This window comes from Cajanus cajan, chromosome 1 (assembly GCF_000230855.2).
Source record: "Cajanus cajan strain Asha chromosome 1, NIPB_CcT2T_4, whole genome shotgun sequence".
NCBI lineage: Eukaryota > Viridiplantae > Streptophyta > Magnoliopsida > Fabales > Fabaceae > Cajanus > Cajanus cajan.
The window spans coordinates 78735660-78807748 of NC_138517.1; the positions used below are offsets into that span (position 1 = coordinate 78735660).

Sequence of the window (72089 nt, forward strand, 5' to 3'; positions counted from 1 at the left end):
ATAAAATGCATTGAAAACGATAGAATAGAAATGAGATCAGACTCACCCAACGAATGTGGCGATAAGCTTTAGCAGATTTCTCAACATAGATTGGACGAAATTTGCAACGTTTAAATCTCCCCCTAGCATGCTAGGCACCGAAAGGCGAGAAGCAAAAAAGGTTACAATATCCTATGGCAGACTTAGAACTCAACAAAATCAAACACCGCTCAAAAGACCAACGATGTAACAAAACCTTGTATAGCAAAACATCATTTGCAAATGAACTAGAAAATGCAAAGAGCAATAAAAAAAAGATCGAAAAGAAACTCAACTTCCCAACTGTATGATACAATTGGGCAGCTATTAATCCATCTCTAGACAAAAAACCAGATGTTGCCTCAGATGCAAAGAAAAATTTAACGTTGTGATTCATTTTTAACAGCGGCATCTCCTTTTCCCGGATGTAATGCTCTGGCATCGAGTGGGATACTGCCGACCTTCAAACCAGAAGGCGTAGCAAATCCATTGACTTTGACCTGCATCGAGCCTACTGTAACTACATCAATTGGTTCTTTACCACCAAAGCCGACAGATTGTTTAGCCTCAACCTGTTTTGGGGCAATGGTAACTGAACCAATCTTTAAGATAGAAGAAATATCTTCTTTATCAGCAGCAATTTTCTCAGCTTTCTCATCCACAGACTTGATGCTAGTATCTTCTTTATCAACAAAAATATGCTCAGGACTTGAAACTGAAATCTGCTTTAAGCCATCAGAATCATCCTTCAGCTTTGACTTCTCATAATTGACTGTTGGAACGTCAACAACAAAATTCAACTTTTGAGGAGCTTCCAATACTGGTACAAATAATGGATTCAACTTTCGGGGAGCTTCCAATGCTGATACAAACAAAGGACCATCCAAACTCTTGACTAGCAACTTGGCTTTCTCATCCATCATGATCTTTTGACGGTCTTCATAGTATATAAAGTCATCCAGCAAAGAAGTCTTCAAAGTATGATTTTTGAATATTTTTAGCATTTCCAAACCTTTCCAATACATTAACTGCAAATATGCAAGGGACATTAAATAATCAATGTTACAACTTCATGAAGATAAAAATAGACATAAATGGTAATAAGCTAAATTTATCAATGTCAACCACTATGGTAAAATAATAGACAATAGCTTAAACCAATATCAAAACAATGATATAAAATGTGATGAACATCAATACGCTTGGTCTAATGCGATAAATTCAAGCATGGAATCATGTATACATCACTGCTTGACCCATTTAAACAGTATACACATCCAAATTGCCAATACCATTTAAAAAATATTATTTTCTTTAGCAAATAGTTAACTCAAATTCTACAAATCAAAAAAAATATGCAACTTTTAATTTTTTTTACCTGTGCTTTCAAGACACCACTTATATCTTAAATCCATCACCAACATTACAGTTTATATAAGTGTACGTATGAGAGTGCAGACATCCAAATTGCACAGAACAGACTCAGTTCAACTAACTTACACCCACATTAATAAATGTTAACAAAAGAACCTCCCAGTTCTAACTTATTAAAGGAATTCTGACCAGAAACATTATATACCTCCTGCGTGTCTCTGCTATTAGTAACTGGCTTGTTTTCATTGTTCTCTAGTATAATGTGCCTAAAATTTGGATTTGGTACATCTTTTATGATGTGCCACTTTACAGGAAAGCTTCCACTCCATTTGTCTTGTTGCCAAAAGTCCATATTCTTATTAAAATCAACCGAACCAACCATCTCTGCAACCCCACAGAACTGCCCACTTGCATTAACCTGCATTAACAAAAGAAAAAGAGTATAAAAAAAATGTCAGTGTGATTAACAGAAGAGAACTAATTTGCATATAGATAATAGATATTAGAAAATACATACACAGATAATGAAGAACAAGAATCAACACTTGTTGTACACTTACCGAAAAAAATAGAAAGATAGGGCAGACTGCAGACTTTTCAGATGCTATTTTCTTTGCATCCTCATAAGCATTCTCCAGCTTCTTGTTTCCATGAGGTGTTGATGACCACACATTATATTTAATGCTCTTGTGAACATCATCCTCACTATAAGATTTTATAACAAAAAACTTTGCATTTTCATAGTCAAGAGAAAAATCCTCCTTGTTATATTGATCGGTATAAATGATGATGTTCCCCTGTTCATTACCATCTCCTGCCATGGTTGTATAGGCTTTCACAGATAGCTGATGTTTTGATCTACTAACTCTAGGGCCTCGATTTTGCTCACCCAATACCTCAGAGCTCCCATTACCACCACTTGGTACTTTGCCAATGTGAAGCTTTGGCCTAGGTTTACCAACTGCAGACTGTCCATTAGCATTGGATCCAAAATCAGAAAAATCATCATTAGAAGCTATTTTCAATTATGATGAGACACAAAAACATTCAAAATAGTATATACAGCTTGTAAGTAAACAGCAGGGTTCTATCCTACCAAAGCTGAATAGTATAACAATCCATTAATTTTCAAGAAATTGGCATTTTAAAAGAGGAAAAATCACATCAATTATCAAACCAACAAACATCAAGAAACAAAGCTTAACCAAAACTCATACTCATCAAGCCATGTCCTTCCCCGGGTGAACTAAAATAATAACACATTGATGGGAAAAACTTTAACCAACTATAGTAGTTCGTAGCAACTAATTTCACTCATTGAAATGATGATTTTCATTCAACCATATGCAGAAGGGTACAGGTCAACAATTCAAATGTAATCAAAAGAAAAATAAGGGCAAAATCCCTACCTGATTGACAGCTGGTGAGGCTAAATTGAGAAAACTACTCCCAGAAACACTTGCATGTGTTGAATCTTGCTTCCTCCCTTCATTAGCTCTCGGCCCTTCTGATACCCTGGCCAAGGAACTTGTCTGATTTGATAAAATTTTTGAAGAGTTTCTAGAAAAGTTACCAGAAGCTGAATTGAACTTATGTTTCAAACCTCTTCCATCAGGTTTCCTGACAGAAGCACCAGCCCCAAAAAAGGAGTCTGCAGAACTATCAGAAAAATTGTCAGCTTGAACAAGGGGAATATAACCAGGTGCAGAAACTGGGTTTTGATAATTGGGAAGAGTGTAATAAGGTTGTCCTCCTCCAAATGAACCATCAGCTCCTATCATAGCACCAGGAATGTAAGGATTATATGGATTGTATGGAGACTGTGCATATCCATAGCTATAATATACATATGGCAAACTTTCATTTTGTGCACCCTGGAAAAAATAGAAACATTAAAATCAGACACGAACCCAGCATAGAATAGAGAGAAAGAATGGTTAAACTTACCGTGTACTGAATATTAGGACCATCTACACCAAAAATTCTACGGTGGTCCTCCCATTCCCCGGGTGTTTCAAATCCTAAACACAATAATATCAAATTATCAATATGATGTATCATCCAAATAAAAGTAACATATAGTGCTTTAAAATTTACCTGTACAGTAATACCCATAATTGGTGGCAGCAGGGTAATACACGTTCTGATCAACAAAAAACTCGGGAGCTCCTTCATTAATCATGACTTCAGTTTGTTCAAGATTTGGGCTTGTGATGTGTGAATTTAAATCAGCACCTTCAATCTAAAGTCAAATACATGATTGACCCATTATTGACTATCATACCACATCAGTGATAATGATACATACAAGTGCTTAAAATCATTTAAGGAATCCTGAAACTTCAAGAAAGCTCAAAGTACAGAAGCTACAAAATTTTATAAAACTCACCATGCATGCATCATGGTTTCTAGTTTCAGAAACATGCACTTCCATACCAGAACTGCCACCACTGTACGCAGTCATGAAAATGAATTGTAACAATTCAAAAACTATAAGAAACACACACAAAAAAAGGCACAAACCAAGATTTCCATCAATTAACAACAGATAACCTAAACAATAGTATCTAGAAACACTCACAAACAGTTTCTCAAGTGAGTAACAATACTATGATACCCAACAAAACATTAAGCATGCTGCAAATGAGCTACAAAAATCCTCATGCCAAGAGAACCAAACCAAACCACAAATACTTTAGAAACAGTAAGAACATCAGCATGTTTAGCATATGAACGAGTTTTGCGACTGTTGCCAATAGACTAACACAACCCTCCCGTACCCAGACTCGATGTCAGCTATAAAGCATGCGGAGAAATACTGTAGAAACGAAACCAAAAAAAAAAAAAAAAAAACTACAACAACAACAGAAGAAAAATGATTTGATAAAAAGGAATTTCATCACTCCCTCTGATTTTCGTGTATTCAAACATCCATATATCAATCATATCAAGCAAATTCCATCCTTCGCTAGCACTGCCACACATCTGAAATAAGCCAGTTCGATTCTAAACACACCCTCAAATTTTTCCCAACCAGAGCTAAGTACCAATACAATAAGCCCGCTGAAGACCTCCAAAATCAAAACACAACTCAAAATCCCGCCAATTTCACAAAGAAAAAGAAAGGAACATCCACCGCCGTAAACCTAACAAAAAAAATTCAGCTCTCACAAGCGCAATCAAGCGCACCGCAACAAGACCGCATGATACAGCAAATGAACAAGCACTCTTGACTTGACAATTGACGAAGTAATCGATAAAAATAAAAAAATAAAATAAAAGTCAAAAACCTAAAACAAAGAAGCAACCGATACTAAGAGAGGGAGAGGGAGAGAAGTAAAATTACCCGAAGAGAAGAAGAAAGGGAGAAGAATCAATGCATGGTTGGCGAAGAGCGCAGAGGAGGATTGGAATCGAAGCGAGCGAAGAGCGAGAAAGCGGCTTGGTGCGACATTCCGCGTGGCGAACACGAAACCCTAACGACGAAGCGAAACGGTGAAGGCTTTGGCCCGCGAGAGAAGCGTTTTGGTGTGCGTAACAAAAAACACCAGAAACCAAGTGGAGTAGTGAAAACTAGAGAGAGTGATTCTCCATTATATAAGATACGAAGCGTTTCGCTATTTTCTTATTTCCGCATTTACCAAAATGCCCCTGCGCCGCTTCGGATACAACGGAAACGCCACTTCGTAAATGCCAACGCCGTCGTTTTGGCTCCAATGCTTGGGTTTCACTTGTTTTTATTTTCACTGTTATGCCCACCGACAATGGCTTTCGAGACAACCATTGGAGCAGTCATAGTGGTAACGTGAACGTGTGTGAGAATAGCATCGCCCCCCAATATATCCAAGAACGAGAGTGTGATTCTCTCGCTTTGTTTTTATGGGTTTAGTTAGGCTACTATTAGTATGTTCACTTGTTGGCATGTACATTTCTTTTAATAAATAATGGGATAGTTAATGGATGGATAAGTTGTTTAACATTCTCCCTCAAACAAAAGTCTAAATTCAACTCCCATCTTACGAATTCAAAGATATAAATAAAAAATTCTGGTAGAAAATTCTAGAAAGAGGAAATAATTTATGAGAAATGTTAATGAAAACTCTTTTTTGAATAAGATTTATTAGAAATATATTTTTTTTCAATTTCACTTCTTATTTAATAAGCTTTTTTTATTTTATAATTTTCAACAAATTTAAATCAATAATTAAATGCATGTGTTAAAAATATTGTGTTCTTAATACTTTCTCATAATTATTTTATTTTAAGAAAGTTTTGAAATTGTGAATCTTTATGTATAAAGTTAAATATATTTTTAGTTCTTTAAAAATTATTTTATTTAATTTTAATCTCTCAAAAAAATATTATTAATTTTGGTCTTTTAAATTTATATAATATTTATGTAAATCTCCTCTTAAACACATATAACTTTTACTATATTAAAATAGGTCACTTCAGCATTTAAATCATCATTAATTTTACTGATATAAAACTTTTTTTAATCATTTTAAGATTAAGTTAAATTTTAGGATAAAAATTAATATTACACAAATTTGTTACTATTCACAAACTCGAACATGAGGCTCTAGAAGTACTTTATTTTGTTTTTTATTTCTCTATTTTGCTTTTATCCTCGGTGAAGGAAGTTAAGAATCTCTCGATTCTGAAAGACAACACATTGAAACTTGAGATGAAAGAAGAATGAACATTATTTAGAATAACAAGTGCGTTGTAGACTTTGAGAGTTGTTAAAGGTGAATGGGTGGGCTTTGAGAATTGTTGAAGTTGAAAGGGTGTCACTAGAAATTGAAAATTTTGAGTTTAAAGAGTTGTCAATGATAACATAAAATTAAACATTTATGGACATGATAATGGAAGAAAAAAAAAAAAAAAAACTTCCTTTGAATATGTGAGAAGATTTTATTAGAGTTTGGTGGAAGCCTTTTAAGTAAAAAAAAAATTATGGAACCTTGATACTTATATGCGTCTAAGAGTGAATAATAAAAAATCTTAAGTATAAAGTTAGTTTATATCTTAAAACAACTTTTTTCTAAAATAATTAATATTTTTAAGATTAAAAAAAATTATGTCAATAAGACTAATGATAATTTAGATATTGAAGTGATCTATATATTTTAACGATAAAAGTTAACATTGTTTAAAAAAAAGATTAAAAAACAATATTATATAAATTTGAAAGACAAAAATCAAGAAAAAAAATTATAAGAAATTAAAATTAAATAAAGTTAATTTTTAGATGATAAAAACACTTATACGCGCGCGTGCATATATATATATATATAATTTGTTTCAGTTTTCTCCTATTGTCTTGTATTAATATTTCTTATGTTAAAGAAATTAAGCATATCTTTCTCTATACATTTATGAATTTTATGAAGTTTTTTTCCTCTACATTATATGCAATTTTCTTGTGTGTGATAAACAACAACAACAAAAAATCACGCTTTATTTTCAAACGTTATAAAACAATTATTTTCTTTCTTTCTTCTCTATATTTTCTATACTCCTTTTTATATTATTTTTGCAACGCTATTAAATAGTTATTGTGCTGCTTGCAACTAAGATTTCGTGTAATCCTAGGTAGGTCACTACGAAATTATAAAGTATAAAATTATAAAGTACTGTATAGAAACAAGACATGAATATCAAAACATAACTAAAATCTAAAATCTAAAACATCACGATACATCACACAAACATATACGGTGACTCTGATATATAAGTTTTATAATCTTTACATGATAATGGCCTATAAAAAATAAAATTAAAAAATTTAGTAATTCCAATGAATGAATCTCACGAAAGATTAAAAAAAATGTTATAAGACAACATTTATAAATAAGTTAATTTTTTAATTTTATATTTGAAGTGTTAAATTAGTGTTGGCTTCTTACTAAATTGCCTTGGAAAATTGTTTAAGTTGTGTTGAAAATGTGTTTGGAAAAAAAAAATTATAATACTATAGAAAAAAATCGGATTTGTGTCCAGATGTGTTTGGCAGTATATGTCCGAAACATATCAAATACATATAATCAGCTACACGGATATAAAGAAACATGTTTGCAAATTGTGTGTGCAAAAATAAAGAAGCATACTGAAGAAGTACTCTAATATGTGTATATTTTGATATGTGGGTTAGCAAGTGGTTTAATGTTGCTACGTTTCCTCTTTGCATCTGTAGCATGTGAGTGCATGCTTTCTTATGGTGCCGAGAGGCTACCACACTTTGAAAACACTATCAAAAGCTAAAGAGAAAGTGGATGCTTTTTTCCTCACCATTAAGGTGATTCTCGGAAGCACTTTGTGCAAAAAGGGAGTGTATGTGTATGTGCCTTGCTTTGCCCATAAATAACTTTCCCACCACTCCAATTATCTGTTTATAAACACGCTTCTAATATTTTTTTTTCCTAGATTGAATAGGATCTCATAAATCTAATCGTACTAATATTACATTATGCATATTACACTCTTCACCTACACAAAATTATCTGTGTTATCACTTATCAATACCATCGAACAGTTTTTTTTTTAAAGACAAGACCTACAAATAGAATAAATCCATTTTTTTTTATTTTCAAAAACTGAAAATAAAATGAGAAACTATTATGAAGCCGCTTAATTTTATTTTTAAAATGAAAGGGTTTGCTCTCCTCCCTCATTAATTTCTCCATTCAGACAGATCAGTACAAAACAGGGAAGAAAAACAGTTTCTGACAGTAATGTATTTTAGTAAAAAGGAAAGAAATGGAGAAAATATGACAAAAGTAGATAAGGAATGAAATGATGCTAGAAATACTCATAACTCTAAAAAAAAAACACATTTCAACACATTATATTTTTTAAATACTGTATTCAATTTTAAATATCATCCATTTATTTTTAATAGATTATTTCTCATTTTGATTCTTTGTAAAATTAAACAAAAGGGAATGGCAAAAATTGAACAATAGTACCCCAAAATGAACTCTAGCCTATTACAAAACAATAATTGATTCCATTACAATTGTTTATACCAATTCCACAACTAATACTACATTTAAAAATAAAATAATTCCCTCCAATTCAACTAAGCAGGCTTGCATGTTCTCTAAGCTGGATGAATCATCACAAATTGATCAGAATTAACAACCTTTGATGCCCATTAAACAACTCTCACTCAATAATGCTGCAGTATATCATATTAGACCGTTCACTCGTATTTCTTACACCACTAACCCGAGAATGAACCTCTTGGCATCAGGTCATCACCATGTAAAGCCAAAACAAAAGTGGAAGGTTAACATAGCCACCAGTCCACTCAGGAAACAAAAGTTAGAATGCCTTTTCAAAAATTGAGAATCGAATCATGGCTCTAAATATCAGAAGCTGGTTGATGGCTAAGGTCTGCTACAGCTTCTGGGTTACCAAGATCAGTGCTCCCAACTACAGGTTGGGGCTCCACTTCCTCAGCTCCAACAAAGGAATTCCCTGGTGTGCTGGCAGACATGGGAGGCATTTTTGGATCCGAAGTTCCTACATCCTGTGACCTAAGATCCTTTTGATCAGGATGTTGTTGATCTGACCTATCACGCCTATCATATCTGGGGCTGCTGCGGCTACGGCTACGACTACGACTGTAACTTCGACCACGGCTACGACTGCGACTACGTCGAGGACTAATACTACGGCTATAGCTGCGACTACGATCACGAGACCAGCTGCGGCTTCGACTACGGCCCCTGCTCCAACTCCTGCTCCTGCTTCTACTTCTGCTACGACTTCTGCTGCTACTTCTGCTATAATCCCATGTTCGGACTCTCTCAGGGCTACGACTTCTGCCTCTATTTTTGTAAGAAACATCTCTTCTATTGTCAAATCGCCCACGTCCTCGACCTTGTCCACGCCCATCCATGTTGTATCGATCATCCAGACCACGTTCACCCCTACCCCAACCAACATGACCCCCACGAGGGCCACCAGATCCCCTACCCCTGTTGCCCCTACCTGGAAAGAAATCACCTCTTCCACCTTGCCCACTAGCTCCATCCCTCATGCCCCCACGACCACCAAAGCCGCCGCCACGTCCACCAAAACCGCCATCCCTCATGCCACCACCACGTCCACCAAACCCACCACCACGCCCACCAAACCCACCATCCCTCATGCCACCCCCACGACCACCAAAGCCACTATCCCTCATGCCACCACGACCACCAGATTCCCAACGCCCACCACCACCACCAGAATCAAACCGACTCATCCCACCCCGTTCCTTTCCAAAGTTTGGTGGCCCACGCAAAGCCATCTGTCTTAACTCTGGAAGCACATGCTGATTAGCACCCTCCAATACTTTGATTAAATCACCTGCATGTTTCCAGTCCTGCTCACAAAAAAAGGTATATGATACTCCAGTAGCACCTGCTCTTCCAGTTCTTCCTATACGGTGCACATAGTCCTCTATTCCGGTGGGGAAATCATAATTGATCACCACCCTGTAACACGGAAATTTCACAAAGTTCAATTAAAATGCACCATCACATAATTCCTAAACAAGGATAAGGCCACAATTTACAAAATAAAAGGATCATCACGATCTAGCACAAGCAGAAATCATATAAAAGACTCCAGACAAAAAGAGGCTAACCTTATATCCTTAATATCTAGCCCACGAGCTGCAACATCAGTGGCAACCAGAATTGGTGACTTCCCACTCCGGAACTGACTTAAAACCCAGTCTCTTTCACCTTGAGACTTGTCCCCATGAATTGCAGCAGCCCCAAAAGTCCGACCAATACTACGAGCAAGCTGATCACATAACCTCTTTGTGGAACAAAATATTATGACCTTGGAACCTCGTTCCTGGGATCTGAGGATCTGCTCCAAACGCCTCTGTTTCTCCATTTGTGGGACAACCTCAACATACTGCAAAAAGAATATGTCATCAAGAAAATAAAACAAAAATGTTCTTCATTTAAAACATATTACAGTAAATCCATTCAAAGAGCAAAAAACAAATGGATGATTTAATTGACCGCAAATAAAAGTCAGGATACAATATACAACATAATGATTAATGATCATGAACACAACCAGACCCAAGCTCAATAGAAAATACCATATGCCACAACAAATATATCCTATAAAACAGCATTTAAGAGAAAAGTCTTTCACACAAAATTAACAGGCTGTATTTTAATTTTTGTTTTAATTTATGTATGCAATAATGTATTTTTCTGTAAGGAAAAATACATACTTGCAATGTAGTTTCTATAAGTGAACTGTTACCACATACTTGCAAAGTGCACTACATATGACAACATTTTCCCGTCCTCCAAAAACCAATAAAACACAGCTTTACTTAGGAGAAGCGTAATACACCCCCACCGCAAAACAAGATTAAATTTAGTTGATGCTGCATAATTGACTCAGTCTGTGACTTTCAAATATATTATTAGTAACTTGAAAACTAAAACAAGATTTTTGAAAATTACAAGAACTAAAAACAACAATTTTAAATTTAAGAGACCAAAAACAAATTTATCCTAAATTTGAGATACTAAAAACATATTTAAGTTTTAAAATAATAATAATAATAATAATAATAATAGATGGGGTTTGAAGAGTTGAAATGGTATTTCAATATTTGGACATAGAATATGTTATTTATTTTTGACAAGTATCCCCACACAATCGTAGCTGTGTGACTAACCCTCAAGCTAGGAATGGTGGTTAGGTAAACTTTTCTCAGGGTGACAACTCCAAGGTTCAAACCTTCGGTATTAAAAACAAAGTTTTCATGGAGTCACAGTTCCCTTCCACTATTGGATATTTGGATATAGAATATAATGCACAGAACAAATAAAAGGTAGAAGCTATTTTTCATACAGGGAAAATAAAATTTATTGAAATTTGGAGGTTTAACACATCATACACAAATCCCGAAATAAAAATTTGGATATAGAATATAATAATACATAAAAATAAATAAAAGGAAAAGGCTAATATTTGTAACAGTCACAAAAAGTGAACACAAATTGATCATATAATATATGTAACTCCAAGCTTGCAAAGTAATGACAAAACAAGATAAAACTAGAAGTACCATCAACTTTGTTTTTAAACAAACGGCCACTAGTTAAATACCTGTGTAATAGCTTTATTTGCAGCAAGCTCATCTACACTTCCAATGTTAACCTGGACAGGATTAACAAGAAGATCACCAGCAATTTTTCTTACTTCTTTTGGCCAAGTGGCTGTGTACATGAGAGTTTGTCTGCGTGGTGGAATCTCATTCACAATCTTTCGAATTTGAGGCTCAAAACCCATATCAAGCATCCGATCAGCCTCATCAAGCACAAGCAGTGATACTTGCCCAAAGTCAATTTTCTTCATTTCAAGTATATCATTGAGCCGACCAGGTGTGGCAACAACAATATCTGCTCCCCGATCTAACTCTTTTAGTTGAAGAGCTTTAGGTGCTCCACCATACAAGCACTGCAAAGGGAAAAGAAATCAACAGGTGCACCAAATGAATAAGGCAAACATTAATAGACTAAAACTCAACAAAAAGGAATACATAAAAACACTAGGGACAAACCGTGCAAGAGACTCGTGATGATCGACCAAATTTGATGACCTCATCTTGGATCTGTGTCGCAAGTTCGCGTGTTGGAGCCAAAACCAAGACAGTGGGGCCATTCAGAGAATTATTATGTCGCTGTCTAAGAAGAATAAAGGCAGGTAGTAAGTAGCCTAGTGTTTTCCCAGAGCCTGTCTTGGCAATTGCTACTATGTCTCTACCTTGTAGTGCAACAGGCCATGTTTGAGCCTGTATTGGTGTTGGACTTGAGAAGCCAGCAGAATATATCTGAAATGAGAATATATGGCGAGCAATCAGACCTATGAATGGTGCACAAATACAATGGCTTTTGACTTAGAAAACACAAAATTGCATTCAACTGTGCTATAATTTAGCAAACAAAAAAACAAAAGGACCCATAGGTTATGGTTGCTTACTGAAGCAACTTGAGGCAATTAAAAAAGGCAAAAAAGACATAAGAGGCGGAGCCAATAAGCAACAAATCCCAGGTCACATAGAAATTTGAAGAATGGGGGGTCATCCACCCTTATAGAAGATGCCCAAGAAAGGCTCCAACCATCCCTTTTGCAGGCTCCAAAAATCAGGATAGTAGTTGCACGTGTAATTGTGCCAATAGCAGATTAGCAGTGCAGCGTACGACATATGCTCCTGCTCTGGAGCAGATATCGCACCTGCGACAAGCGAAAAAGATAAGTTTAAAAGTAAATTTTAAGTTAAAACAATGGGGAAAAGGAGTAAAACCATTTCTTTCCTAGGAAGCACCAATGCATACAATACCATATAACAGTAGAACAGTAAACTTACCTCTCTCAATATCTCTGGAGGGAACCCAGTAGCATCAAATGTCATGAAAGGTGGAGGAATGTTGTCACCCTGTCCAGTGAGACATAAATATTGATGTAAAGAAAACGTAAAGATATAAAAGAAATATAAATTTGAAATAAACTCATCATTCTACAAGGAAATAAAAATAATAGAACCACAAACATGACATTTATCTGTCACAATCTTCCCTGGGAAGCTCATACCATTCCAAACAGAGCATATCGTATCATATTATATATACTACATATCTACAAGGACAGGCTTTGTATTCACTTATGATTTTGATGTATCCCAATTGTAACATACAAGTAAATCATAATATCAAATATGCCTAGGGCATTGTAAGAGCTTGGCCTGTACTCTGTATGCTATATGTACTAAGATTTTAAACTAAAGTTCATACACAACTGCCACGAGAAGTACTGACCGTTGCTGTAACTTCATGTTGCTGACAGTAAATTTCAGCTGGTGAGAGATCAGTAACATCAGAAGATCCTATATAAGGAGGCCTCATCAAAGAATTAGTAGAGAGAGATGAAGGTCCTCCAATCGGAGGAGCAAACATGCCATGCATAGCATTCCCAGCAACACCACTTCCATTTCCACTAGGCATTACATTTTGAAAAGGAGCATTTCCAATCCTCATATCCTGCAATGATGTTTTACAGAATCAATAAAATGAAAAAATATATATATACTTAATTAGGATAAACAAGCATTACAAAGGAGGGATGTGATGAAAATCAACTTAAAATTAAAGGATAAAAAAGTGAAAAAGACAAGTGAAGCTTTGACACGTGCATTATCACAGAGAGTAGTGTTGAAGTAGTCAAAGGTGAAAAGCACCTACAAAGCACTTGGAGGCTTAAAACCTTGAGAGATAAAAAATGAACCAACATTAAATAAAAGGGTAATGTATTTAACTATTTTGCATTAATATTGCATATTATTAAAACGTTCATCATACAGAACCATAAGTTCCTTGCTGCAAGTGTCTCAAGGACTGTAATAGGTTATTTCTAGACATGCTGATTATTTCATCGCTTTAGCATAGTTGGCTAGTTGGATGCTTCGGTTTTTAGTTTTTCAGCGGTATCAATTAATAAGGCCTGTCTTAATTGATCCAAAAAGATGCACCAACTTGGATTAATGCAAAATAGTTAAATATTATTTGAGAGATAAGATGGAAGGAGGATGTTCATTGAAGACAAAATGAGAATTTTACCTCTTTTTTTTGTTTGCTTGCAAAGAAAATAATGAGGGAAAAATGGAGGAAGTGGAACACATGTAAATTTTTTGTGGTCTCACGTGAGAAGAAAATGAAAATGGTTTTTGTCTGAAATGACAGATATACCCATCATTACATTAAAAGGATATAAAAGTCATCTAACATAAATAATTTTTTTTCTTTTCACTTCCTCAAGCTACTCTATTCTTGCTTGTTCTGAGGGGAAGATAAGAAATATTATTTGTAGAGGGTACCCATGATTCAACACAATTAACTTAATAATATAATTAGTTAAAGATTGAAAAGTGAACCAAACTTTTAAACTTTGTACTAGGAAAAAAGGTACCTGCTGATTTCTCGGAATGGATATTTGAGTCATATCTGGCTGCTGACGACCCATTGTTGATATTTCTTTGTTAGAATTATAGTAATATTCGCTCCCTGCTCTACCACGCATATTATCCTCATGACCCATATTTTGGCCAGCACCAGCAGGATGGACATTGGATGGATGACCATGCATCATTCTTGGGCTCATCTGGTTATGAAAGTTAGGACCATGTTGGTAATATAAATCAGATCCACCCTGCTGCAATGGCATTGCAGAGGGTGACTGTTGCATACTGCCTGATAAGGCCCTGAATTGCTGTGGTTGGCCAGCAGTGACACCTACATTAGGCACTTGACCAGAACCACCTTCAGCAGGAATGTTTTGGTTGTTTTGAACAGGCAAGGCACTCCTTTGTGAATACTGGGATGGGGAATGTCCAACCTGGCCTCCATTTTTAAAATCCACTTCCTCAACTTTTGGAAATGCTGTTTGATGATTTTCAAAGGGCTGACCATGCATGTTATGCTGAACCTGCTGGGAGTTAGGTTGCCCAGGAGAGACCATGTTTGGCTGAACATGCTGGGAGTTAGGTTGCCTGGATGCAATCACGTTTGGCTGATATGACATATAATGCATGTTTTGGGGAGTGAACTGATGCGCTTGTGGTTGTACAATGTGTGAACCATGGTCCTGAGGCGTTCCTTGCCCAAAATGTTGAGAATGGATAGCCTGAGGCGGCATCTGATGATGCATTTGCTGCCCTTGAGGCTGCATCATTTGCTGTCTGGCTTGATGTAACCCATGTTGCGGCACTGACTGTGCCATCTGTTGGTTCTGCTGCTGTCCAGACTGAGCACCCTGAGAGGGCTGCTGCTGAGCAACCTGCGCCAAATGCGGACTCTGCTGCTGCTGCTGCATTGCTGGCACAGATTGACCATGCTGTTGGGCAAGGTGACCAACCTGCTGCTGCGAGGGTTGCACTTGCCCATATTGCTGCGCCATCCCACCAGGCTGCATTGTGTGAGCCCCTGGTATAGCCGCCAAGCTTGGCGTTGAAGCCACTGGCGCAGGCACCGGGGTTATCGGAGCAGGTTTTTCATACTGCGTAACATTAGTTTCAGGATTCCAATAATATAACAGACCAGTGCTGCCATCAATCAAGCCCTTCCACGGTTGAGGAAGAGTGGGATCATCAGGAGCATATCTAGGACCAAGCCCTGCAGAAGCTGCCTCCGCTGTTGCCATAACGAATTCGTATATCTATCTCTACAGCCAAAAGTCATTGTTCAAACAACATCACACACAGACACACGCAACATTCAATCCCTATAGAGATAGAAGACCTAAGGATGTTGAATTTTAATTTTAAACAAACACAATCAGAATCTGAAGGTTCTATTCATAACGTTAAGAATCAACGATTATGTATTCCCTAAAAAGAAGAAATAAATGAAAATAAAAGCGCTGTATGAACCCTAGAAAAACGATAAGATTATATTATACTATGAAAAAGGTGTAGAGCGAAACTTACAAAGTTTATGTTGGTGAAATCTGTGAGGGCGAATTGCTAGTGATGAGAGAGCATGTTGATGAAGAAAAACTTGTGATAAAACGAAAAGGCAAGAACAGAGGCAGCTTTGTTTGGTGAATGCAATGAATGGGTTAGGGTTGAAGAGGATGTTGGAGATGGAAGTGTGCAACTTAAGCCGAACTACGGTGGACCATACGATTGGGAAACAACGGTTATTGGACGACTGCGATCTTTGCGTGTACCTGTGGGTCCACCGAGTATTATTTCGACGCTCGTGATCTTTCTCTCGGTCACTCCATTTTTCAGCTTTCAATCTTTACCGCATGATCTTGCATGAGCGTGAAAAAAATGAGTTCAAGCACAAGTACGATCCCCATGGAAATATGTAAGATATGATTTTAAAATATGATAAAATAACAATAAGATACAATAAGAAAATAGAAAGAGATAAATTTCAATTTTTTGATAATATTTATCTTTATATTTTTTAGGTTTGATATTAATTAATAAAATATAATACAGAGTACTATTTTGTTCTCCTAATAGTTTCAATATAAATTAAAAATTTGCACTAATTGTTTTCTTTATTTTAAATGTGTACTTTTGATATTAATATTTTTTATTTATTATTTGTGATATTTAATTATTTATTATAATTTATTCCTCTTTTGTGCAAAACGTAAATAACTGTATGTATTTTAGGAATTTTTTACTCAAATAATACTATTTTAAAATATTTTACCTAAATAATAACTGTGCAAATTTATTTTCCTAACTAACACTATTTTACTGTTCACGTTCAGAACAGGCCGTTCCAGATTAAAAAATAACACATGGCGAATGGATCAGAACGGGTCGTTCTAAATTCAAAATTAGCACACAAAAGGTGGAACTAGAACGGACCGTTCTGAATCCGGAACAGGCCGTTCTGGCCTATAAATAAAAAAAAAATTTGGTTCAATTTTCACTTATCAAATACCAAAATTCAGAAACTAACATCAAATAATTAAATTTATTGAATATTAACATTATAAATATAACTAAATAAATTTATTAAAATTCATTACAACAATAAAAATCAATGGTGACGAAAACTGAATTCATGACCAATATTTGGATAGGCCAGAACGGCTCGTTCTGGTTTCACTTTTTATGTGCTAATTTTGAATCTGGAATAGTCTGTTCTGATCCATTCTTCATGTGTTATTTTTTAATCTGGAATGACCCGTTTTGGTTTCAAAACAGTTCGTTCTAAACGTGAATGATAAATGGTGCTAGTTGGGAAAATAAATTTAGACAGTTGTTATTGGGTAAATTTTTTTTAAAATAATCTTATTTGAGTAAAAAAAGCTCATATTCTACTTACAGTTTTTTAAAAAAGAAAAATTATTTTAAAATATGCATTACATTCACTTCTTTATTCTTAAGTAACTTTTTCTCCAGCTTTTCAAATTCTATTGTTCAAGACTCGCATTTAGATGAAATTGACCTGCTAGTTGAAGGATTAGGATAATTTATATAAGATTTTTGGTTCAAATCTTGATGTTATTATAATTTTGATATTAAAAACTTATGAATGAAATGTAAGTGTATAATGTGTATTATAGTTTCTTTATTAATAATATGTTCCTTTTCTCTTTCGTATGTTATCTTATTGAATATTATCATGAATTAATATGATAAATCACATTTATTATATGATAACTCACATGAAAAATGATAGTTGATTTATTTATATTTATATAATGAGATCTTTTCATGAATATCAAAAATTTTAAAATCAGCAATTATTTATAAAATATAAAAACTTGCATAGAAAAATTATGATATATAATTTAACTTTTTAAAATTGTATATTAAATTTTTAGTACTATAAATTTTTATATAAATATTGTGCCCACAATTAAGCATGGAAATAAATGAGGCTTTAAACATAGATATATGACCTAATCTAACTTATTTAATATAAAAAATAGGTTTAAACTTTAAAAAAAAAAACATATTTATTTAAAAATGTTAAACTTATGCTTATAGAAAAGTTTGATAAACTTAATAGATCAATTTATTTATCTATATAATATAATAAAAAAATATATGCATATTTTTTTATTAATAATATAATTAAATAAATAAATTTATTATGCAAATAATCAAATTATTAATATTTTTACTTCACTTAAATGTTTTAAATTTCTTATTTATATGAAATTAAGAGATAAAAAATTGAAAATCTAGTCATCGCATCTTCTCTCTTTCTTTACTTTTGTGGTCAATTATTTCGAATATTTTAAATAGAATATAAAGAATGTTTAGAAAGTTTATTTGGATAAAAAAAAAAAACAAATTACTAATATTTCAATCATTTATTTCATCATACTTGTGTGAGTGTACATTAGTGTATATGATTGTGCATGAATTGTTCCTCTTACATTGGTTTTTATTTTTATTTTAAACTTTAAACTTAAAACAAATAATATAGTAAAATATTTTTTATTACACAAATTAAAAGAAAAAATTCACAAATATATTTAAAAATATATTTGTTGAGCTATTTAAAATTAAGTTTATTTAGCCTTTTTAATGTAAAATAAGCTTATAGGTCATACCAAATTTTTAAAACGATTTGATCATGCCTATAAAAAAAATTATGTTAGATAATAGTTTAGGTTTAGACTTGTTTTGTAGAACATATATGTAGGGATGACAATAGGATGAGATAGGTACAAACTTTACTATATTGTCCATGTTTCTGTATCTCATACTTGACATATATGAAATCTGTGTTCTCATATCTATTTTTATCAATTATTGGGTATATTTGTACCTGACTCATACTTGCCTAAAATTTTATAATAAAAAAAATATTAAAAAAATTCAACATAGAGTAACAGTTATAAAATTATATTAGTTAAGTTTCATCTAACATAAATTTAAAATAGAGTAAGAATTAGTTTAATGTAGTAAATTTTTAAAAAATAATGCTTTTAGGAATTTAAAGCGGGTACGAGTATGGGGTTGGTAAGCATATCTCCATTGTTTCATATTCTTCTTTGTTCAAGTGATAAGGACAATTCTGATGACAAGTGTTTGTACACTATTAAGGTGATTTTTCAGCAACATCAATGATCATTGAGGCAATTTTTCAATGAAATCCTTTGTTCATACTCGTACTCTTATCCTTTTCATTCTCGTTCTCACAACTGTTCATTTGTACTTGTGTAATGCCCATTTTTTTTATTATTAATTATCAATGGCATTTTCGTAAATTTTATAAAGGTATAGGGGTATTCTTGTAATTTTATTACTGATGGCATTTTCGCAATTTTAAAAAAAATTTTAAGGGGTGTTTTGGAAACTTGGAACGAGCCGTTCCAAAAGCAAAACGGGCCGTTCCAAGCTTAAAAATTATACTAAATTTTTTTTAGTGAGAACGGGCCCAGAACGGGCCGTTCCAAAAGGAGAACAGGCCGTTCTGGTTTTGGAACGAGCCGTTCTGGAGGGAGAACGGGCCGTTCCGGAGGGAGAACGGGCCGTTCTGGATGAGTCTCAGAACGGGCCGTTCTGATTTTAGAACGGGCCGTTCTGCTTTTTGGGAACGGGCCGTTCCGATTTTGGAACGGGCCGTTCCAGTTTAAAAATTTGCGTACATTTGAAAGATTCGGAACGGGCCGTTCCGAATTCAATACGGGCCGTTCCGGGTGACTCTGGTTGCCTATAAATAGGGGCCAGGGGGGTGAAAAAAAATATACTGAGGGAAGTGAAAATCTTAGAGAGAGAGAAAGAGAAGAGAGAAAGAGAAGAGAGAGAGAGAAATAGAAGGGAGAGAGAGAGAGAAATAGAAGGGAGAGAGAGAGAGAAAGAAAAGAAAAGAGGAGAGAGAAAGAGGAATCCAGTAGAGGAGGTTCTGCCAAGGGAGAGAAAAGAGGAGGGAGAAGAGGAGATTCTGCCCGAGTTTCGGTTCTTGTTTAAGCAAGAAAGAGGAGAAGGTTCTGCCCGAGTTTCAGTTCAGGTTTATCCAAGTAAGGGTAGTACTTATAAAATTAATCTAGTATATATGAGCATGATAGGAATAGTATAATTTTAATATGCTATTTTATGTGAAGATTTTCATTTCATATAGTATAATTTGGATCAATTGATGGTTGTTTTGGATATTTAATTATTTATATTATTATTATATTGACAAATTGGCATGGTTATGGTTATGTTTAATTATGGAATATGCTATGTGTATGTGGTTTGGAAAAGTAAATAGGACTTAAAGGAGTAAGGTTATGGTATGGATTAGATCTCTTGGTGAGATCAGGATATAATCTTTGGAAAAATATGGAATTTGGGAATCCCATGGTGAGGATTCCAATGTGTAACTTTTCCAAAGGTTATATAATAAACCACTTCAGATGTTCGGTGGACTTTGAAGTACTCCTCTAAGTATTCTATTTGCTACCGGTATGGGTCTAGGCCGAGTCATACCGATGGATGAGGTGGCCCCAACAGGGTTACGTGACGACGTAATCCAACTGTATATTTTCCATGAGAGGTTAGGTGTGGGACATGGGTTGCTGACATGTTTCACCGTATCAACACTTGGTTTGGATGGTGTTGAGGCCAACATTTGGTTTGGATGTGTTGGTTACATCATGGATTATACAGTGGTGTGACTTTGTTTTGGATATGGAATATGTATACATATGGTATGGATTGTATACATTGGTTATGGATTATTTTATTATCATAAAATATGTATACATTGACATGGACGTGTATACATTATATTTTGGGTTGGTCTATATTTAGCTTGAAAATGACTTGTTGGTCTGGATAAATACTGTAGATAAATATTTGTTTAATGATATTTTATTATGATGTACTATGATTGGTTTTATATGTGCTAACCCTTATATTTCCATGATGTGGACTGTGATGATCTCACTATGTGGGGGAGCAGATCAGGTATGAGGCTTTGGGATAACAAGGAGTCTTTTGGATAACTGCTTTGAGAAGTGGCTAGGTTTAGAGCTTGACCAGCACCTAGGGTGTCTTATTTTGATGTTTTCATGACATTGTAATTATATTATCTTTTTGGATTACTGTATAACTTTACTAAGGATGATGACTCTGCTATAGAAGATTATATTATATATTTTGGAAACAATTTATATGTTATTGTATAATTACACTCTAGCGTAGCTGGCTTTTGCTCTATTTTCTTTATTTTATATTATTTTATTTTGGTTGGTTATTGATGTGACGGCCTAGGGTGGGTCGTTACAACTTGTGCTCCCAAGTTTGTTTGTTTTTTTGTGCATTTCATGTATGGTGCCGGTGTTGTTTGATATTGTTGGTTCGGTGTGAGAGAGAGTGTGTGACGATGAAACACGATAAGAGAAAAAAATGTGGTGACAAAACATGAAGAGATGCAATAAGAGAGAAAGAACACGATGACAAAACGTAAAGAGACGCGACAACAACGATACGACAGAAGAATATGAAAAGACGCAACAAAAAAAAAAGAGCGTAACAAATAAGCATTTGTTAACTTAAAGAATAAGATTTTTTGTGTTTGTTATTTTTATAACTGACATAAAAATGTTAAGACCTCTTATGTCAACTATTTTCATAACTAACATAAAAAGTCAATACATTATATATTGTCGAGATTTATGAGTCTAAAACTGATGTAAAAAGATGTTTTTAATTGTCATTAAAAGTGTAATACACACTAGTGTTACAAAACTGTAAGATTTGTTAAATGAGAAGTAAAATAAACTAAAACGTGTTGTTTTCAATAGATTTCAACAAATAGCTAATATTTTTATATATAAAAAAATGTGTTACTAGCATTTTTCTAAAAAAATGACTTAGCAAAACTTATCATCTTTCATTTAAAACCAAATAAAAAATAACGATAAAACATAAAATAAACATGTGATGTAACCACTTTAGCAAGAACATGAGCAACAATGTTAGTTTGCCTTCTAACAAACTTCCCTATAAAGTTTGGATGATTTGAAATGATGAGCCTATAGTCATGAATAATGGCTTTTACATTAGAAAAGTTTGGTGTGAATTTCATAATTTTGTCTACCGCCACTTTGCAATCCAACTAAAAAGTAATATGAATAGTGTAAATTAAATATTAGTAATTAAACTTGTCACATTTATATACTAAATATAAAATTAATAAGAATATTGTTTAATTTTTAAATGTTTCATTATTCATTTAGTTCATATACTTGTATTATTTTTACATTTTGGTTCTTATATTTGATAATTATATATTTTGTATTGTATGAAAATGAAGGTCACCTCATATCTTCTGAAACACTTATTTAATCTAGAATATGAAAACTATTATGATGAGATGATGTCTCGTTGAGTGATAAAGACATACAGTAATATTAATATATCTAAATCTCAAACCCTAAATCGTCGTAGATGCATAATTTGCATTAAATTGTGCTTAACTTTTACATAATTATAATCATAAACTTAAACATTAACTTTTCCATGATTGACATTATTTTTTTTTTCATCTTACAATAAAGTACTAAACTCAAACTTTCAAGAAATATCTTTCTTGTCCTTGTGTCATAATTATGTACTTAAATCCTCACCTTTGAAAGATAAGAAGTTACATAAGCCTCCTATCACCACACGGTAGCTAAAGTTTTAGAGTTTCCACATTTTTCCTATATTAAAAACCTTTAGTCATTCTTTGGTATTAAAACGAGTTTTCCCTTTATTTTTCTCACTCTTCATTGTTCAAACATAAACACAAATTATTTCTATGCATTGGTTTATAATCATAAAAACATGGTATGCATAAAAAGATAGCTTGATGGTTTAGGGGTCTCTGTTTTAGTACATGCATGACATTGCTCAATGCTACTACACACACTAACACTATTATATGACATTTGGGCAATGTTTGGATTGGTGATAGAGAAAGGAAACAGACAAAATGGGTTAAAACATAATAGAGCAAAATAGACTAGAATAGAATGAATTAAAATTGTCATTCCATTGTTTTAGCATTTTATAATAAAATAGAATAAATAGTTCATTTGATCGTTTGGTAAAAAGTTAGAGCAAGATAAATTAAAAAATTCCAGATTAATATTATTATTATTTCACAAATAACGTTATTAGAGCAAAATTGCTTTATTCAACTATTTGAGCTACATTAAAGTTAACTTTTTGTGGTGTTTTGTTTGAGCTAATATATCTTAACTAACCACACTATTTTGTTGCATTGCTTCATTATGGAAACTCCTCTCTCTATTATAAAATTATTATGTCTCCATAATGTATATGTTTTGTTATTAAAAGAAGAAACTTTTTATAATATTTGACTCGATACAACAAATTTTTTTTTACTTAATCCCCTTCCATCCGATAATCAATCATGTTTAATTAGTGTGCCTCTACATTACCATGTATATCATGAAGTTAATTGTTCAAAATACTACATCACAATAACTCACGAGTTAAAGATCTTACAAACTATTAAAAGATTTGCAAAATTAGGTAAAAGTCTTCTATCATGTTTCATTTCTCATGTGGGGTGTAATTTTATAAGATAGAAAAACGAGAAAGAATAAAAAAGGGGCCAAGATCGACATTTTGTTTGAGCCAAATTTTAAAAAGGTAAATAATATATAGTAATTTAAGAACTATAAAAGTTTAATTTCATCATGTGCACCTCAAATTGGAAGGGAAGAAAAAATGGAGTAAACAATGTGATGGAATAGATTTGATTCCATTCTCCTTCATTCTCTACCATCATCTTCCATCTCCACTTGTATAAAACTAAACAATTAATTTTTTATTCCATTATTCTATTCCACTTCATCCCGCTCACCACTAATCCAAACATACCCTCGTGCAAATGTTTCAAACATGTCTTCCCTTACTAAGTGAGTGAAAAGTCATGCTTAGTAAAATTGCACGAGTTCTAAACTAAGTATGGTCTAAAAAGGTCCAATGTGTAGAAGATCATGTGCTTAGGAGGTTATTGTCTTTCCTCCTATTATTTAATTTGTTTTGATGATTCTCACGCCTTTTTCCTGTCTTTCACCATGTTATTTTTGAGAAATATTAGTTTATATATCTTTTTAACCTTGAGTGTCGAAAAATTATTATTTTAATAGTGTGTACATTACTGATAATCTTTAAGCACATGTATATTGATATTATTTTTCCTTATCTTATTTATCTAAAACTAGCTTGTACATGTTTTGGGCAAGCTTTGAAAAGTATCAACATGCTTGGAAAATATTCAAATACTTTAAGTATAGAAACTTCAAAGAGTTGTTTTATTTTGCTTTCTTAAATCAATATTTGAACACTTATCATCAAATATTTCATTAGGTATTCAAATTTTACAAAATATACCCACTCATGAAAAAGTTACAAAAGTATTTGAATACACATATTAGTATCCAATAATGCATAATTTTTTTGTTTTGAAAATTGATAAACCATTATTTGATAATGAAATTTCTTATGTTTTTAAGATTTCAAAGTTTATTTGTTATTGTTGTATGGTCCAATCCAATGTACAAGTTGATTTTTTTATTGAAGATTAATTTATACTTATATGATTAAATTAAAAAAAAATCCATGTAATGTAACTATTTTATGATATTTAATTAAATTTGTGCCTCAATTGTGGAAAAACATACAAAAGAAAATAAATGAATAAAATAAAGTAATAAACCCCTCTGAAAGAACTGGAACGTTCTCCAGAACTAGAAGCGGTGGTTCAGTTCAAAACTTGAAATACACATTCTCAATTCTCATGCCTCTTTCTCAAATCTCAACTCTCATCTCTCACCCAAACCAAGCCAAGGAATCACAGTTCCGATCATGGAAGCTGAAGCCACCACCGCTCCCAAGTTGGCACTCGCCGACACAGACATCAACTGGGACAGGTAGGTACCTTCTCACAACCTTCAACTCTTCTCTTCTCTAATGCACATTACTTAGACTCAGTTATAATCTTTAACGTTAGGTTGGATAAAACCAAGTTTCACGTGATTGGCGCCGTTCTCTTCACCGCCCAATCGGCGCTGCTGCATCCGACGGCGGTGGTGAAGACACGGATGCAGGTGGCCGGCGCTCGCCTCTCCCACGTGCGGGGAGCCTCGCTGTTCGCTCACATTCTGCGGAGCGACGGCGTTCCCGGAATCTTCAGAGGTTTCGGCACCTCCGCCGTGGGTTCGGTCCCCGGGAGGGTCCTGGCTCTCACGTCTCTCGAGGTTTCGAAGGACGCCGTCTTGAGACACACGCAGGGCAGTCGCATTCCAGAAGCTTCGCGCGTTGGCCTCGCGAATGCGGTCGCCGGCTTGCTGTCCAATTTGGTTTCTTGTGTCTACTTTGTGCCTTTGGATGTGGTACTTAACCTGACACTCTTCCTTTATCCTTTTTTGTTGTCATCAATGGTTTTGGTTAGGCTAAGTTAGAATAAACACCCATTTTAGTAACTGAATTTTGAAGGTATCTTTGTCAAACATGGGAATTAGTATCTTCCAGACGGGTTTGACAGATACCAAATAGATAGACATCTCTTTTCAACTTAGTTCGTGTTTGGATTCTCGTTGATGATCCGCAATTTAATAATTTTTCACGTTAAAATGCACCAAAAGTAACAAATAGTTACTTCTCTGATCCACGTTTGAGGTTTGTGAATGAGAATCTAAACACCCACTTAGTTTTCTGCATATGCAAGAACCAGGAGTTGAAATCTAGCTACTTGGTTGAGTTACGAGAGTTCGTGACACTCATGGCAACTTCTCAAGTTGGTGAAGACTCCATTAATTAAAAAATTGTCAAAAGTCTTTAAAATGTCAAATAGATTCTTAAATTTAACTAATTATTATTATTTCCTTAATTTCAAGGACTAATATGATGTCTTCAAAATTAAGGGATGAAAATGGTGTTTATTCGCCTAATTACATTTGTGTTTCCACTTATTATTTAATTGGTTCAGTTTAGTTTTCTTATTATTAAAAGGATTATTTTGGTCATTTAATTTTTTAAAAAGAGATATAAGGTTACTCTTTCTGATCTTCAATGTAGACTAATTTTTTTAACTTATTGTACACATAATACAGTTAAAAAAAATGACATTTGACACAACGGCATCCAAATTCTTTACTGGGCCACATGTACAATAAGTCAACGCTGATACCAAATAAGAACGTAACAATAAAGAAATGACAAGTGACACAACAATGGCATCCAATTTCTTTACTATGCTGGGTGAACTATAAGTTAAAGCTGATCCAAATAAGATTAGCCTTTTGTTTATTATCGAGTGCTTGGATCAACTGCTAGCTTAACCATGGTCTTCAATTCAAGTTATGGGTATACAACTGCGATAAATATTGAGAATGGAGTGCTTTTGTCACTTATAATAGTCCTAGTTGGCTCGAACATGATTGTTTCTTGTGGAGTACATGTGATCTATACTAAAAAGAATGATTTTGTTTAATGTGTGTGTTTATTCTCAGATTTGTCAGAGGTTAATGGTACAGGGTCTTCCTGGGACAACGTATTGTAGAGGGCCCTTTGATGTCGTTCGTAAAGTTGTGAAGGCTGAGGGGTTTCGTGGCTTGTATAGGGGTTTTGGATTAACCGCTGTAACCCAGTCCCCTGCATCTGCACTTTGGTGGGGTTCATATGCTGCTGCACAACACCTAATTTGGAGGTAAATTTTGTGCTTTTTACAACAATCTACCGGCGCTGTGTTTGGTTTCTCATATGAAGGTTTAGTTTGTTTTCATAGATAAAACTTAGATGGAGTAATTCTTTAATGCTTTTGGTATTGTTAGCTAATTAGAATTGGACTTTCATTTAATATGGTTTGCAGTCAATTCTAATAAGAGGATAATTCTAAAAGCAATTAGGAAACTATATATAAGTTTATTGTATTTTAATAAGCTCACATGCCTGTCAAAACAAGTTAAGAGTTAAAAGAGCTTATAGGAAGGATATAATCTACTTTCATCGGCCAAAAACAAGCTTCGTGTAAGTTTTTGTTTCATTCATTTTTTTTTTTGCATTTTTAATTTGTGCATGGTTATTGGCTTTTAGGACTTTGGGCTACAAAGATGAAACAGGGAACAAACCTTCACATATGGAAATGGTGACAGTTCAGGCTACTGCTGGGATGGTTGCTGGTGCTTGTTCTTCTGTTATCACTACTCCCATAGATACTGTTAAAACACGTCTTCAGGTATGTGAAATGAGACTCTTGTTCTTATTTGTTGGTATTGAAGAAGGAAGATATTTTTAGGAGTTTAAATTGACATTGGTATGTGTGTCACTGTCAGTAAATCAGTTGGTGCTTCTTTTATGGAGTAGTTTTTTTATTATGTTTTGACTGTAACATGGCTATTTTGGATTTGTAACTTTTAATTACACTTAGGTTATGGACAACTACGGTTCTGGAAGACCATCGGTACTGAAGACAGCAAAGAGTCTCCTTAAGGAAGATGGATGGTGGGGATTTTACAGGGGGTTTGGACCAAGATTTTTAAACATGTCACTTTATGGAACAACCATGATCGTTACTTATGAACTGATAAGTATGCCACTTCTTGCTTATTTATTTTTGCATCAATTCTATTTTGACTTAGGTGATATGAGCAACACGTTACACGTCCCTTTATTTGGTGAATTATTCAAATGATTTGATTTCAACTTTGGGGGAAGTTCTTGTTCTTAAAAGCAAGCATTTTAGCTTTAGTTATTTTGTTTGTATGTAACATCATCCATGGCTGTCTTCCTGAAAGAATATATTCCCCTTTCTCTTCTAATCGCCTTGTGTGAACCATGGGCTGAGAATGTTTATTGAATTTGAATTCTTAAGGTGTCTAAAACCTTGTCCGATTTCTGACAAAAGTGGTTCTAACATGTATCTCGTTTTTCTTTATTTCAACTTGCATATGCTATTATATGCAAAGTGTCTAATGATCCCGACTCTGAATAACAACCTTATCTTTGAGTAACTGGATTATCCATTATAATGAATTGGAGGCTTCATTCTTATAATTTAAGCCTTATTTGTTTCCTTTTGACAGAGAGATTATCAGTTCAACCAAGTTCAAGGTCTTTTACTTGAGAAGTGCAATTGTACTATAAGAGCAGAGACAGATTCAACACGCATGATTTTAGCATGTGTTCAGGGACAACCTATTGATGGACCCTTTCAACCTCAGATACTGCATGATGCAGTATGGCAAAGCCTGATCAGTCTACCCTTTTCTCAAAGACAGTTACTTTTCCACATTTTAAATGACACCATAACTTCTGCTTCTTCAAAACTGTTACACGGGAATTCTTGTTTCTTTTGAGTATTGGGGTGGGGTGGAATATAGAGAAGGAGAATTATAGTTTTTCACCATATTCTTCATTCCGTGGGCATTACTTGTATACACGGCCCAAAGTATCCGGACAATTTTTCAGATAATGTAGGATTGTTGAAAGAACGGATTTAATTATAGTTTGACCTTACAGTTTGTAGTTTGTTTGCAAATTAAATAATACATAGCAGCAGAGGTATTGGCCGAATTCTATTGGTATGTCTCAAACTGAATTGCGAGCTGTCAAAAGTCAAATATTGAATAATGTTACCAAGAGGGGCATATTTTGGCTAAAATATAAGGTGGAAATTGAGCATTACGTAAATGTAGTATATGGTCCCTTCAAAACCAAGTTTACTTCGATTTCTTAGAGTCTTGTGGTATTATCCATGCTTATACAGGCTGAAATATAATGGCTAATGTCGTTCTGCATCCTTAAACTAGGTAAACTAGAAAAGTAGAGGAAGGCTAGATAGCCTCCGTTTCTTTTAAAAGTCTTGGTAAACTAGAAATGAAAAATGTGGATGTTAATTATTTGCCTTATATTTTAAAATTAAATTATTTATGTTTTAAAATCAGTTTACTTTTGGCCCAATCAATTTTAAAATGAAGAGTTGGATGATAGCTTAAACGCCTGGCTTTTTAAATTTCTTTCATCAACTTCTAAAATGAAGAGTTGAATGTCATTTGAAAGATATTGTATTAGACAAAAAAAAAAACCCCAAAATTATACATTATAGTTTATTTGGTTTTAAACCCTTGATATTTGTCACTTGAATACTAATTAATTTGAGCTAAATTAAGAAAATTAGGTAAATTCATTTAAGTTATATTTTTTTTGTGCTTTTTTTTTTCTTCACTTTTTAGGGAGAATTCCTACTAATTTGAGCTTGGTAGGGAGAGTTTTGCCCGGCTCATGCCCAAATAAGTGGGTCAAATCCAAAAAATTAACTTAACTCTCACATTGATTTCCGAATTTGGGGTGACCTTATACAGACAGAGAGTGAGCAATAGTTATTGTTCCTCTGAATCTACATCTCTAACGATTTATCTCTCTCTTTTCATTTCTCATCATGTAAGTTTGTCACTTTTTGTAATATGGATTCAATCCCTTTCATACATTTTCATTTTATGGTTTCAAACGTTTTGTTTTTGAATTTGTGTCTAAGATTTCATCGTTTGATCATAGCATGGCCCCAGTGTGAAATACATTTCATTTTATGTTTTTGTTTTCCATTTGTGATTTGATTGAATTAAATGGATTTGAACCACTTATTAGCTGATCTTTGAATTGGACTTCTAAGATATATAATGTGGATCATAGAATTCATTTTAGATTCAATTCTAAGATTTTGCAATTCTTCCCTATGTAATAAGACTCCAAGCATCGTAAATCACGGATTACTCGGGTTAACATTAACAAGTACCGCAAGTAAAACTTGCAACAAGGCAATTCTTGGGAAAATGTGTCTTTGGAATCGCACCAATTAGAAAACTAGTTCATAACATGATACTCACACTACGCATCACATTGTCGGTAACTTTGTTAACAAATTTATAATGTTATATCTTGCCTACCATTATCATGCATGCATGCATAAAATTTCAAGTTAATTCAAAAATATTTTACTATTATACATGATTTTTATCCTAGACCTAGTATTTGATGCCTTGCTCCATTGTAATGGCAGATAATGGGGTTGTCTTTTGGCAAGGTTTTCTCTCGCCTCTTTGCTAAGAAAGAGATGCGAATTCTTATGGTTGGTCTTGATGCCGCTGGTAAAACCACAATATTGTATAAACTCAAGTTAGGGGAGATTGTTACCACCATTCCAACTATTGGTATATTTTCCTTTCAATCTTATGAGATCCAAGGAAATACAAAAGTTTTAGCTATTGAAGATGTTTTATTACTGTTTTCCTTTATATATAACATCATTATTGCTTTTCCGTATCATGTATGTATATACAGGATTTAACGTGGAAACTGTGGAGTATAAGAACATTAGCTTCACTGTGTGGGATGTTGGTGGTCAGGATAAGGTGATCATTGCTAGAATCACTCACTAAATTCTCTCCCCACTGATTTTTATTTGATTTTGAACTTTGAACTACTTGAGTTGTGGAGAGAACCATATAACTCAATTGTTTTATATCTATTTATTTGTATAAAAAAATGGTGCAAGTGCTTGTTGATGTAATAACTCAGTTAGCAAGGGCTTGATATATTTCAGATTCGACCATTGTGGAGACACTACTTCCAAAACACACAAGGGCTTATTTTTGTGGTGGACAGCAATGATCGTGATCGAGTTGTTGAGGCTAGAGATGAGTTGCACAGGATGCTGAATGAGGTGTGTGCATATATATGTATATGTTTTTTAATCCACAAGAATAAAACTCGGTACCAAGAGAGTTAACAATAACTCGTACACTTACTCAATCATTTGGGTTAGACCCCTTCATTAGTGTATATGTATGAATGAAAAATGAGTCTTCACAACTTACTCTTTAACATACTTCTCACTCACTTTCTATCATCAGTTCATTAAATAAGACATATAACACCCATAATTTTTTTATAACTTTTAATCAATAAGAGAAGAGATGTTCAAAGTAGCGTGGTGCTAGGATTTTTTTTATGAATAAAAACTTCCATGCTAATTTGATTTCTTACTATGGACAGGATGAATTAAGAGATGCTGTATTGCTTGTTTTTGCAAACAAACAAGATCTTCCTAATGCAATGAATGCTGCTGAAATAACTGATAGGCTTGGTCTAAACTCTCTGCGACAGCGCCACTGGTAAATTAAGTCTTCAACCAAGGCCATTTTTGAGTAAATAGTCATTTTGTCCCTGAATTTGAAAGACAATATAGTAATAGTCCTTGAAATAAAATGTTGTATAAGTCCATTGACAATTAAATTAGTCCAAGAATCTTAAAAAAAATTGACTAAAATGATATTATTATTTAATAAATATTCAGGAACCAAAATGACAATAAATAGTAAATTTAGAAACTTGTTTGATATTTTCTTAATTTTGAGAATTAATATGATAACACTTATCGTTTAAGCATCTCTGAAATATGCACACATGCATGTTTTCCGCAGGTATATCCAAAGTACATGTGCTACTTCTGGTGAAGGTTTATACGAGGGACTAGACTGGCTTTCAAATAACATTTCAAGCAACAAGGTTTCCCTTAAAAAATAAAATTGTTTTGGTCTACAACAAGGTTCCATGTTGCAGTTACATTTCTCCCCTCCTAGTTGCTGCTTTTTATCATGTTTGCTCTCTTCCTTTCAGGGACGCTAGAGATATCATTGGATGCTGATACTTTTTCCGGAATGTGATGGCAACACACTTTCTGATAAATTGTTGGCATCAATGCTGTTGTGTTGTAGTTTTTATGATCACTCCTTTTATATTGTTTTCACAATTATTCTTTTGTCTTGTTTAATTGGGTTTTAATTCAAATAAATACTATTTATGTATGTTGCTGAACTTCTTTGGTTTATTGTTTTCAAAGACATGTTTCTCTAAACTACTAGCATCAGCCTACTATTGAGGATGAAATAATATGTAAATGTTTCTATGTTCGAATCTTATTTTCGTTTTTGTAATTACTAAGGATAAAATAAATAAACATGTCCGTTGTGTAACAGAGTTCAAAAAGTTTCATGTTAGTTGTGGATTGCCTAATAAAGCCTTTAAGTTTATGCGCACTTATGATTGATGAAGTAAAATATTTGCAACAAGGTTGAAATAACACCTTTCGAAAAAAGTATATTAAAGGATTTTTTTCATAACTTTGTCCCTTAATTATGTTGAAATAGTTCAATCTCTTGAATAAATTTTAATATTTTGATATATTAGTTTTTACTACAAAGCATATTTTTATTGTTTTTAAACATTTATATAAAATATGTTTTAACATTTGTCCTTCCAATTAAGTTTAAACAAATTGTTACTTTTTATAATATATATTTTTGAAATTTTAGTTACTATTTTTTGTTTGTTAATTTCAGTCCTAGAAAATAGTTTTTTTTTTTTTTGTCTTTTAGTCTATGTACTATTTTTGTTGTTGAAAATTATGTAAGATATTTGGTCCATATGGAATTAGTTCTTGTTGATTATACTGATTTTGGTCCTCATAATATGTTGATTATATTCATATTTCATAGACATAAATCAAATAAAGTTAATGTTTTATATGAACTAATTTCTTTTTGGTAAAGATTATATGGACTAAATATTCTAAAAACTAAAGTCAAATAAAAAATTAAAAGTTTAACTTTATTTTAGAAGTTAAAATCAACGATTTACTGTAGGGATTAAAATAAAATAAAAGTTTATTTTATAAATTAAAATATTATTTAAGTAACTTCCCGGAGATGAGAGTTGAATACGTCAAGGTCTTGTATGTTTAGAATGTTTTTAAAATTGAATCGATTTAAATATTATTTTAAGGTTTAATTAAACTGTAATCAAATTGATATAAATAAAATTGTTATTATTATTAATAAAAAATTAATATTAAATAATTATAATTTTATAATTTTATAACATTAAAAATTAGAATAAAATAATATTTATAGGTTCTTAATATTTAATGTAAACGTAAAATTCTAAATTATATATAATATAATATTTAAGTTTAAGTTTCAATAAAATATATAAATGTCTATTAATAATAACAATATTACATATAGAATTAAAAATATTAAATTAATATAATATAAATTATAAAAATAAAGATATGAAAAATTGTAAATTAACATAAAGATGATTACAATAAAATCCTACCTAGGCTTAGTTATTATCATTCTTAGTTTTATATATAATTTTGAAAATAAATTCACTTACTTCAAGAAGAATTTTTGATAAAATTATTTTACTCAACAATTCATCACTTATATTGAATTTTAGCGATTAAATCATTTAAATTAAAGATTTTTAATAAATAAAGTTTATAATTTTTTTATAAAGTTTAAAAATTATATGATACTTTATTATATGAATTTAAATCAATATATAATATGTATGTATAAATATACTTTATTTTGAATTAATATAGTATAGTATCAAATAGTTTTCAAAAATTACAATGTATGATATAGTTTTTAACTTTTTTAAAATTTGTAAATTTGATTAATATGTTAAGAATTTTTAATTCACCCATTGAATCATAGAAAATTTTGTAAAATATAAATTATTGAGTAAAATAAGTATATCAATACTTACTTGGAGTAAGTGGATCTTTTTTATATAATTATATATACTGCGAGACAAAAGACACTTTGTTCTTCTATTTAATTATCCACATCAATAAATTAGTGTGTAATTATCATGCGCTAAAAAACTTTTGTAACTTTTCGAAACTTTCATTTAATAGTTTCTTATTCTATTTAAAAGATTAAAATTGCCCAAAATAAAATATACATGAAAATAAAAATTTCTCTTATACAGGACAAAACTTATGTACAGTTCTCCAATTAAAATTAAGTTTTACTTCAATAATATACAGTTACACTTAATGTAAGTCTCATTAATAAACTTCTAAGCATGTTACTTAGGTAAATTTACTCTAACACTAACCATATTTAAAAAATTGTTTATCCCTTAAAAAAAAAAAAATAGTTAAGTAGTTATTATATTATCTTATTTTTTCATGTAATAAAAATAATTATTTTGTGAGTAAAATAAAAATTTAGTTTTTGAAAAAAATAAATAAATGTAAATAAGAACCAAAAGATTTATATAAAAAATAGAAGAAAAAATTGCCAAAAAAATTATCTTTATATATAATTATATATAATATAAATAATAAATTATATATAAATAAATAAATAAATAAAAGGTTTGGTAAACATACTCATATAATTTTTAGCTAATATATGTTAATATACACCAAATAATAATATATTAGAAAACAATTCAATCATCTCTTCTATCTTAATTAATTCATTATAAGAATATTTCATTGATTTACATTCATTTCATTGTTGATTTTCTTACTCGACATTTCTATTTTTTTCCTTTGACTATATCTTATATAACCTATTATTTTACTTTTACGATCTCACCTTTTTTTTTTTGGTAAAATAATTAGATAATTTATAGAGTTAATCACCTATACATTATGAGTATAAAATTTTTTACATTAACAATTAATTATATTCTTTAATTATATCATATCATTATAAATACATTTACTTTTAACAGTGTATAGGTGATTAACTTATACAAATATTACTTTACTCATATTAGTTACGAGAAATGTTTAGGATTTTTATATGTATACATAATCAACTCTAAAATTATTTATTAAAAAAAAAAAATTCAGCGTGTTGTCAATACCCAATAGATTATAGAGTGGTGATAATCTCTTATCCATTTTGTTTGATGAAAGTGCAGATAGTAAGAATTGAAGAGCAATGGCTTCATCTTCAACACTTTCCACAAGGCTTCATCTGCACTCTCCCACGTCTCTAACGTCCATACGAAGCAGAAGACCCAATTTTCTGAGGATGCTGACTCGCTCCTGCCTCGATGATAGTTCTGCTCTTCTCCGAGCAGCGGAATACACTGTATCAACCATGGATTCATGCTTACCACTCTCTGCACTTTTCACTATTTCCTGATCAATATCTGCTTTTTCATGCTAATTCAGCCACTACAATGCTTCTTTTAGTAGATTTTTGCAAATACCCTTTTTTTATGCTAGGAGATGAATGAATTTTGTAGACATGTTTTGTTGTTTGGTAGGTGGATTCGTACGTGAAAAGTGGCATGGTTGTAGGATTGGGGTCTGGTCATGCTTCTGGTATGGCCATTCAGCATTTGGGTCGCCAGCTTCGTAATGGTAATTTGAAGGATATAGTAGGGATTCCCATGTGAGCTCTTCCTCCTTACGTTTTTTCTTCCCTTTTGGCTAAAATATCATTTAAAAAAAGATAATAATGTATTTAAAGTTGAAGTTGAACTATGTTTTCTGAATGTTGTCTAATTATGTAATAGAAATTTCTCTATGCAATGCAAGTATTGATCATTGCATTGCTGTTCTGTAAAGACATATATATTACTTTCAATTTCTATGTCAATATGTAAATTCCGCCAAACCATTTGACATTGATGCACTGGTTTGTGTAGGTCTGTTGCAAGTGCAAGTGAGGCAGCAAAGGCTGGGATTCCATTGGATACCTACAAAGACAGTTCTCAAGTGTGCACAAAAATAGTCATCTTCTACATTTTCCTTTAATGTTGAGTATTTCTTGTTTTAGAGGGCTCTTGGATGCTTGCCAGAAATTTTAGAAGAACAGGAAGCCTTGTATGCAATCCCTGGTGAAAATGTTCCAAAATTTTAAAAAATAAGTCTATCATAAATCAATAATTTTGAAGAAATCATTCAATGCAATGAAATTAAAAGGAAATGGAAGAAAAAGTAATGCTGGACTGTCTTGATGTGTCAAGCTAGGTGCATCTTTGTTTTTTAATTTTGTATATAACTGAAATAAATGTTAGTGTAGATTCATCTTGCAATTACTCTGTTGTAGATTGATTTTGCATTTGATGATGCTGATGCTGTAGAAGAAGGGACACTTGTTGCTATCATCGGGCGCCGGAAATTGCAAGGTGATGAATCCATAATCCAGGAGAAGGTGAGTTGCTACACCATTTTCTTCTGTCTTTCTTTGTTATCTTGTGTTAATAATTGATTCCCCCTCCCTTTTTTTCTTTTGTTTACAGTCTATACTAAATGCTGCCAGTAAACTTGTGTTCATTATCGAAGATACCCAGTACAAAGATGGTCTGGAAGGTTCTATTCCAGTTTTAATTCAGTCTGTAAGCAGCTATGCAAAATATTAGCTTATTGATTCTTTCTTGTGTATATTTGTCTTTAATAATCATTTTCCTTGCAGCTCAACTGGTTGGCTACTGCCGAAGAGATTGATGATATGTTTCTGGGTGATGCTGAGGTTCACTCTACATTTACTCTTTTTCTGAGTTTTTACACATGCTTATAAGAAAATAAAACATCAAAAGTTTTATCTGGTTGGTTGCTTACCAACTTAAAAAGTGACAATGACATAAAGATTTCCTTATTTGTTTTAAAGATAACGATATTTTGACACTGTTTGCTTTGTTGATGTATGTAGATACTGTATGTAATTGGATATAGTGCTCTCCTAAATGATTTAGGATTTTTTTTTTATGATCCACAAAACAACAGCAACTCAAAGCTTTTGCCACTAAGTGGGGTTGGTTTTCACATACGAGTCTTTCTTGGTCTACCTCTAACTTGGGTTACTCCTTAGTACATACCATGCTAGAAAAGACTATATTTAGTACATAATCAAATTTATTTTCATTATGATGTTTCTCTAGACAAGAAAATTGCAGTCTATCCCCAAAACTAATTGTAAATTCACCATGGTACCCCATAGAAACACTTGCATAAGCCAGTGAATAGACAAGGGATGAAAGGAGTCTAAACAAATCCATTCTCCTAAAAATTTTTAGAAAGTCCTATATTACAAAGTTGCTAATGGAACTTTACAATCACAATGTAAAAAGATGATTTGTCTGACATCAAGAGGAATAGCCTTGCCAGGCCTACGATTCTGTATCAGGCAAAAAGATGCCTTTAGCCTTTTGAGAAACTGGTAAATAAGATGTATAAAAAGTAAGAAACAGAATGACTTAAAAATCATACCCTGTTATCAAGAAAGGTGAAGCAATTACACAGCAAGGTTATTGAATTTCTAAAGTGGAACTGGAATGTAATGCCAGAGTTTTTGGTTGGAAGTTTCTTCCTTCTCATTTCTTAAGGGACAGAGTTGTTTTATTGAGTTTTGTCAGGGTGCTAACCCATGTTTTCTTGAGGGATTGGAAAGCACTTTTGGGCCATGTTCCTTCATTTGTTTCCTGTATTTTATATTTTATTTGATGAAAGATAATTTCTTATGCTCCTCCGAACATTTCTGTTCTTTCTTTTAATTATTTTATCAAGAAATTTACATTTTTGTGATTATATTTATCATGTCTCTTTTTGTAAATGAAGGTCTGGAGAAGACCATCTATAGGGCAAGCAGGTCCACTAGGAGGTGACTTCCCACTAGTCACCAAAGAAGGACATAATGTTCTCGATGTTATCTTTACATCCCCAATAGAAAGCCTTGGTAAGTTCTGTAAGTGTGATACCTGTTTCAAGTGCTAAACCTCAGTTTTTTCACTGGTCCATTCCATTGACTTGGTATTACTTGCAGCTGAAGTAGCAAAAAGCCTTAATAGAGTTGATGGTGTTGTGGACCATGGTGTGGTATCGAAATTCCCGTTAGTATTCTTTCTTAACTTTTATACTCTTTTAAATAAGTAGTTGACAGTGACACTGATTGAATCATTGAACTAAGACAAATGGCCGTTGCATAAAAAATATCTTAGACTCTGTTGTACTTGAAATGATTGGTAGAATGATTTTCTGTTAAACCTGATCTGAGTTTTTACCATTCAAGCAATACTTCTCTTCCACAATTCTTTATCTAATGCCCTATCTTACTATGTTCCTCAAAGTTGGTTAAGAAAATCTCAACAGAAGGTACACAACATATAAAACATCAAATGACTCACTCTGATAATTTCAGTTTTCTTTATCTGTTTCTCTGTATTTAATGAAAAAGAAGTGCTTGACATATGCTTCATGTAATCTTACAAACTTAACTGACAAAAAGAGATTCAAAGGGTATACTTTTTTAATATCTTTCATATTAGAGCTGCACTTTGTGCTTTAGGTGCAGCAATTTATTTAGTCAAAGGAGTATAATGGAAGCATGATCAGCATCTTAGTCACTTTAAAAAATCCCAGTTTTACTTAGCTATTTACAAATGATTGCATTGGTTCTATTGATACTCTTTCTAGACGACAGAAGCAGTGAAAGTGGTTTAATTCATTTATTTCTGTTATCATGTTATGCAGATGCACAGTGGTAATTGCTTCTCAGACTGGGCTGAATGTTTTAGACAAATTGACAGCAGATATAGTGGGTTAGGCTTCCGTGCTTATAGCTCTGCTTTGCACATGAATGCAAATGTGGTGGTGGTTGTTTATTCCACATATTTTTTTCTCCGTTCCATGCTTCTTGCCTTCCACTTTTTTCCATCCTCACCCCCTTTCCCCTCAAATGTTTATTATGAAAGAAGATTAAAATTAAAGATATGAGTCATTGTTACTGAATCAAATGTCAAAGAAAACTTAGGGTTACGTGTGCGTGTGATACATGAAAGTTCATTTGTCTTTAGTTTGTATATTCAATTCCCAAATGGTTCCATCATAAGGGTTGGGGGTTTGCGTACCTTAATCACACTGCAATATATCAAAACTATGTTTATTTACATAACTCCACATGACAACAAACACTACAAAGTTATTATATGGCAAGCAATTGTGTGTTTGTATATGCGTTTTGTCTATTGCACGCATTTGTGAGCATCAAACATTACTAAAAGAATTGTAAGATCCAAATAAAAAATTACTGACCCAACTGATTCAATATTTGTGTTTCTTAATTAAGAACTGAGATTTGATGTCTACCTTAGATATAAAATTATAATTAAAGATATCACTTTATTTGTATTGGAGTCATGTGAGAAGGAGTTATAACTTCTTATCAAACAAAAAAAAAATTGTAGGATTCATGTTGAACAAAGTTTTATGGTATTCAAACACATCTTAAATAAATAAAAAAACAACAACTTTAAGATCCCAGATTTGATACCTTCTTTGGAATTGAAATCTTAATGATATCCTTATAGGAGTCGATATGTGAAAAAGAGTTGTAGTTTCTTATCAAATTGAAAAAAAAAAGCCCATGTTTAATGAAATTTTATGATATTCAAATATATCTTAAATAAGAAAAACAACTTTAAGATCCTTGAATATAATTGCAATGAGAAGTACTATTCTATTTTTATGAGTCGATATGTGGAACTGAGTTATATCTTCTTATCAAACTAAAAAGAAGGAGAATTGTAGGTTATATGTTAAACGAAGTTTTATAATATTCAAACACACATTAAATTAAAAAAAAAAAAACAACTTTAAGATCCTTGGACATAATTAAGAGTCATATTTGTTTGTTTTCTTGATGGGTTTAAAATTCAAATGAAAGTTACACATATATATGCAGAGAGAGGTTTCATGTTAAACGAAGTTTTATAATATTCAAACACACATTAAATGAAAAAAAAAACAACTTTAAGATCCTTAGACATAATTAAGAGTCATATTTGTTTATTTTTTTATGGGTTTAAAATTCAAATGAAAGTATATATATATATATATATATATATATATATATATATATATATATATATATATATATATATATATATTGTGATATCAATTAGTTGGTAAAATAATATCTTAAGATTTTATGTAGTTTGACTATTTTGAAAAATAAGAACTATAAGTTTTATATATTCAAGTGATTATTGATTTCCAAAAATAAAATCATATACGTGTCTACTAGATTTTAGGTTGATTAACACAACATATTCATATGTTCTTTCTTTGCTCATAAGTGTCTCTAAATTTTATTCTTTTTATAAACTCAATTATCTAATTCAATAGAAATAAAGAAGTTAATTAATTTAGTTAATAGTATAACTTTATCTTAAACTTATATTTTTTTTTCTATGACAGTCACTAATATTAACGATATCTTACTCTACTAACTATTTTTTTAATTAAAAGTATTTCTTATGAAAAAATAATTATTACAAGAGACAATTTTAGATGGTAACAACTAACAACCAAATTACAAAAAGAAAAATGATAAGAAGGAGTAGAAAAAGATAGATGAAAAGGAATAATTGTAAATGTCGTCTAGAATTCATATAAAAATAATGTCTTCTTAATTTGAACCATGTATCTCTTAAAAGTACGTATATTTTGTGTGTATTTTAGAGTTTGTCTCACTTTATATTTGTGCAATGACTCATGTTAGTTATGATTATAATTTTGTATTAAGAATAATGCATGATTACTTGACAATAATAGGAACACCTTGATTTGAGAATATATATTATCTCACCTTGTATTTATGCAATAACTCATGTTGGTTATGATTATAAGTTTGTATTAAGAATAATGTATCATTACTTGACAATAATAGAGACACCTTGATTTGAGAATATATATTGTCTCACTTTGTATTTGTGCAATTACTTGTGTTGGTTATGATTATAATTTTTTATTATGTATGATTACTTGACAATAATAGGGATACCTTGATTTGAGAATATATATATATATATATATATAACATATCAAGTGAGAGGGAATTTATTATGAGAAATAAGAGGGTTAAAATATAATCCTTAGATTAATTTCCTCTCACTTAATTAAATCCCAAATTTTCTTTCACTTGATTAATCTAAAGGTTATATTTTAACACTCTCATCTTTCATAATAAATTCCCTCTCATTTGATCTATATATATATATATATATATATATATATATATATATATATATATATTTCATTTTTTGAAAACATTTTTTTTATTTTTTATTTTTAAGATTTAGAAAATATGTTTGTTTTGGCCCTTTATTTTCTATTTTGTGAAAATGAAAACATTAAAAACATGCTTGCAATAACCAGCTTTTCAATGAAAACAAAAATTATATTTTATTAATTAAAAAATTTTGTTTAACCAATTTTGTAAATAAAAACCATGTATTATAATGAACAAAAAATTATAATATACTTGTAAATAATTAATACAGTAAAATTTTATTAATGAAAGATATATATTGACATTTTTGGTACAAATTTCTTTTTTGTTGAACATAAATTTCAATTTAATTTTTTCTTTGTCCGTATAGAATATATCTGTTGTTGAAACATCACAGAAGGAATGACAGCTAATAAATCATTGCTTTGTGGAATTCTCAACCTTCGAATTGGAAGCAAAGTGACCAGGAATTTTTAAGGTTAATAAAATATTTTCTTTCAGCAGAGAATGATATTATTTAATATTTTATTTTAGGCATATTTTCTTTTGATGTATTGACAGGGGCATATCATAAGATCAATGGAATATTAATTGAATGTTTATCTTTGAGAAATGGAGGATGAGAGCATCTTTTGATTTATTGACAGGGACATTAATTTGGTATTATATTCGAACATATATATGCTGGATTCAAATTATTTTTCCTTTATTCACACTTGTCTAGGAAGCCGAAAAGAATAAGAGTTACTTACTAGTATGAATTTATTAGTAAAACTAACTGAAAAATTATAAATAAGTTAGATTTAGAAACTTGAAAGTTTATAAATTTAGGGATTGAATTAAGTATTTAATTAATAATATAAACAAATAAATTAGTTGATAAATACAAAATGATATATTTAGTTATTTGAGATAAAAAAGACATTTTAAATAAATTAACAAAATAAAAAATAGTAAATTATAAAGTATGTTTAGTTCTTTTGTTTCCTTCTCTCCTTCATCAAAATCAGAGATTTAATTTGCAGTTTCCTATACGATATTATTTTAAAACAACTATATGAAACTTGTTTCCTTGATAAAATCCTCAACTACAAAATTTGAAGCTAAGTTTTGATTGAATTGTCAATTTTGAAACCAAAAACAAAAAAATTGAATTGAAAATTTTCTTTATCTATAACACTTTTCTTTTATTTTAAATTTTTTGTCATTAAAAATTATTTTAAGACATCGTGGTGGAGTTTGATATCAAGCAATTAAATTATAAATTTGTGTGACCTAGCTATTGAGTTATTTTAAAATATTTTTGTGTAAGTTCGTAGATAAAGAGACCCCTTTCCGAAATTATTAGGTAATAGAAGAATACCATATGTCCACGAGTTAGAGCATTTGTAATGAAATTGTTTATAAGTAACTCCCTGTGTCACATCATTGTCACATCAGTTCTGACTCATTTTATGAGTTGTTTAAATTTTAATAAAGTTGCTTCTACAAATAACTTTACTAAAATTTAAGCAACCCATAAAATGAGCTAGAGCTGATCTGAAGTGATATGGTACAGAGGTTACTTATAAGCAACTCTCATTAGAGATGCTCTTAGGTCACTATCTTTGTAATACATTAAAAAAATAACATTATAATAAATGTTACATCGAGATTAATATATGAACCATGATATAGTTTCAAACTATTTAATAAATTTTTTTATCCTAACATATCTTAAATATTTTTAAAAATTCAATGATAATTAAAATATTAAAAAGTAAAAATAACTGAATAAATATAAAATTCTTTTTCTTTAAATCTTATCATTAAGATAATTTTACATGTGTCGTTAAATTCAGTTGAAATAACGTAGTTAAATTAGGGTTTGTTTATAAACTTTTCCATAAATATTTTAAAGGGAAAAAATGATTTTTTTATAAATTAAACCTAATTCATACATAAATTAAAAATAAGTTTTAGGAAAAACTAATATAAAAAATTATGCAAATTAATTTATTTATAAAATAATTTTAACTTATAAAAATATATAATTATATATTTCACTTTTTTCTTTTCTTTTAGAAGTGTTTATGAGGAAGTTTCTCTAAATAAACTCTATATATCATTTTTAAAGGATATTTAAATATATTATCTAATTAGTGACCCATAAACTTTAAAGGATATTTAAATATATTATCTAGTTAGTGATCCGTAAACAAATTTATTAATTTACCTTTTCAGTGATTTTTTTAATTCATGGAACTAATATTTTAAAAAAGTGCAAAAGAAAACAACTAAAGAGGATGATTGAAGAATAATATAAATAGTTAGAATATTAATTCACTGTAGAGAATAATTAAAGGATAGTCTTATAAAGAAAATGAAATTGTTTTAATTATTGATGTACATAAATTAAGAAGATTATGGATGAGAATATTGCCAGTGTTTTAAGTGGGTGTTTATTTGTAGAAGCCTTAATTTTAAATTAAGAATAATAATAAAAAAATAAAAAGAGGTTAAGTAGGAAGTTAAAAACATGAGTAATCAAGTTTTTTTACTCATACAAAATTTCATAAAAAATAATTATCATATAACGACACACATTTTTTAATAATATAATATTTGTTATTTTAAATTTGTTTTACTTACACTACATATACAATATATATTAATATATTACTGAAAAAATATATGTATAAATTATAGAGACATAAAATATGTTGTTAAATCTTTTTAAAATTAATACTAAAATCATATACAAGTATATGTCAAATAGTTATATATCCTATATATATTATATCTATAATAACATTTTTTTTATATATTTAACATTTTTTGTAGTGATTTTTTTTCTTCATATTATATTGTGTGTTATTTAACCGTGAAAGCTGAATTCATAAACCATATTTATTTCTCTTATGCAAGGTTTCATACTCTATGCGAAATGTTACTCTTGGTTAGGCACAATCAAACCTCTACCATGTTTTGATATATACCACACTTTTGGTCAAATTTAGACATGATACATAAATAAAAATAAGCATAAGAAATTTTGGAAGCTCATTTAGTTTTGTAAAATTTGATTTATATAGATACACAAAAATCAATTTTGCTTTTCTAGTACCTAACTAAACAAAAAAGAAAAAGAAGAAATGACCAAAGATTAATTAAAGCTAAAACTAAAAAAATCCAGGGCATAAAAAGGTCATCAGTAGCCAAACCAACACAAAAAAACATATATTGTTGTAGTTGATACGTACACAATTATTGAGATTTTGAGCCTCAATCAAAATGGATAAACCGTATCACTAGCTACAAAAATCAGAAATAATTTTAGTAAATCTAACGCTCAAAATGTTACATATATAATAAAATACAAAAAATATTCATTATAGATATAATATATGCGAATATATATTTATTTGACATATAACTATACATAATTTTAATATTAATTTTAAATGAGATTTAATAACATATTCTATATGTTATTATAGTCTATATTTAGATTTTTCTAACAATATATCAACATATATTGTATACATAAAAATAGTTTTTAATTTTGTGTCACTATATCACAATTGACTATAAACCTGACATCTATGTTACATGTAAAGGCATGTCATGGACTTATAAGTTTTTTAATTATTATTTAATAATAAGGTATAACTTCTTTTCATCAAATCAATTTTTATAAAAAAAATGGCATATCTAATTATAATTTCATGTTCAAATTAGAGATCAAATTTTAATCTTTAATTAAAGAGTACAAAGTGATTTGACACCTATGCTAAGAACTTTTGATACCTATAAGATTTATTTAGAGAAAATTGAAAGTGTACTTTTTAAAACATGAGGTATATATTTTTTTTACTTAATCAGTTTTTATAAAAATAAAATGTTACATCTAGTTGTAACTTCATATCCAAATTAAACACTAAAGTTTAGTTAAAAAATATAAGTGATTTGACACTTAGGTTAAGAATGTTTGGTATCTATGAATTTTTTTAATTAATACAATGAATAATAGTGTAATTCATTTCAAAAAGATTGAAAGTATACTTTTTTAAAATATAAGAAAGAATGTATGATTCAAATATTTTTTAAAGGAAAATAAAAGTATAAATAATCATTAAATACACAAGTTCTCTGTAAATGATTTAGAGAAATTGTCACAACTTGGTCGATTTTTCTTGCAGGCCGGAAATATTCCATCCAATTTAAACATTCAAAAATGAGATAAGAGAGTTTAGAATTTTTAATTATTGGGCGTAAAAAATGAACATGGGAGCCACTAAAAAAGTTATTCAAGTCATTTATTATTTCTTTTTTATTTAAATTGATTAATATTTTAACTTATACACTACACATGCTAAATATTAATCATATATAACCAAAATTTATAATAAACTATATTTAAATATATAAATTATATTTAAAATTTATATAAATAAATTAATATTTTTAAATATATAAGTTATATATATATATATATAATCTCCTATAACAACATAAATTATATTTTAAATTTATCATAAATAATTTATATTATAACAAATTTATTTTTATTTATTGATAATTTATTTTTAAAATATTAAATTTAATTTATAAATAATTGTGATAAATATTAATTAGATTAGACAAAAAAATTTAAAAGATCATTAAAAATAAAATATAAAATAAAAATACTTTCATGTAAGATAAAAATTTATATTTAATATATAAAAATTGGTATATACAACTGGCACTAGTAGAAAATGAGTCTTTTATGTCACCTCTTTCTCATCGGACATAACAAAAATCGACGTAAAAAAGATGCGGTGACATTTTTATAATTTTTGTGAACTTTTTTATGTCGGACCTGGTAGGGTCTGACGTAAAATGTAAAATTCACGTCGGACACCACATACAACCGACGTAGATTTTACATTTTACGTCGGACTCTACCAAGTCCGACGTAAAAAAAAGTAGTGAAAGCGAATAAGAAGAGTGCATGGGAGGCACACGCACGCATGCCCTCACTCGAATCTCATCACTTTTCTAGATTCTTCTCTCTATAAACTCTCTCCCTCTCCTTTGTTGCTGAATCGTTTTTTATATCTTCTGTAGAGTGGGGTGAACTCTTCGTTACCCGTTCGCACACCGTTGCAGCTCAGGTATAATCAGGATTTCGCTAACACCTTTTTGTTTCGCATTGCTATTGTGGCTATTTGTTTTATTCGGTCTTTTGGTTGTTCTATTTGTTTGGGTTGTTGGCCTTTTCTTCTGGATTGTTCTATCAAGCAGAATGGTCTGTTCTGCTTGCACTCGTTATGTTTTTTTTTGTTTACAACTTTTTTATGTCGAATCTTGGCAATGTCTGACGTAAATTTACGTCAATTTGCACTCGTTATATTCTCCCGCATTGACGTTGAACTTTTTTCTAATGTAAAAAATTTAAAATAACATACGTAAATTACTTATTTTATACCAGAGTGACCTAACTTACCCCGCAAAAACAAAGTTAAACAATTCCAACAAAAATGATGGGTAGAATCATCTTAATTGCACAATTTGCATTAATCGTATTTGATGGAGTGTTGGTGATTGATCACATTTTTTCTTAGGGATAAGTTAGACAACTTTTCTATAATTTTTATTCTTTATTTGTTTCTTAATTATTGTTTTAATTAGTCTACAGAAATGTAAATTAATTTCATAAAACAATCTATGATCTCTTGGGCTAGAACATTTTCTCTGTTATCATTTTCCTGCACAGGTATCCAACTATCCATAGCAGTAATTTGCATGAATCTATGTATATATAAGAATATAAAATATCTAAATAGCCGCGGTACGATGTAACGTGTAAGTGTAAAACGAATCAATGTTATGAACAAGAAAGAAATGGCTATAGCTAGCTTCGTACTAAAGCAAACAGCTATAGCATGATTCCCTTAATTATCTGCATCTATAAAAACTGGAGCTAAGATAGAAGAGTTCATCGATCAAAGAAACTTGCATAACAAACACAAGTTTTAATTAAACATGTCTTCTCGGGGCTGTGATAATGTTGTGGTATCATTCAAATTACCTAAGCCATCCATTTCTTTTGACGCTTTCGCGGGTGGCGATCCATATTGCCCATAGGAGTAAGGAACTCGATCAAGAGAGTGGTGGTATAACGTAATCTAGTAATATACATGCATGCATATATGCGTAGTTACTTTATTGCACCACCTACATGTACGTGCTATGAATAAATAATAAAACCTTTGGTTTGTATGTATGCATGCATATGCATCATGTGAAGCCCTAGCTAGCTTCGTCTATGTCTTATTATAATAAAGCCACTCTCTTTTTAATTCATATGGGTGATCATCCACTTATATATTGGTGCACAGGAATTAATAAACTTGGGTTAGTGTTCAATAGAACATTGCACCCGATCGATAGCTTCTAATTAAATTTTCGATATTATTAAATAAGCACCACAGCTGCCAATAGTTGTTATGGATCGATCACAATTTTCTGCATGACATCTTCATTTGCAAAGAAAGGCAAAGCTATGGTAAATTTGAAGAAATCCTAATTAATTAATTGGTAACCAACTTGGGTACATTTCATCGTCCCTACTCCTAAATCCTAATCAAGCAGGTGATTGCACTTAATGGAAGACAGAAAACACATTACATAAATGAGTTTTGGCTCATATTAGAAGATTTGACTTGATCCAAGGTTTGGGGACAACCATATTAGACCATAAAAGGATGATTCACAACTCTTCCTAATAAATGTAATTCCAAAATTTCGAATACCAAAGATGCAGTTATTTTCCAAAAAAAAAATAATTAAATTCCACTTAATTTCCACGTAATCATATGCATAAGCATATATTACTTAATGTATTATTTGTGCATGATTATGTGCATCACCATAAGTCCTAAAGTCTATATCATGTCATATTATTAAGGTTTGAATAAATACTATTAGATATGCCAATGCCATAATTATATATATATATATATATATATATATATATATATATAATTGATCTATATTAGGATCCCAATACCAATATATTTAGTTGTCAAATTAATATCACACTACAAGAAAATTGTCATACAGTGACACACATCCTATAATGACATAATATGTGTCACTTAAAACTACTTTTACCTACACAATAAATATAATATATGTTGGTATATATTTAAAAGATGTGAGTATAATAAGTTATAGTAACACACAAAATATGTTGTTAAATCTCATTCAAAATCAACACTAAAATTGTGTGTAGCTATATGCCAAATAGATATATACCTACATATATTATATTATAGTGACACTTTTTGTATGTCACTATATGTAACATTTATTGTAGTGTCACTTTAATTAATTATAATAGTTAACAAAAAATATTACATACAAAATATTATTATAAATATAATTTATGTAACTATAAATCTATTTGACATATAATTACACACAATTTTAGTGTTGATTTGAATGAGATTCAATAACATATATTATGTGTCATATATATATATATATATATATATATATATATATATATATTTTAACAATATAACAACATATATTATATTAATAATTTTTTCATAATGAATCTATGGACCCCGGAAATAAACCACATAAAATGACCCTACTTAGTGTAACTAATTATTATAATTATATTTACATGAGTAAGTTTTGATTTTATTTTATTTTTTAAAAAAAATTATCTTTCTAAATTTTTTAAATATCTTTTTTAATTTTCTACAATTATATGGTTTTTTTTTAACTATTAATATATTTATTAAAAAAATGATGTAATCATTTCAAATATTATCTATAGTCATTAGTAATACCATTCACACTTTTTAAAATTTTGAAAAATTATTAAACAAATATTATTTATTTATCTTAAAATTATTTTTTAGGGAAAAAAAAATAACAAGTTAGATTTGTAAAGGTATAAGCTGGATGATATATACACCTTCTATCTTTTATAAATACACCTCCAATCTTTTCTTTTTAAAATAAAATATCTAAAATATCCTTCTAACTAAATTTTTATTTAAAATTTTATTTTTAAACTTGTTTTTTATTTACCCCCTTCTTTCACCATTCTTCTTCTTTTTTCTTTTTCTTTTTCTCATTCTCCTTTTTCATCACTTTAGTCATTATTTGATTTTATTTTTTTTCATTTTTCATTCTTGATTTTTCTTCTTTTACAATCAATATAATCATAATTTATATTTTTATCTTTTAAATTCTATTTTTCACTTTCTACTCTATTCTTTCTTAAACCCTAATTTTTCATTCAATCTTCATTATTCTCTACATTCAATACAAGGTACAAATTAATATATTAAATTGCATTCTATATTTATAATTTTTTTAACTTATTTAACATTACTTATGGACAACAGGAATATATAATTAACCTACTTCAATCGTCGACGACGGTGGTAGACGACGAATATAAAGAAACACGTAAGTTAAATTTGTTGTACTTTCGGAAAATAAGATTCAAAATGTTAATTTTAGCATTCCGGAAAGTACTTTCCATAATAAAATTATTGTTCCGGAAAATATTTTTTGAAAGTGTGTTTCTTATATATAATTTCGGAAATAACTTTCCGGAACAGTAATTTTAGTATTTTGGAAAGTACTTTCTAGAATTATGTAACAAAACATTTCGGCTTATGATATACACACCTCCTTTTTTTTATAAGTACACCTCCTTCTTTTAAAAAAAATTATAAAATATTATAAGTTTTTTAAAAAAATTAATTTTAATTCAATTTGCTACTTTATTTTTCTTATTCACATACTTTTTTTTTCTCTTTCAATTTTCAATGCTACCAAAATAGGTGGGGTGAAGGAAAAATAAGGGGGTGCATGTAAAAATTGAAAAAAGGAGAAAAGATATTGAAAAAAAGTACTAAATTAAATGTTATGGATGTAAAATTAAAAATATTTTAAAATTTTAATTATTTTTTTTTAAATGAGGTGTACTTATAGAAAAAAGGAGGTGTACTTATAGAAAAAAAAGAGGTGTATATATCATGAACCAAACATTTCTAGAATAAGAATTTACTATTATGGAAAGTATTTTCTGGAACAAAATTTTTCTTATTCCGAAAAGTACTTTTCGGAACAAAAATTTTATTATTCCAAAAAGTACTTTCTGGAACAAAACAAAAAAGAAAGAAGATATTGCAAAAATTGAAAATGATTGAAGAGGAGGTAGAAAAGTCATAGAAGAAAGTGACAAAGAAGAGAAGAATAAAGGGGTGAAAAAGAAAGAAGAAGGGAGGTGCTTGGAAAAGAAAGAAAAAAAAATGTACAAATCTAAAAATTATAAGTTTCGAAAAATATTAAGAATAATTTAGAGATTTAATATATTAAAAAAAAAAGGAATGTGTTTATATAAAAAGGGAAGTGTGTTTATGATCCACAAACATAAACAGTGAATATAGGAAATGAGTGGGAAGAGTGAGGCGAGGCCCAATAGTAGCCCTGAAAGAAGAATAAGAGTGATAAGCCCAATAAGAGGCGATAGTAATAGTAATAGTAATTAGAAGGGAAACAAAAAGAGTGGGAGTGTCTGAATCTGAAATCGCAGTGTGAAATTGTTGAGATCTGATCTGAAGGCTGAAGCAATGGCGACACCGGATCACCTGTTCAACCTCCGCAACAACTTCTACCTGGGCGCATACCAAGCGGCCATCAACAGCAGTGACGTCAGCAACCTCTCCCAAGACGACGTCGTCGAGCGCGACTCCCTCGTCCACCGCTGCTACATCGCCCTCGGCCAGTTGCAGTTCGTCATCTCCGAAATCAACGACTCCGCCCCCACTCCTCTCCAAGCCGTCAAACTCCTCGCCCTCTATTTCTCCTCTCCCGACAACAAGGTCAGCATCTCCAATTTCTCCCCAATTTCTCCTCTCACGCTCCCCTCCCCTCTAAATCTCGCATCTCGCAGGAATCCGCCATCTCCAGCCTCAAGGACTGGCTCGCCGATCCCGCCATCGGGAACAACGCCACGCTCAGGCTCGTCGCCGGCCTCGTCTTCCTCCACGAGAATGATTTCAACGAAGCCCTCAAATACACCAATGCCGGTGGAACCATGGAACTGTAAAAACTATAACTTTAATTTTAATTACTATTATTTCGTTTCCTTGTTATAATTTTTTTTGTATTTTTCAGGCATGCGTTGAATGTTCAGATCTTCATTAAGATGCATAGGTCGGATTACGCGGAGAGGCAGCTGCGGATCATGCAGCAGATGGACGAGGATCACACTCTCACGCAGCTCGCCAATGCGTGGCTTGATTTGGCTGTGGTATTGTATTCTATTTATATTTATGTTGATTGAGATTTGGAATAGTAATGATGGTGAAAAAAGTGGTGATTTTTGGTGGATTAGGGTGGGTCGAAGATCCAGGAGGCGTATCTGATTTTCCAGGATTTGTCGGAGAGGTATCAGTCCACTAGCTTGCTCTTGAATGGGAAGGCTGTTTGCTGCATGCACATGGGCAATTTTGACGAGGCTGAGACCCTTTTGGTTGAAGCACTAAACAAGGCACGTTTTTTTTTAACCTATTGTGTTGTATATTATCCTCCTCTCTTGTGTGGATCGTGGTTACAAATTACAATTGAGTTCGGAATGGTCTCTATTGTCTTCTCATTTGGAAGTATTCATTGGTTCACTTTGTTTGAAAGAAATATATAAACATACACTCCATTTTGGGTCGAAGGAAGAGAGGAAAAGCGATTGATGTGACAAGTTATAGGAGTGCTAGTAACAGTAAGATGTGTTGAAAATTACAAAATCATGAGGAGGTTCCATTAATAAGGAGTGAGACTCGCAATTCGGTGATTTTCAATAAATTTTAGCCGGTGTGTGTTGTTGCTAACATCTTTCTAAGGGATATTGTAGAAAAGAAAGAGAGAGATAGGAATAAAATAGGGTGGAAAGGAGATGGAAGAAAAAGGAAGTGAATGTTTATAATTTTTCTTTTTTTAAATTCATCTCGTATTGAGATGGTTTCTTCCTCGTTCACTTTGTGTTTGTGTGCTAGCTCTTGGTTTTTCTTACCTTAAGCTGTTGTACTGAAGTGACATTTAATCGGGTGATTTGTTCTTTTATAAAATTGTGTGGGGTGAAAATGGTTTTGTGGTTTATACAGGATGCCAGGGATCCAGAAACTCTTGCCAATCTAGTTGTATGCTGTCTTCACCTTGGCAAACCATCCAATAAATCGTTCAGGTAAACTCTCGGGACATCTTTATTGTTTGTTTCCTCTCTCTCTCTGAATAACCGGTTACATGTTCTGGAAAAACCCTTTTCTGCCCTCCTTGCATATAATATTTTTCACTGTATGTCTACTGAAAATATCCTAGCATGGATGTAATGTTGTACATGGGCTGGCTAAATCTTTGCTTCCTCGAGAGTGTTATTCAATTCTGAATCAACTGTATGTGCTTGTTATGAGTCAGGACCTGCAAGAATATTTGTATATCGAGTATGTCTTGTATGTCTTCCTAACAAGTGTTTTTAGATCACATGTCAAAAACCATGTGTAGCTCTAAGTATTTGGTAAATGGGAGCTCCAAGATCATCACAGATGGAGCAGTTTCTTTTAACTGTCTTCAAAGCATGCCTTGGGACCTTGTTAAAAGCCTTGTAATATAGTGCTAGGAATATATTTGAATTCAATATTGAACCAAACAATGTTTCATGGATACATATTTTGGAATCCAAACCACACCATGGTTCTTGGGTTTGGTTTGATTTGTTTCCCTGGTATGATTCTTTGGATTGTCAAACTTTATTAATACCATATCAATGCTATTAATATGGTATTAATGGAGTTAACATTCTAAACATATCAATCATTACAGTTAACATCAGTTATATAAATAACAGAACATAACTTAGTAACAACTGAATCAAGTACTACTGTAGTCCTAGTCCAATTGGTAAAATGACTAGTCCAAAACAGTAATATCATATTATACATACAATGTATAGAAAATGTGTATCATGTTAGAAATATATGTATATACTCCTTTGTTTAGAATGTTGTATAATATTTGTTCAGAACATTGAACCAAACCATGATGGGAAGAAACTATTTTGAAGCATGAACTTTGAACACCCCTAGTCTAAACTCTAAAGACCATATGCTTGGGTGGAATCGACATACATGTATTTTCTGCTGACTTTCTGATTTCCTTTGTATAAATAGTTTGCATATGCAAAATGTGTCAAATGGATGCGTTCAAGTTTGGCCACCAGTCATATATCTATACGTTTCATTTTAGCTGAATCTTCCACTATACTTCTGGATTTAAACATTTCCTTTTTAATTTGTTCCCTGTGTTCTAGTTTAAGTATTCTATATGTCAATATAATTTTCACTCATATTAATAGTGGATGTTCGACCAATGAATGACGTGTATTGCTTTGCAGCCAGCTGAAACTTTCTCACCCAGACCATGTACTGGTGAAACGGGTATCATCAGCAGAAGAAAGTTTTGACAGAGCGCTACAAGGATTTTCTTCATGAGTTTCCTTCAGGAGTTGAATGGTGTGAGGTCTTCCCATGCAATTTTTACACCTTATCGTGCTATTGTATTGGTTGCGTATCTTAGAACACAATCAACTGGGTAATGTGTCATAGTATTCAAATTTATAACAATGTTTGGTTTACTTAAGTCTTGATGTTGTAAAAGCCACATCTGACATTAATTTTTAAGCAAGGTCATTTACATCGTATATTTTACTAGAAAAGCAAGAAATACCATTGTGTGGATGGATAGGGAAATCTGTATTCAATTTTGTCCAAAGTTTTACCTTCTCTTATTTGTATTTTCAATTGAAAATAAAAACAGATTGCTGTGTGAAGCTAGGTTCTAACAACCGTATCTGGCATTTGAAACATTTGCCCGAATAATAACCAATTTGAAAAACGTACGGAAAGGACTGCGATGATGTTAAAACAATAAAGTTTATGTATATACTTAAATTTGATGATAATTTTTTTTTAACCTCCTAATTAGAGATTACAATTTTATACATTCTTCTAGAGGTTTTGTAATTAATAACTTTAATTTGTGTTCTTTTAAGTACACACCAGCTCACTATAACTAAAAGGCGTTGTATGGTACGGTGGACTCGTGTGTTATTATTATTTGATAATTGATCATATAAATTTTAACACAACTGATTCTGTGGAGTAATTCAAATTTTCAGAAGTTTAACTACAAATCTATAGCATAAATGGGTACTTTCTGGTTTGGGTTTAGAGGTATACATCATCCTCAATGGGTCAATTTAACGGGAATGAATTGTTTTTAAGTTATATATATAAAAAATCAAATATAATGTACCTCTTCGGTAGTATTTTGAAAATAAAGTTCTTCATCAAGATTATACTTCAAGTATTTTTTACAAGTTTTAGATATATTTATATGCTAAGTGATTAATAAATCAACTCCTTTACATTAAGATATTACCAAGAGCAAATTTAAGAGTTTTTTTTTAACGGAGGATTTTTATATATTCTTGTAATTTCTTATGTAATTCATTTATTTTATTTTTATTTATTATATTTATTTATAAAGTAAAATAAAATATTTTAAAATAAATTATCCATATTTAAAAATAATATTATCACTATAAAATATTTATCATAAATTTAAAATATATTTATATGTTTAAATATATCTATTTATATAAATTTTTAATATGATTTATATATTTAAATATTATATATAAAATATAATTTATTATAAATTTTAGTTACATATAATAAACATTTAGTTTGTACATTACATGTAACATTGTGAAATTTTATTAGTATTTGTTAATTTTTTATTGATTTAGATGATTATGTATTTAGTTGTTTAATTGTTGCAAAACTCTAAAAATTAAGAAATTCTTATAAGTTTAGTTGATTAGGAGTTATTTTGAGTTGAAATTAAAATTGACCAAGTTTAAGGAAGAATATATAAAGTTTTCTTAAGATTTGAACTTCATAAATTCATTTCCTTAAGAAAGTTTGAGACAAGTTAGAGAAATGAGCTCTAAATCCAAAGGAGAATCACACTTCCTTTTGACTTCACGAATTTCCCCTGATCTTCGTCGAAGTGTGGATTTTTGTTGTTGGATTGTGTTTCAAAGTTGAGTTGAGAATCAAGTGTTAGTGGTGTTGTGATGTAGTGATAGCTCAAGGTAGTGTTCTCCATCATTCACCTCCTTTCTTCTTCTCTTCTTGTGATTTTAGGTAAGGGAAACTTGTTGATTTATAAATGTTGAATTGTTGTTGTTGTTGTTGTTTTCTACCTAAAATCACCATTTTATAGTTGTATTGTTGAATTGAGATATGAAATGTGGTAGAGTTTGGATTTTTTAGCGTCTATGCACTTATTGGAAGAAATTGATGATCTTTGGGCCTTTTATGGTTGCATATTGGTTTTCTTGTTGAAAAAGAACTAGTAGTGATGTATTTATGTTACTTGCTGCAGATTTTCAGGTATTTGGAACAAAATTGTGATTCTACCCAGTGTGAAAATCGTCATCACGTTGGGTGCAACTTCATAACATTGAGCATAAGGCAAGGTAGTAGCTCTCTGTCTCACTAATGCCAAGTGTGAGATTGGTAGCACCGATTGTGAGTCAGTTGAGAGATCTCTGACTTGTCCACGTCGGACGTGAGTTGAATTGTGTTAGGCGTGATTTACTCGTGAGCTCTTTAACTTGGTGACGTCAACCCGAAGACAAGTGGTGCTACGAGTGATCAAGTCAGTGGCTCTTTGCCTAGACAATGTCGTGTGCAAGTTTTGTGGTGTTGGGCATGGATTAAGCAGAGGTTCTCTACCTGAATAACGTCGGGGATGAGTTTTGTGACATAAGGTGTGATGTACTCAAAGACTCCGAATCTCATTCATGTTGGATGCAAGTGGTATGGCGTCATGAGTGGGTGGACGAGAGGCTTTATGCCTCACCAACGTTGGACATGGTTATGTTGAATGAAAACCTTTACATGGTTGATTTTAAATGTTGAATAATGATGATAGTTGATTCATATGATGATGTTATGAGTTTAACAAGTTGAAAGTTGATTTGTAGTAGAGTTGTATGATGATAAAATGTATAGTGTTGAATGGAGCTGTGTTGTGAATGCTTGGTGCATGTAATTGTACTATATTTAGTTGTACTATGCTTGATGCATGTAATTGGACTAGAGGAGAATTGTTGTTTTAAAAGATGAATATCACATTATGAGGATATGGTGTTGTGGTGCTCTAAGGGCCCAATTGTTGAAAAACTCTTCTTAAGTATAATTGTCACTTGAAGTAGAGTGTTGAGTCTCCTTTAGGTCGATCCATATTGGTTTAGAATTGATCAACTAAGTAAGGTACAAGGTTAAAGGCCAAAATCCTTAACTAAGTATTAGAAAAGGCACAATATTTAGAGAGTAGCCAGTGGACTAATTTCATATAGGCCTAGTTATGCATGTTAAGGTCAAGTAGACTCATACCTTAGTTGTTTTATTCTTAACATAGATATTGGACTTTCCTAGTATAAATGACAAAATTTGAGAAATCATATTGTATTGTGGATTAATACCCAATTTTTTTTGTTGATCAAGCCCAAAAAAATCACATTGTTAAGTTGATTTAGTAGGGTCAAGTCACTTAGCTTGTTCACCTATATTGTAAAAGATCTCTTAATTGAAATGTGTGACAATGCATTGTGTTGTTGTGTTGATATGTTGTAGTGTTATTTTAAGTTAAAATGTAGATAAGTTGTATGGTGTTGTTTATATGTTAGGTTAACTTGTTGAAAGTTGTTAAGTAAGTGTACTATTAGTTATTGATGTGTTGATCTCATGTTGTGTTGTAAAGTTGAATAATGATAAACCTATGTTGTAAGTTGATATGTGTTGGTAAGTTGAGCATTAAGTAATCTTTATGTTGAAATGATGTTATATTGTGCAGTGTTGGTATGATGATATTAATGGTATAACTGTATTTCATTTATATGTTATGTTGTTTTGTTATCTTTAAGTTTACCCTTGCAATTCCCTGTTGTTGGACTATGATGATCATATTTATGTGAGAACAGGACAAGACTAGGTTAAAGGATTAGCTGTTAGAGTGTCATGAAGAGATGACCCTTCTTTTGTCGGGGGTTACTTGTTGTAGTTGGTATAGATTATTGTTTAACCGGCAACTTAAGTTTTATGTTTTAGTCTGAATTATTGTGTGTTTATTGTTGCATGTATATCCATGTACTATTTGCATGTTAATCCTAAGTAAATATATTTATATTTTTCACTACTTAGAATGTTGATCAGTGAAAAAAATGTAAAAACATGTCAAATGGTTACATTACATGAGTTAAAATACTAGTTATTAGTATTTTATTGTTTTAACTTTCAAATGGTAAAACCTTAATAAAAAAATAATGATATATAAACATTCATGTTTCACACATTTTATCAATACTTGTTATTTTTATTTCTCTTATTGCATCATAATTATTTTTGTAGCTTTTACTTTGTATATTAATGCGTAAGATCTAGCAAGGTTTAGTATAACTAGTAGATAGTTGAATATTTTAAACATATTGATAAAAGATTTTATTAATAGAAATAAATATTAGTATTTTGCATCCTTTGAAAGAAATTAGCCTTTGATTATAAGTAAAAGAATAACCTTATATTTTTATCTACTTTCTTGGGTATTTTATTTTTTATATAGTGCATATTATTGCAAAAAAAAAAATGTGTCCAAAGATGTATTGACACTCATAGTGGGTTGTTTCCTCTTAAAGAAAGTTTTTTCCTTAGTCGGGATTCGGACCCTTAAGGGCCCAGCAATGTGGATCTTCTGCAAGTTTCTTTTACCATCTTTCTTCATTTGTTTATTTGTTATTTATTTTAAAGGCAGCACAGCACTAGAAAACCCATTTTGATTTTGCTATATAAAACTGACAAAGACCAAATAAGGGAAACTTGCAATAAAATGGTTTGACGTGATTTTATGCCTTGACTTCGGTTTCATACGTGTTTTCAAATTGATGTAAGGAAGTTTTTTCTTTTGCTAAAAAGAAAAAAAAAAAAAAAAAAGCATATTCAAACAAAAGAAATAAAATTAAAATGCAAATATTGTCGGCGAAATTAATTCGTGGGCTCGAGTTGTTTCAGCTTTTCACGTGCATCCTGTAATAGGTTGCAATCAGACAAGGATAGCTTTCGGTTTTTGTTTTTTTTGAGCTTAGGGTTAACATGATATCATCTCTTTTAGGACCACAAGTATCCGAACATCATATTAGATTTCTGATTAATTCAGGTTCTTTGAACTGATACGATAATACTTTAATTTTCAAAGAACCAATTTGGAATTAAAAGGATTTAAAAATAAAAATCTATAACGGTACTCTTATCTTACAGAGGATTTAATTGAAAGTTTATTTTACTTATGCGCAATAATCTTTGTTACAAAAACAATGGTCTTTTTTAATCGACTAATATCACAACACTTTAACTAATGAAAAATTGTTCATAAGGAATTTCCCTAGCAGTGTACATGATTGCATTTTATTAATTTATATGGTGTCATATTGTACTATTGAGGTGAATGCTGCATTGGCCAAAATATAAAGATAGAAGAAAAGCTATACCCCCCAACCAGAGGCTGGGATTATATTATTATTATTGACTCATAATATGTTGAATACATGTAAGTATAATGAATGAACTACCAAACTTCCCTACGGAAAAACAAAAAAATCTTCAGATTGCAGATGAAATGCCGTAACCATTACGATGAGATTTTTGCCATTTCCATGCAATTTGTATACTCTTCTCAAGGTCAGTGTATTGTGCAGTCCAATTGAGTTCCCTGTTGATTTTAGAAGGGTCACTATACACCTCAGCATAATCACCAGGTCTACGAGGAAGGAAGTCCACTTTTATGTCCACCCCTGTGGCTTTCTTACAAGCATTCACAAACTCCTTCACTGATCTACCTGATACACAATAAACTCCTCGTGAGATATATGTGGAGTTGCATTCAAGCACTATTTCTTCATATTCAAAGGGTAGCTTAGCTACACTTTTTGTCACTCATGTTTCACGACTTCACAAACTTTGTCACAATTTTCAAATTTTCAAATATTTTGCAATCACATTAATTGACCATTACAGTCACATTTAACTACTGATATAGTATATTGACCATCAATATGAATTGCTGATATGACATATGAATGATGATATGATACAAAATGCTACATAAGAGGTCAACATGTTACATCTACAGTTAACTAACAGCATCAAATGATCAACTTATGGGGTTGGCAAAATGTTAGAAAATTTTGAAACATGGGTGACAAAATATGCGATTAAGCCAAAGAATTAAGACATACCCTTTCCAGTGCCGACATTATAGATCCCTACTTTACCAGGCTGTGCCTTTTCAAGAGCCTTCACGTGAGCATCAACCAAGTCAGTTACATCAATGTAGTCTCGTATGCATGTTCCATCATGTGTCTTGTAGTCAGTTCCTCTAACCTGCATGGTAGAAACAAATACAATGAGCACATTTTCATTATAGTTTACAATGAGGTATACTAGTTCAAAAAATAAACCAAATTAATTTGCTAGAATTAACTTGTATACATAAGTTAAATGGAAAGTTAAAACAAGTTCTACGTAATGGAAAATTAAATGGCATAAGCATATCTGAAAATTAAAACAAAACAGATATAAAATTTACTTAAATATGGCTGAACCATTTCAATTTTCAAGTCTTCTACAAGAGGCAATAGAAAAATCATCTACTAGGAGGTTTGGTTTGCATTCAAACAGCAACATCATCATGAGTTTGGAAAATATAGCTGTCTTGATCAGGCTACCTCCCAATGTTCTCTTGGTAATGCATCAAATGCTATTATTTCTTAGACTAATCTCCTAACAAGATGGATTTTGCAGAGTCTCTGGCTTGCGTAAAGAATTCCATTTCAGCCAAAAGTAAAAATGATAATTTCCACATACCTTTAAGCCAGATGTAATACCACGAGCTGCATCAAAGCAGGCACCAGAAATTCGACCGTGTTCTCGAAGTTCAGGTCTTGGAGCCTCACCTAATCTACCTTCAGGGTCTGATCCAATTACATTAAAGTATCTACATTTTCCCAAAGCAGAGTTATCAATAATTACAGCCACACCTAATTTTGAACAATTAAATTTAAATCAAGTTCCATTGATTGGCTATAATGCTATCTTTCATCCATTACAATACCTCAAACAATATACGAACAGTCTATGCAACATTAACTGTTCAGTTTTATAAAGCTAAAAAAATCCCAAAATATCAATATTTCTTGTCCTTTTATTAGTAAATGCCAATAAAGGTTTTTGTCATATGAAGAAACGTATCAGGGATCTCCTTCGAGTATATATCATAAATGTAAATGTAAACAAAAAATATACAAACCTCAGAATCATTACTGCCATCCTAGAATTTTTAGAAAAATCAAGGATAATGTCTTCTGCCATCTTCTTGGCCTTTCCATATGGATTAATTGGTTTCTGAAATTGAAGAACAACAATTTTAGCACTACATTCCAATCTGTATTAAAGCCATTACAAGATGCAACAGAAAATGAAGAGTTCTTAACCAAACTCCATAATTTAACCACATTTAGATTTCTCACCTGTTCCGTTTCTTCTGTTATCGGCATCTTTTCAGGCTCCCCATATGTTGCACACGTACTAGAATATATCAATTTCTTTACACCATATTTAGCCATAGACTCCAATACCAACAAGGTATTTGACGTAATATTGTGATAATACCTGACAAAAAAAGTATGTTAAAAAATTTATTAAAAAACGGGTAGAACTTAAATCAAGATGAATTTTAACACCAAACCATCTCAGGTAAATGTTATCGAAATAAAACAATATTGAAAACACAATTAATCCCCCTCCCCACCTTCTATTTTCGTGATACAATTATTTATATAAATAAATAGAAGTTTGATACTTTATCCCAGGTATCCAGGAATTTTATCCAGTACCAAGTTTAAGTTAAAGGCAATACATTCTACTTCTACATGCACTGGTATACATAATTTTCTTGTAAGAATAAATAATCCAGTAAAAGGCCTTGCAACTTCTGATACTCTTCATGAGATAATTTTAAGAGGCTTTTCCTGTAATAGGTCCAGCTTTTCTGTCATTACTATGGTAGTCATTTCACACACTATATCAACAACTCTATATTTTGCTCGTCTTAGTAATTTTTATCCATGATCTCATACTTGAAAAATTCATCACAAAATAAAACTATTATCCAATGTTATCAGAAAAATGCAAATGCTCTTGTAATATAATACATGACTTTATCTATAAAACCTTACAACAGAGTAAATATAACACTAAGAATGTCAATTTGTGTCTAAAAACCTAATCTGATTTCAAGCTACATGGGTAGATGGGGGAAATTAGAAGCCACACACAAATGCTATTTCCGAATTCCCACTTCTTATGCTACTGAATAAAAGGTACCAGTACTTACTTGAGAGGGTCAAGTGTGCTTTCTCCCACATATGCGACAGCAGCAAAGTGCATAACAGCATCAAACTTATTCTCGGAAAATATTTTATTAACCTAATAGCCAGTCAAGTCAAGTACACAACTTTTCTTGGGCATTCTCTTACATTACGTTTCAATATAAAGTTAAAATTCAGCAGTAAATTATTTCTTTCTTAAAATAAGGGAAGATTATAAGGATACAGATTCTCTATCTCCCAAGTCAGCATATATAAATTGAAGCCTTCCAGGTTCTGGAAATAAGTCTTGAAGAACCCTGACAGCACCCAAATTTCCTCGTGACAGATTATCCTGCAAAAAAGAAAAAATTGTTTAATAGGCAGACCAGCAAGTGCATTCAAATTTATCATAGCAGTATTCAATATTGCGAAGAAACATACCACTATGGTGACCCGATAAGATTCCTTCAGAAGTCGTAGGGTAGCATGCGAGCCGATATAGCCAGCACCTCCTGTCACTAAAACATGGGTGACACCTGGTTCATGGATGGAAAACTGAAAAAAGACCCCAAAAAAAAGGAGTAATCAACAACTTGAACATAAGGGTAAAACAGCAGTTAATTTACATATACAAACAATAACAAGGCAGAAAATTATAACCGAAAATAACATTTTCAACAAAACTTCCCCTATAAATTCTCATCTTTCTTACTTTTAATTTCTTTCTTTCTTATATCTATCTGACAACACTGGTTAACACCAAACTAAACATACACAAGCTTCATTATTCTATAACTTATAGATATTCAAATTTCAAACATGCATAACATATACTGATATACATATATACATACATGGTTGACTATGATAATCATTTATATGTATTTGATGGGGTCAAGGAATATAGGGTACCGGACTAGGGGAATTCAAAGATGGAGATCTCGTGATCACGATAATGCATAGTGCTGTTAATGCTGCAGCAAGAAGAACTTTTCCAACAAAATTGCTCTTCCTTTTTGGGTCCACATAATCCATGCCTGAAAGACAAAATAGAAAAAAGAATAAATTTATCTTAAAACATTAATTTAATTATAATGATATGTAATGATGAATTATTAGTAAACAACCAACAAAACATAAAATAAATTACAGAATCTTGACAAATAATGAATTCACAAATTACAAACAACTTATGCCATATCAAGAGTGTCCAAAGACTCCAAACTACCCTATACTGAAGTGCTAGAAAAGACAGTTTTTAAATTTTTATTTTAAAATTGATTAAAGCTTTAAGTACCTAAGCTTGATTCGATATAAACAGAGAGTTAGTTATACCACTATTTATTATCAATTTTAAAATCTTACCTCCCAAAGACAGAGATCTGGTAGACCTCGGCTGACTTCTTGTCCTAGCAAAATTTAGCATTTGCAAAATTAATAGGGTCTTACTCCACAATATCAATGATCATATCAAGCTCCACTCTTGAAGGATTCGAGTGGTATGCTGCGGTGAAAAGCAGACCATGTAAGTTTATTTTTCTCCGTAAGGAAAACACCAAAACAACCTTGAAGAAGATGAAATGAAAAACCAGCAAAACAAAATTCAAACACATGTACAGTCCCCTTAAAAGTTTTGTCTGCAAAGTTTGAAAGGTTAAAAAGAAAAACATGAAGACCACAATGAAAAGGGAGAAAATGGATTGCAAAAGTTCAGATACTAATCACCACAAAACTAAAGCAAACAAAACACAATCCCCCCAATTCACCAATAAATTCAAAAGTAAAAAACCTGATCAGAGAGAACACATCCAGAAATGCAAGATCCAGAGAACCCCAGAAGAAGAAAAGCAAACAAACAAGGCTAAAGATTTCAAAAACACTGTAAACAACATGCACATAAATCATCTTTCAGAGTCGGTCAGGCCAGAAAGCATGAGGAAAAAACCAAACACCAGAAAAAGAACAAAAAAATCAAAAACAACCAACCAGAACAGCCTAGGACCAAAAATCCAGCTTCAAAATTTCAATACCAAGATCCAACAAATGTCATAAAAAAATATTAAAAAAAAAAAAAAAAAACTTCATCACTCTTTTAAAAGAAGAGTTAAAAATAAGAACCTTAAGCGGTGCCCAGAAGAGCAGAGGAGCTTAAAAGGTGAAAAAGAGTGTAAATATGAGTGTTTGTCGAGAATAAGAAAAGTAGGAAATCAGGAAATGGAAGAAAAAGTAGCGGATTGTGTGCAGAAATGAGGGAGGGTTAGAAATGGTGCAGGTGGGAACAGGTGCAGTGGAATTTTGGGATGGTGTTGAAAATTGAAACTGAGAGAGAGAGAGAGAGAGAGAGAGAGAATGAGTTCTAATAAACTGCGTCTTCTCTGCATCCATATTGTCAAAGAGTTACAGACCGCAAGGGAACAAACAACGTCGTAGACTTTCATTTTTTATTTCCCTTTTTCTTTTTTAGCTTTTTTTTCTTTTCCGTTTTATAAGTTTTTTTTTTAAAGAAATTTCCTGTTTTCTGATTTTAATTTTTTAACCTTTTAAAACTACAAGCACAAAGATGATCTATGATTATAAAATAATGGGAGCTTTGACACGTTTCTATAAAAAAATATATATAAAAAAATCAATAACAATCACAATAAGTACGAAGATGGGAATTTAATTTTAATACCTAATAAGTATTTATTTTCAATAATATATTTTTGTACCATATAACAAATTTGATGAAACATGGGTAATTTGTACGAATTGTTTTTTATTTAATTAGAGGTCTCGACATGAATGGTAGCCGAGCAAGATTGTATTGGATACATATGATCTCTACTAAAAGAAATATATAATAAAATTGATACTTGATGCTTTATGTAATTATTAAATTGATAAAATAAATAAATAGAGTTGAAATACAAGATTTCAAAAATAAATTATGATTTTGTTAAAAAGTAATCCACTCATTTCCTAAGGTAAAAGAGTTATTTTTTATTTTCAATCAAAATGTTTCTAAAAATATTTAAGTTCGGCAATAAAAAAATTTAAACTAGTAAAAAAATAATATATTAATCAATAGTGTAAAAAATCTTTAAAATCAGTAATAATATTGCGCATACAATAAGTTTAATAATCTTTACAATAAATATTCATTAATGACGATTAAAAAAAATTATATTGACTATACATAATTACATATCTATTAAAATTATAAGAAAATATATGATTAGTTTTTATTTGACCTTTTATAATATATTTTAGTCAATTATTATAAGTACAATTAATTATCACGTATTTTTTTTTATCATATGTGAAAATAACGATATTTTAATCTCAATAACTTTATTTACTTTTTAGTTTCCCACGTATATTTTCTTCAAAACAATTATATACAAGACGCCATTGGATACTAAATATAAATATTTCCTCGAATATAAATTTAAACTTTAGTTTGTCATGTTATGGGAAATAATACATTTCAGTGGATTCAAGTCCTCTTGGTTAAATATTTGATTTTAACTAATTCACAAAATATACTTGAAAACTTTTTCATCTAAAGAAGAAATTTTTTATATATCAAATATCAAAAACTTTGATACCTAATCCATTCTTTTAATGTTGAGTCATTTCTTTCCTAAAATTCATGTATATATATATATATATATATATATATATATATATATATATATATATATATATATATATATTTACAAGGAATAAAAAAAATATCATGGCAATCTAACACATATATCAATAAAAATTATAATACTTATACACTCTACTTAAGTAATTGAGTTAGAGGTGTCAAATAAATCATGTCAACTTGACTCAACTTAATTTACACAAATCAAATACTATTTTAAGTTAAGTTGGTCTAATTTATAGTTTTTAAGATTATCATTTTTTTGGCATAACTTGACTCGTGTTAGGTTATTAGGTCAAATCAACCTAATAAAAAAATATATTTCAAAAAATAAGATCTATTTTTTTACTATGAAAAAAAACAAACTATAGTTTTTATAATGAAAAAAAAACATATAATATGATTAATTAATATTATATATTGTCATGAAACACCTACTAACTCTACATGTATACAATTTTTCATAATCATTGCATTTGCATTTATCCACTTCATCAAATAAACTTACCTTTTCATAATAATTTCATACCTAAGAGGTATTAAACTTTTTTTTTTTTCTTTTTCAGTATCTTAATTTTTGTCATTGATATTCATACTCTTACTTTTATCATGACTATGTGAGCACGGACACAAGCATACATCTTCATCTTCTCTGTCAAATATAACAAATATAACAGGTCATGAATTTAAGTCATTAAAGACGTGACAAGAGTGACAAAACTATCATAATGATTAACCTTAACTATAAATTTGTAACCATAACTTTATAAGCATATATAAAAGGGTGTAAGACTGTTACTATTATTCTATAATACATTATAAAATTATAGATCGATAATATTTTGAATTATTCTACTTATTAGTTTAACGAGTCTACCTGTAAGTTGTAAGCCAACATAATCTAGGTCCATTTGGCATGTCACACTTAGCAAGTTAGACCAACATGATTTAATTTTATTTAGGTCATCATTTTCCAGGTCCAACCTAACCTTATTTGTAGACTAATCGAGTAGATTCATTGAGTTAGATCCAAATTGATAATTCTAAGCTGAATTAAACTAATTTGATTAAAATTAAGTTTTATAAAAGATTTTTATATTATTAATATCATGAATCATATTAAATACAACTAATTAGTCAAAAAAATTATATACGAATGGTTAATATGTTAAATATATATTTATATATATGTGTGTTTGTAAAAATGTTTTTTTTTATATTTTTTCAGGTAGTTGACACTTATATAATATGATATTCAAGTGATGTGAATACTAATATCTTAAATATTTTATTTGTTTTTCATTACCAATAGTTGATTCTGTTGAGTGTAAAATCATAATAGATCTTTACAAAAATACCAATACATTATCAAGGTATTAACAATTTTAACTCAAATGTTTTTTTTTACATTTTTTTAAAGTTTCCCGTAGACTATAATTATTATTTTAATAAACATTATAATACACATTATGTTTACATTTTAACTTCGTGTTTATTTGATGTAAATATTACAAGAGGTGGTTTTTGGAATCCAATCTTTCATCGAATCGAATATTACCTCAATCTAAACTATTATTCTACTTTAAAAAAATACAAAAATTTGATTTAATTATATATCTTAATTCAATTTTAATTCGTTAAAGTAAGAGGTAAAAATGTATTAAATGACTCGATTATTTTAACATTATAATGTGAAAATAATTTAAAATAGACAGTCAAAAGAAAAATGTATTTTATGATTTTTTTTCACCAAATAATATTTATACGAATGTATTAAAGTGGGGGAGTTTTATTATTTGTATAAATGTATTACATAAATTATTATCTATTAAAGTGGGAATTTTATTATTAATATATCATCATTAAAAGTATGAAGTTAAAAAATATAAAAATGTTAAAGCAAATTAAAATGACACAAATGCATTCAAAAGTCTGTCTTGACTTGAACAATCTAGGACGTTTACTTGTATTTTTTTTTAACAGTTGTCTGAGAAATATAAAAAATATTTTTTAATGTTTAAATATATTTTTAAGTCTTCGTAAGATAATGAATTTTAATTTTGATTTCTATAAATTTTTTTCTTTACTTTTCACTTTTCTAAAAAAAAAATTAATTCATTTTTTATTTATAAAATAAGTAAATTTTGATTCTAATCATTAAAAAAATTTATTTTCATTTCTTTAAAATTTTAAATTTTTTTTGTCTTTAATAATATTTTATAATATATATATATATATATATATATATTATTTGTCACTTGTTTTAAAAATATATTAAAAAAAATTAAAATATCACATATAAATAAAGTATTACACATATTACATAGTAATAAGACTAAAATAATAGTCTCAAATTTTAAACAAATAAAAAATAAAAACAAAATTACATAGACCACAATTGAAATATCATTTTATAGGGATTAAAGATATGTTTAAGTTTATTTTTTACATATAAAACTTTAAAGATAGAAGAAAAAATGTGAAAGTTTTATGATTATTAAATGAAGACAAAAAAAAAATTAAAAGCACAGTTGAACGAATTCTTAATAAAATTAAGATTCTTTGGAAAATAAGGTTTGGATATCCAATAATATTGTTCCATTTGTTATGTTCTTCTAGGCAACGAACGCGGCAAGTTTATATGCCTTCTGCTGCGCATGTCACTGTTATTGTTCAGTGGGGACCATATTCTCTGTGGGGCCCACTCATGCTCTTCTTAATTTAAAATTAAATATAAACAAATCCATACTTACTAATAATTTAATAATCGCCCTTCAATGTTTTTATATTTGCGTTTCGATTCATTCCATTCCATTCATCTTAAAATAGTTGCCACTTGAGCAACCATGTGAAAAAATATAAAATTATTTTAAGTAAAAATAAATTAGTGTGATGATGATGAGTAACAATTCGGTCACAAAAATGTAAACATTGATGCATCAAATATATGTATCGTATTTTGATGGAATATATACTTGTCAACTTTAGGTAAAATGTTATTCCCTTTATTTTTTTTTTTATATATATATACTATAAGGTGTGTTTCTTCATTTAATAACATTTTTTTTTCCAAAGGAATCTCCATTCATTTTGATATTATTTGTGAGTTAGTAGTTTGCATGATCTTGAATTAAGAAAAAGCGATACACGTTTGCTCTTAAGATAATCTTCCCTCAACATTTATTTTAGACGTAATTATTTTCTTTTAAATCTATCTATCTATATCTGATCCAATTATAAGGATTTTTTTTTATGGGGATATAGAAGTAAAATATTAGAAAATAATAGTATTTATGTTTTTGTTTTATAAATACTAATAGAAAAAAGAAACATTCCGCGTTTATATATATATATATATATATATATATATATATATATATATATATATATATATATATATTTAGAGTGGTTTAGGTGAAGATGATTGTAATAAAAAAAAATTAAAATTTAAAAATAAGTGACCAAGTGACCTTTTTTCTTATTGCAAAGGATGAATAATTTTAAAAGTGATAAAATATTTAAAATAAATTCAGAGATAAAGGTGTCAAATGAAAAAGTGTAATCTATAAGTAAATTATACAAGTTGGTTAATTATACAAGTTGGTTAATTACACAAGTTGACTATGTTGGTTAATTACACAAATTATACGGTCCTAATCCATAAATGTTTGCATCCTATTCTTAAACTAGTATTTAATTTCATCAAGGTGAAAAATGAAAAATAAAAACAAGTTTCTAAAAAGCTAATTATCAAATATATGATGAGTAGAGTTTAATTAGTTGCCTAGCAATTAAAAATAGCTAATATTTTAATTTGTGTAATGTAGATGTATGTTTATTATATATAATTTATTCATATAAAAAAATATATATATATATATATTTATTTATTTTATGTTTGAATATATAAATTATATTTAAAAATAGTATATATAAATATTTCAAAAATTGGGATGGGAATATTTTCATTATATTGTGCTGTCCCATTTTTCTAAAACTTTCACTTCATCCACACATCTTTTTTCACTTGGCCAACATTTTCTCCACATGCTTCAAACTTCCACTTATTCAATATCCACCCTCTTAAACACTTAAATTAACCATCCATTTGGTATTATAAAAAAGTCAAACAAAAAATTATGTCAATGTTTGGTTCCTAACCTCCACTTATCATTGAAAAGCACGTGAACTTTATTTTTATATTAAGTTATACATCATTATTCTATGGTCTTTCCCATTTTCTAATACTGAAGCCGTCATGCAATAATTCTTACAAGAGAAGATAAAGAAATCAAAAAAGATAAAAGGAGAGAAATATTAAAACCACATATTCATTATTCGCGTAAACAATATAACAACTAAACTAACTAGAAGTAACTGTTTTTCCCCCTTTTACACTCAATTTCGTTATTGCTTAGATATAATAATTTTATACACAATTTTTTTTTTTATTTTTTTTATTATTATTATCTTATTTCTAGACTACAATCTACATGTTGCATATACAATTTTGATGGTTTGATTATTATTATTTTATTTTAATATTATAATTACTATCTTAAAATTTGTATTAGTATGAAATGTTAAGAAAACATTACAAAGAAAAAATTAAGGTCTAATGAACAAGGTGCTCACAGCATTTGCTAGAACAGATGATCTAAAAGTTGGTGGGCACACATTTAAAAACGAAAAGGAGGTACAAGAGTTAATTCCCTCTTTGGCCAAACTGTCTCCAACATAGTGGACTTGTCTAAAGGTGTGTTGAAAGAAAAGTTTCTAAGAAAAATGCATGAAGAAACATATACCAACAACAATGTTAGCATGTATATGATAAGCCTCAACTCCATGATAAATGAATTCAAACAAGATTATTATCTTAATATTATGATTTTATTAGTAACACAACACACAACAGTGCAACACTATATTACATTAACAATATTATAATAGTTTATATATATATAATTTTAATATATTTATTTCTTATATTATTATTATTTTATTAATTATCCAATACTAATTTATTGTTGATTGCTTTGGTTTGAATAGCAAAATTTATTTTGGTAAATTCAATCCATACCAAATCAATTAAAATTGATTATTTCAGATTTTAATTTACTTTAAATTCAAACTAAATCCATTAATTCATGACCACTCATACATATCCTATAAACTAAAACAATTTCAATACAATAAATTGAAAACGATTTTTAAGGTGAGAACATGATTCCACTTTATCCACCTTGGAAGGAAACTAATATCCACGATTAAACCCGATGATGTCAAAATGAAGAGAGTCATGCATGCATGTGAACCATTAAACATGTAGAGTGTAAACAGATCTATTTAGTTTTGTTTTCCCATAATAATGTTTGTGGGCACTAAGAAATGCAGCGACGATTCTATTATCCTTGAAATATGGCAAAGTCGTGCAACTTTCCATTTCATACGTCACTAATAATGACCAATTAAGATAATAAATAAAACAATGAGAGGATATAATGGGTGTTTTTAATTATGAAATTAGGTAGTGTTTGAATTTTCAATGCCTATCTTGGTGTGCACTTCTTAGCCGGCACTGAGCCATTGTTGGACTTTTCCATCGTGTTTGATCCTTTCTATTTTGAAAGAGATTGAATACCAAAAAACAAAGATATAAGAATAAGAATTGAAAGAGACAACTCACTTTTCCACTACACATGATATAACATATTATATATATTCCATTCAAAGCTACTTCAAGATTAATCTTAGCAAAGTCTTTGTCAAGAGTTATTTTCTCTTTCCTTAAGCGTAGAGGAAGGGAAGTTAAGGACAAGATATTAATTATCTAGGGCTTTTCCTCTTTACTTCGTCGTGTTGGAAGGAGATTGTGATCGTGGAACTAGACAAAGGATGTAGTGTTTCTTTTAACGTTTTCATGTATGGCTACAATAAATTGAAGGATTCACGTCAACATATATGGCTTTTATCGTTTAAACAAACACTATAACTTTTAGTCTTTTACTACTTATATATGTTCACTAACTTACCATTTTTTAAGCCTTGAATCTCACTTGTATACAATTTTAGTAAAGGCGTGGTTAGAAAGTTGGTTCTAGTAATGTTCATCTCCTAGCAAGTAACTCTAAACACTCAAAAAATAATTTGTTTGAATCTCTTGATCCTGTTTTTTAAAGTTTGTATCTATGTTTGGGATATTGAGAAATCATTAAAACAAATTTGTCAGCCTGAATTATTTGGGTCAAACTAAAATTTAGAAAGAGCATGTTGTTAACAAAATATATATAATAACATGTTATGAATAAGGTCATGTGTTTTACATAAAGTCTGGTTAAATAAAATTCTTTTAAAATACTAACCGGAAAAAGAAGATTTTTTTTTCTCGTAAATTCAAATTAACTTTTATGTACAATATGGAAATAAGTTTTTTTTTTATAAGTTGGCAAGTTAATTTGAAGATATATAGAAAAATATTTAATTTTTTTATATTTTCTTTTCCTACAATTGTTTTGGAAAAATTATCAAAACAAATTCATAATCAAGTTTTAAAATAGGGTTTACTATTTTAGGAAATTAGTTTTAAATATTTTGATTCTTTAAATATGATGACAGATATTAACTTTGTCAGGAGAGACAAAATTGATCATTCCTGTAATATATTTACATCTTCAAAAAACTAGTTTATAACTATCAGTCAAAAAAATATTTTTGATGAGAAACAAAGTTGATCTAACATATTATTAGATTTGAAACAAATCTTAAAGTAGGACATTTTTAAAAATATATTTTGATAAAAAAATATTAATATTTTAGAAATGAATTGAAAAAGATAATTATATTTATATATTTTTTACAAATAAATATTTAAAAAATATTTTTTTTAAATGTAAAAAATGGCTTTTAAATTATAAAACTAAAAAAAATAAATAAATATTAATATAAAAATAATTTTTTTAAACTGATACTAATAGAAAAAAAATTTCTTTTATCATAAATAATGTTACTTGACTCCTTTTTCATTTAGTCCACTCTTATGCTTTAAACTTGACAAGGATACTTTTGAAAATGACATACATACATCTCAACTCTTCTGATATTATTAATTATCAACAAAAC

General features: G+C 30.4%; 7 protein-coding genes across 10 annotated transcripts; 4 read left to right on the forward strand and 3 right to left on the reverse strand.

Annotated features, from left to right (window-relative positions):
- Positions 1–56: 56 nt before the first annotated feature.
- LOC109804551 (uncharacterized) lies at positions 57–4967 on the reverse strand. 2 transcript variants are annotated; one of them, XM_020366401.3, is made up of 8 exons: positions 4739–4967; positions 3782–3842; positions 3490–3634; positions 3340–3413; positions 2802–3266; positions 1953–2360; positions 1598–1810; positions 57–1046 (listed from the first exon to the last, which is right to left on the reverse strand). In XM_020366401.3, exons 2-8 carry the CDS (start codon positions 3824–3826, stop codon positions 399–401), a joined length of 1998 nt encoding a protein of 665 aa, XP_020221990.1. In that variant the 5' UTR covers positions 3827–3842; positions 4739–4967; the 3' UTR covers positions 57–398. The 2 variants fall into 2 exon arrangements, with proteins under 2 accessions (XP_020221990.1, XP_020221991.1); XM_020366402.3 differs by lacking the exon at positions 3782–3842.
- Positions 4968–8357: 3390 nt separating this feature from the next.
- LOC109804549 (DEAD box RNA helicase family protein) lies at positions 8358–16062 on the reverse strand. Its single transcript, XM_083063571.1, has 8 exons — positions 15905–16062; positions 14389–15639; positions 13242–13463; positions 12794–12862; positions 11987–12256; positions 11533–11883; positions 10034–10311; positions 8358–9881 (listed from the first exon to the last, which is right to left on the reverse strand). The coding sequence occupies exons 2-8, from the start codon at positions 15616–15618 to the stop codon at positions 8762–8764; spliced, it is 3540 nt and encodes a 1179-aa protein (XP_082919697.1). The 5' UTR covers positions 15619–15639; positions 15905–16062; the 3' UTR covers positions 8358–8761.
- Positions 16063–24639: 8577 nt separating this feature from the next.
- On the forward strand, positions 24640–28488 carry LOC109804554 (uncharacterized). Its single transcript, XM_020366405.3, has 6 exons — positions 24640–24840; positions 24921–25302; positions 26422–26618; positions 27005–27146; positions 27339–27498; positions 27994–28488. The coding sequence occupies exons 1-6, from the start codon at positions 24776–24778 to the stop codon at positions 28032–28034; spliced, it is 987 nt and encodes a 328-aa protein (XP_020221994.1). The 5' UTR covers positions 24640–24775; the 3' UTR covers positions 28035–28488.
- Positions 28489–29179: 691 nt separating this feature from the next.
- Positions 29180–31791, forward strand: LOC109804558 (ADP-ribosylation factor 1). Of its 2 annotated transcripts, XM_020366409.3 has the most exons (7): positions 29181–29350; positions 29967–30117; positions 30248–30318; positions 30510–30629; positions 30962–31080; positions 31390–31474; positions 31586–31791. In XM_020366409.3, the coding sequence occupies exons 2-7, from the start codon at positions 29970–29972 to the stop codon at positions 31592–31594; spliced, it is 552 nt and encodes a 183-aa protein (XP_020221998.2). In that variant the 5' UTR covers positions 29181–29350; positions 29967–29969; the 3' UTR covers positions 31595–31791. The 2 variants fall into 2 exon arrangements, with proteins under 2 accessions (XP_029128272.1, XP_020221998.2); XM_029272439.2 differs by having other exon boundaries at positions 29180–29350; positions 31390–31791.
- Positions 31792–34646: 2855 nt separating this feature from the next.
- Positions 34647–38676, forward strand: LOC109804557 (NagB/RpiA/CoA transferase-like superfamily protein). The gene is made up of 9 exons (XM_020366408.3): positions 34647–34869; positions 35048–35175; positions 35432–35501; positions 35836–35940; positions 36029–36124; positions 36202–36258; positions 37344–37461; positions 37549–37615; positions 38256–38676. Exons 1-9 carry the CDS (start codon positions 34717–34719, stop codon positions 38326–38328), a joined length of 867 nt encoding a protein of 288 aa, XP_020221997.1. The 5' UTR covers positions 34647–34716; the 3' UTR covers positions 38329–38676.
- Positions 38677–50302: 11626 nt separating this feature from the next.
- LOC109804555 (coatomer subunit epsilon-1) lies at positions 50303–53545 on the forward strand. Its single transcript, XM_020366407.3, has 6 exons — positions 50303–50675; positions 50747–50898; positions 50971–51106; positions 51191–51346; positions 51954–52033; positions 53240–53545. Exons 1-6 carry the CDS (start codon positions 50424–50426, stop codon positions 53334–53336), a joined length of 873 nt encoding a protein of 290 aa, XP_020221996.2. The 5' UTR covers positions 50303–50423; the 3' UTR covers positions 53337–53545.
- Positions 53546–58436: 4891 nt separating this feature from the next.
- Positions 58437–63723, reverse strand: LOC109804553 (UDP-arabinose 4-epimerase 1). Of its 2 annotated transcripts, none has more exons than XM_020366403.3 (11): positions 63455–63723; positions 62702–62745; positions 62249–62373; positions 61778–61891; positions 61581–61688; positions 61363–61454; positions 60497–60638; positions 60277–60371; positions 59835–59964; positions 59207–59351; positions 58437–58807 (listed from the first exon to the last, which is right to left on the reverse strand). In XM_020366403.3, exons 3-11 carry the CDS (start codon positions 62369–62371, stop codon positions 58572–58574), a joined length of 1185 nt encoding a protein of 394 aa, XP_020221992.3. In that variant the 5' UTR covers positions 62372–62373; positions 62702–62745; positions 63455–63723; the 3' UTR covers positions 58437–58571. The 2 variants fall into 2 exon arrangements, with proteins under 2 accessions (XP_020221992.3, XP_020221993.1); XM_020366404.2 differs by having other exon boundaries at positions 62702–62840.
- Positions 63724–72089: the final 8366 nt, after the last annotated feature.

Bases quoted from the DNA above. Each gene is read 5' to 3' on its own strand.
- LOC109804551 (XM_020366401.3), bottom strand. From the start codon at position 3,826: ATGGAAGTGCATGTTTCTGAAACTAGAAACCATGATGCATGCATG. The intron at 3,414-3,489 runs GTAAATTTTAAA...TATTGTGTTTAG, and splicing joins TTATGGGTATTACTGTACAG to GATTTGAAACACCCGGGGAA. The intron at 3,267-3,339 runs GTAAGTTTAACC...TATTTTTTCCAG, and splicing joins GTCCTAATATTCAGTACACG to GGTGCACAAAATGAAAGTTT.
- LOC109804549 (XM_083063571.1), bottom strand. From the start codon at position 15,618: ATGGCAACAGCGGAGGCAGCTTCTGCAGGGCTTGGTCCTAGATATGCT. The intron at 13,464-14,388 runs GTACCTTTTTTC...ACATCATTGCAG, and splicing joins CCATTCCGAGAAATCAGCAG to GATATGAGGATTGGAAATGC. The intron at 9,882-10,033 runs GTTAGCCTCTTT...TCCGTGTTACAG, and splicing joins CTAGATATTAAGGATATAAG to GGTGGTGATCAATTATGATT.
- LOC109804554 (XM_020366405.3), top strand. From the start codon at position 24,776: ATGGAAGCTGAAGCCACCACCGCTCCCAAGTTGGCACTCGCCGACACA. The intron at 26,619-27,004 runs GTAAATTTTGTG...ATTGGCTTTTAG, and splicing joins GCACAACACCTAATTTGGAG to GACTTTGGGCTACAAAGATG. The intron at 27,499-27,993 runs GTATGCCACTTC...TCCTTTTGACAG, and splicing joins CGTTACTTATGAACTGATAA to AGAGATTATCAGTTCAACCA.
- LOC109804558 (XM_029272439.2), top strand. From the start codon at position 29,970: ATGGGGTTGTCTTTTGGCAAGGTTTTCTCTCGCCTCTTTGCTAAGAAA. The intron at 30,319-30,509 runs GTGATCATTGCT...GATATATTTCAG, and splicing joins ATGTTGGTGGTCAGGATAAG to ATTCGACCATTGTGGAGACA. The intron at 30,630-30,961 runs GTGTGTGCATAT...TACTATGGACAG, and splicing joins TGCACAGGATGCTGAATGAG to GATGAATTAAGAGATGCTGT.
- LOC109804557 (XM_020366408.3), top strand. From the start codon at position 34,717: ATGGCTTCATCTTCAACACTTTCCACAAGGCTTCATCTGCACTCTCCC. The intron at 35,941-36,028 runs GTGAGTTGCTAC...TTTTGTTTACAG, and splicing joins AATCCATAATCCAGGAGAAG to TCTATACTAAATGCTGCCAG. The intron at 36,125-36,201 runs GTAAGCAGCTAT...TTTTCCTTGCAG, and splicing joins TTCCAGTTTTAATTCAGTCT to CTCAACTGGTTGGCTACTGC.
- LOC109804555 (XM_020366407.3), top strand. From the start codon at position 50,424: ATGGCGACACCGGATCACCTGTTCAACCTCCGCAACAACTTCTACCTG. The intron at 50,676-50,746 runs GTCAGCATCTCC...CGCATCTCGCAG, and splicing joins TCTCCTCTCCCGACAACAAG to GAATCCGCCATCTCCAGCCT. The intron at 51,347-51,953 runs GCACGTTTTTTT...TGGTTTATACAG, and splicing joins TGGTTGAAGCACTAAACAAG to GATGCCAGGGATCCAGAAAC.
- LOC109804553 (XM_020366404.2), bottom strand. From the start codon at position 62,762: ATGCTAAATTTTGCTAGGACAAGAAGTCAGCCGAGGTCTACCAGATCT. The intron at 60,372-60,496 runs GTGAGAAATCTA...CTTCAATTTCAG, and splicing joins TAACAGAAGAAACGGAACAG to AAACCAATTAATCCATATGG. The intron at 59,352-59,834 runs GTATGTGGAAAT...TCTACCATGCAG, and splicing joins GTATTACATCTGGCTTAAAG to GTTAGAGGAACTGACTACAA.